The sequence below is a fragment of the Crotalus tigris genome, unplaced genomic scaffold, assembly GCF_016545835.1.
Source record: "Crotalus tigris isolate CLP2741 ecotype Arizona unplaced genomic scaffold, ASM1654583v1 scf7180000024422.1470167, whole genome shotgun sequence".
Classification (NCBI taxonomy): domain Eukaryota; kingdom Metazoa; phylum Chordata; class Lepidosauria; order Squamata; family Viperidae; genus Crotalus; species Crotalus tigris.
This window is the reverse complement of record NW_024100588.1, coordinates 1043406-1095616: the sequence shown is the minus strand read 5'-3', so window position 1 is coordinate 1095616 and position 52211 is coordinate 1043406. Positions and strand designations below refer to the sequence as shown.

At 38.1% G+C, this 52211-nt stretch overlaps 3 protein-coding genes across 3 annotated transcripts; all 3 read right to left on the bottom strand.

The window, feature by feature from the left end:
• Positions 1 to 3805: 3805 nt before the first annotated feature.
• Positions 3806 to 11431, bottom strand: LOC120302001 (vomeronasal type-2 receptor 26-like). The gene is made up of 6 exons (XM_039329884.1): positions 11226 to 11431; positions 9611 to 9896; positions 8116 to 8967; positions 6379 to 6600; positions 4796 to 4922; positions 3806 to 4704 (listed from the first exon to the last, which is right to left on the bottom strand). The coding sequence occupies exons 1-6, from the start codon at positions 11429 to 11431 to the stop codon at positions 3806 to 3808; spliced, it is 2592 nt and encodes an 863-aa protein (XP_039185818.1).
• A 6516-nt stretch (positions 11432 to 17947) lies between these two features.
• LOC120302000 (vomeronasal type-2 receptor 26-like) lies at positions 17948 to 27030 on the bottom strand. Its single transcript, XM_039329883.1, has 3 exons — positions 26482 to 27030; positions 24456 to 24582; positions 17948 to 18867 (listed from the first exon to the last, which is right to left on the bottom strand). Exons 1-3 carry the CDS (start codon positions 27028 to 27030, stop codon positions 17948 to 17950), a joined length of 1596 nt encoding a protein of 531 aa, XP_039185817.1.
• A 13248-nt stretch (positions 27031 to 40278) lies between these two features.
• Positions 40279 to 42563, bottom strand: LOC120301999 (vomeronasal type-2 receptor 26-like). Its single transcript, XM_039329882.1, has 3 exons — positions 42234 to 42563; positions 41269 to 41395; positions 40279 to 41177 (listed from the first exon to the last, which is right to left on the bottom strand). Exons 1-3 carry the CDS (start codon positions 42561 to 42563, stop codon positions 40279 to 40281), a joined length of 1356 nt encoding a protein of 451 aa, XP_039185816.1.
• Positions 42564 to 52211: the final 9648 nt, after the last annotated feature.

The following is a 52211-nucleotide window of genomic DNA, read 5'->3' as shown; positions in this document are numbered from 1 at the left end:
TTTTTAACACCCTCACTTCCTGTGTACACCAAGGGGAGTTTCAGGACTGATCAACTAGAAGTTATACAGGCATGATTCTGTCCAGGGTCTTACCTGCTTTCTGATTTTATTTGTGAAAAAAACCTCCATAGGAGTTGTTCATTTGTGACAAAAACTTTCACAGGGCCATGCAGCAGAATTCCTAGGATATCTTCCAGTTCCTTCTGAAACTCAAGTAGATCCATCAGTTGCCAAGGATAAACTTTTCATATAGGTCCTACCTTGCTGCAATAGGAATGAGCATTGGAAATTCTCACAGCCACCAGGATGTGGTCTGGCCATGACAGGGGATAATGACAGATTCCCACAACAGATGACATTACTATTGTTCTGACAAGAAAATTATATCCAATACTGATTATAAGACATTTACAACAATAATAGCCGAAAGGATAATTTTTTTTTTGAATAACTACATCCACCCAGATCAAAATGGATTTTTACCAGGACAACAAATAAAAAATAACATGAGGATACTACTGAACACTTCAGAATTTTACACAGTCCATCCTGAAAGACAGGCTACACTGGTTTTTCTTGATGCCCAGAAGGCATTTGATAATCTGAATTGGAATTTTATTATAACACAATTGTACTATATGGATTTTAGGACAAAATTTGGAAAGATGGTTGAGAAAATATATACTAAACAAACAGCTAGGGTAATTATAAATGAGGAAATGACAGGAAAAAATGATATAACCAAAGGAGTAAGTCAAGGATGCCCACTTTCCCCTCTTCTATTTATTTTATCATTAGAAATACTTCTTACAAAAATCAGAGAGGATCAAGAAATAAAGGGTTTAAAAATTAAGAAGGAAGAATATAAGGTCCAGGCCTTCGCTGATGATTTGGTATTTATTTTGGAAGATCCATTAGAAACTGGCTTTAAATTGATTCAAAAAATAGAAAAATTTGGTGAGGTAGCCTGACTTAAGATTAATAAGAATAAATCCAAATTAATAACAAAAAATCTTACAAAGGCACAGGAAAGTGAACTGGAAGATAAAACAAAGATAAGTATAACCAAGAAAATAAAATATTTAGGGATCTGGCTTACAGTGAAATGTTCCTCAATTAAGGAGGACAATTATGATAAAATATTACACCAGATAAAAAAAGATTTAGAAAATTGGGAAAATTTGCAAATTTCATTTTTAGGGAGGACTGCTATGGTCAAAATGAATGTATTGCCAAAAATATTATTTCTGTTCCAGGTTATTCCAATAAAATTAGAGAAAACATTCTTTCAAGAATTAAATAAATTGGTCACTAAATTTATATGGCAAAAGAAAAACCCAGGATTAAATTAAAACTCTTGCAAGATATGAAAGATAAAGGGGGATTGGCATTACCAGAGTGGGAAATATACTACCAAGCATTGAGCTTAACTTGGGTAAAAGATTGGATGGATTTGAAAAATACTAGAGTTTTAACAATAGAAGGACATGACTTGCAAGCAGGGTGGCATGCATTCCTATGGGACGAAAAACATAAAATACACAGATACTTTCAAAGACATATAGTTAGGAATGCATTGCTACAGACTTGGGAAAAAATTAAACAAAAACATTATATAAGAATTCCAATATGGTTATCCCCAACAGAAGCTCTGAAATACCCAAACCTACTGGATATAAATAAGATAATTACATACAAGGAATTAGTAAATGAACAGGGAAATCTGAAAACAAAACAAGAATTGGAACAAGATATTGGCAGAGAGATTGACTGGTGGACATTTACACAAATTCAATCTAAATATACAGAGGACAAAAAATTATATGAAATACAAAAAGAGCCACAAGAAGTGGATAAAATTATGCATGGAACAGAAATAAAATTAATTAGCAATTTAAACAAATACCTATTGAGATATAAAATGGAAGACAAGGTTGTTAAAGACACAATGATTAGATGGGCAAAATTTTTTGGATATAATATAGAATTGGAGAAATGGGAATAAATATGGGAAATAAATATAAAATTGACTATGTTGGAGGCATTGAAGGAAAACCAGTTGAAGATGTTTTACAGATGGCATCTTCTACCAGCAAAGCTTGCCAAGATGTTCCAGAACAATTTGCCAACATGCTGGAAATGTAAAAAAGTACATAGAACATATTATCATTTAGGGTGGACATGCCCAGTTGTGAAAAAATACTGGACTACAATAAGAAGATGGATCGAAGAAATAATAGACCAACCCGTAGATTGGAAACCAGAGATCTTTTTTGTTGGGTATTTTAAACAGAAAATATAGTAAAGAAATATGGTACTTAATTTTACATATAATAACGGCGGCAAGAATAGCATATGCACAGTGCTGGAAAAATGAGAATATACCATCAGAGGAAGAAGTGATAAGAAAAATCCTGGACTGTGCTGAGATGGACAAATTAACAAAAGAGATAAAAAAAAGGAAGACACAGAGTATTATATAGTATGGAACAAGTGGTATGACTGGTTGGAGACTAGAAATAATAGAGGAGAATAAATATGGAAAGGTCAAAAGTGAAAATATGTGTACAATAATGTATAATAATAATAATATGAATTATTCTTAGTAAGAAGTAGAATATGAAGGAAGAAAAATGTAAATAAGAAACAACGGGGCAATAAGGACAAATATTCTAAAGAAGAATAAGGGGGAAAATGTAAATAATAGAAAATTACCGTTACATAATTGCTGTTAAAAAAGGGGGGAGGAATATATACTGTGTGTGTACGTGTATGTGTGTTATGTTTTGCTTTGTTGGTTAAAATAAAATTAAAAAAAGAAAATTATATCCAGAATGATCTCATCAGTTGGCATTTAGAATCATTGTGTGCCTCTCATTCAAGTGCTAGATATTCTGTTCGGCTTATGACCATGGAATGTGCTGTTCTACACAGTCATCATACTTGATTGAATTTCCTAGAAAGAGACCATTATTTAAATTGGATATTAGCATTTATTTGACTTTTGATGGAATTTATTTGGATTATTTTTGTGCCAGAGATTTCATAGGCCTTTGCTACTGAGGAGAAGGTATATATATACAGCTGAAAGATCTTTTGAATTTAGTCCATTTTTCTTAGGTAATGCCCTACACATTATGTGATCTAGAAAACTGACAATGTTTGCATGCTTCAGAAACTATTCACAAGCCCTATCATTTTAAATGAAAAAGTCATTTGTAGTTAAGTCCATTTCTTTTTCACATTCTAGTCTGCGTATGAATTAAGATGACCACTCAAGACCAATTGACAATTCATATTTAATCTATATATTTAGTCAGAGCTGTCTATCACACAACAAAATATGCACATAAATCAATTTATGTTAGTTTTTATTTATCTGTCTATGGAGATTCTCGGTCATACGGTAGTTACCCCAAAGGTCCTTTTCAATGCAAGATGCTTCTTAGGCTTTGGCTAGATGATGGGGAATGGAAGGATTTATACTCCTTGAAGACAGATTGTCAATTGTATTGTAGAGAGTCGTTGAGGCCACCTGGAGATTTATGTGTGTCATCAGGGTCATCTGAGTATTGCGAAGTATTCCAGTTGCTTTGTGAGAAAGCACCTTTGGGATATTTGTTTATCTGTATGCTTTTATGGTACCATTTAAAGAAGGAAAAAACATTCTGAGCTATATAAATCTTAGGGGACAGAGCAAAATAGAAGGACAATCTTACTGCAATGGTTCTCTGGTTTAAATTTGCCAGTGTTGAAGATCTCCAACATCTACATATAAAGGATATCAGGAAAATGGAAAGAGTTGTTAAAACTTTCTTTTCATGAGCTGATGTTTATCATTAAGTTCAGGTCTGATCACAATGATAAAACACTTGGGAAGGAAGATGCACACCAATAAGCCAGCACTGGAGGAGATCATGGAGAAGATCTCCACAGCCACGGTATATTTTCCCCTTGTGCTTAGATAGGTTGGAATAAAGCACAACCAAACACTGCAGAAGACCAACATGCTGAAGGTGATGAATTTGGCTTCATTGAAACTATCGGGTAACTTCCTAGCTAGAAAAGCAGCAGAGAAACTTACCAGAGCAAGAAAGCCCATGAAGCCCAGAACACAGTAGAACATGACCGAATGTTCATTGCAGTCCATGATGAGTTCTTCAGACACTGAGTGTGCATCAAAATCTGGGTATGGTGGGGACATTATCAGCCACACAGCACAAAGACACATTTGAACAAGGGAACAGGATAGAATAATAAAACTGACCATTCTTCCCCCCACCCATTTCCTCAATCTGGAACCAGGTTTGGTGGCCATGAATGCTAGAACCACAACAAAGGTTTTGGCCAAGACACAAGAAACTGCCATAGAAAAGATGAGGCCAAAAGATGGTTGTCGGAGGAGACACACAATTGTGTTGGGTCTCCCAAGAAACAGAAACACGCAAAGGAAAGAGAGGAGGAGGGAAACTAGGAGGATGTAGGTGAGATTCCGGTTGTTGGCTTTGACAATGGGAGTGTCTTTGTGTTTCATGAAGATTGTGATTACCAAAGTTGTCATTAAAGAAAAGCAAAGAGAAAGAACGGTCAGACTGATCCCCAAGGATTCTTCATAGGACAAAAAGGTGATCCGCTTTGGAATGCACATATTTTTGTCAGGATTTGGATATTGATCTTCTGGACATGGAGAACAGTCATCTACATCTGAAAAAGAACACAGTGGAATTGATACAGTTGATTATTCACAGTGTTATACCCTCCCGGTTTAGTCCCATTATATTTGGAAATTTCCTACCCTTCTTTTTTGATATTTTCCCCTCTGGACACAGACGGCAAGCATAGCAGCAAAAAGACTCCCCTTCTATCTTTTCCTTGCTGTATCCTGTCTCACAAGGACCATTACACAAAGATAGAGGTAATGCCTACCAATGAATGAAGGAGAATATTTTAAGATACAGAGGGGGAAAGAATTGCTTGGAGAGCTACTGTTACAGTGGAATCACTAGCATAAAAATGGGTTTATGTACTAAGTAATTCAGTACAGAAGTAAAGCAATGACATCATTTTAGATGTAATTGGTCTGAAATTACAATTCATTAAATATCTACCCTTATTGGTATTTATGGACTTCCATTATCATCATCACCACTCTCCGAGAAGAATTTTTGTTCTGGTTAGATATCAATTGTTTTCTCAGCTTCTGAATTTTGAAGTCACCAGACTCATGAAATCTAGTACACTGGATTGTAGCTTTTACTTTAAAACCCCAAACATATTGTCCTTAATTAACAGAGGACCAAGGTAAAGGGTACAATATTTTAGATCAATTACAGGTAATCCGGAAGTTATGAGCGTTCAGTTAATGCTTCTTTGAAGGTACGCAATAAGCGCCCCCTAGTGTTCACCAGCAAGTCCCAAAATTATGAATATTGCAGCACCACGGTGGTTGTGTGCCCTTATGAGCAATGGCACTACAATATTTACCCTGGTTATTTCCTCCCTCCCCACCCTCGCTCCAAGTCTCCCTAGGCACCAGTTCATCAATACTCACCCTGCAAAAATCGAAATCCCTCACTTTCTTGGCCGTTCCAGGTCTTTGGTGCATTCATAGAGAATGGAGGCCTAAAGTAATGCAAGATCACACAACATCTGTGGAGTGAGATCTCACACTACTGATCTAGCATGATCTCATGGTATTTTAGGCCTCTGTTCACTGCAACAGAGAATGGAAGCAAAGCCGGAGGACGCTTCTGTGGCCCACTGGTGGCTCAATCCAGGCACTGGAGGCCTTTTCCAGGCCACTGCTTCCTGGATCTCAGGTCAGGGGAAGCTTCTGCAGCCCTCTGATGGCCCGATCCAGGCACCAGACACCTTCTCCATGCTGCTGCCACCCAGATCTAAAATCAGGGATGCTTCCACAGCCCTCCAGTGGCCCAGTCCAGGTGTTGGATGACCTCTCCAGGCCGCTGCTGTCTGGATCTGAGGCTGGGGGATGCTTCTGCAGCCCTCTGGTGGCCTGATCCGGGAACCGGACACCTTCTCCAGACCGGTCAAACCTGGATTTGAGGCTGCGGGATATCTCATGTGCACTTAATGATCTGTGTGCATTTTAATGAGCAAGGAAGTGATCTCGTTCAAGAAACGAGATTCACTTCCATGAGTTTTTGAGTTATGAGTGGAATGGGAGAGGCTCCATTACACTCGTAACTCAACGATTACCTGTATTATAAAAGTAATCATTCTTACAGATATTTTTTTTTCCTTCCATAGAACATTTGTACTTAGGCTAGTTCAGAGCTGATTCTTTTTCAACAATAAACATATTTTTATGCTAAACATATAAAGGAAGGAAGACCAATCTAGATTGAAAGAGCTAACCTGATTAAAGCCTACTGGCCACGTGATGGAATCTACAGAAATATTGAAGAAATCTGGAGCTCTGGGATCTACCATCCCAACTTTGACCCTAACAAAGGATTGGTTTGGGAATGAAATCCAGTTGATAATATCATATCCACCAATGAGTTCTCCATTTTCATCAAAGGAGATCTTCTCACCAACACTGTTGTTGAATCTGACTCTTCTCAGAAAAGAATGAACCTGAAATACAGAGACAGCCAGAGAGGGACAAGGAGAGAAAAGGGCAGAGGAAAGAGAAAAACCGTATATATTCAAAACATACATAAGGATGTTTCTTGAAACAAAGAAAATATAAACACTTTTTTTTTAAAAAAACTTTAGTTGTAGGCCAGTTTCAAACAGGTAACATAGCCACCATTCCAACATAGAGGTAAAGGCAAAATATCAGATTACTGAAATAAAATTAACATATAATTGTAAAAAAACCCCCAGTAATATTTATTTAAAACTATTGTAGTTTAATTGCTTATGGCTCATAAGCCGGATGACTACTAATAAATATATAAGAAATACTAGGATGTATACAGCTATAAAAATTAATTCTAATCTTATAAAGAGCTTTATATTTGCTGCAGCCATGCTAAAGTTAGATTTGAATTTTTGTAGTTACAATCCAACAGCCTGGAAGCAAGATAATAACAAGATAAAACAAAATGTTATTGAAAAGATTTATGCACCATATAACATTTTAAATTTTTAAATATTTAAATTAAATATTTTCCAGTTAAATTATGTTTCATCCTATTATTGTTTTATAAATTTGAATATATCATCTATAAGGGAATGAAGCCCCTTCCTCATAGTTCACAGAGTATATTGTTGATAGCAACGATAGATTGTAGGTCTTTGGTTGTTCGGGTTTTCTCCCGCGTAAAATTGGAAGTGTCTTGGCGACGTTTCGACGAAGTCCCATTCGTCATTTTCAGTCTGGTGTTTTCTGCTTCGTGCTTTGAGCAGCAATGTGTGGTCTTAGCTGTTTCTTCCTTTTAACTGCCAGTGGGGGTATGAACTGATTGGGTGGGAGCTTGGCTGTGTTCTGATTGGGTGGAGGTGTGTTATGAATGGTTAGGGGCTTGGCTGTGCTCTGATTGGCTGGGGGAGTGTTCTGTTTGGTTTTGTCTACAGATGTAAAACTATAAAGAAAGCAGCTTGGAAGAATCCTTGTGTGTCACCAAGAAAGTTTTGGGCAATTTTGTCAATTTCATCGATAGAAGCATATTCTAAGAGATGTTGTTATCATTTTATAGAATTCAATTTGCAATGTTAACATAAGCTTATAAATATTTCAGTTGGTTAACCTGTTACTACATCTCACTGTTAGATCTAAAGACAACCCCCCTGAGAATATTGTTTGTTAGAGTTTGCAACTACAGATGTGGTTGTCCAAAGGTGTTTTTAAAAGAGGCAACTGGACTTTCTTATTTTTCTTTGAAGACGTTTCTCTTCTAATCCAAGAAGCTTCTTCAGGTCTGATTGAATGGTGTGGAGTGGAAGGATTTATATTGCTTGCAGTCATCTGGTCATTGGCACTCTCCCTGAGAGTCATTGAGGCCACTTGGAGGTCTTCAAGGAAAAGAAGAAAGTCCAGTTGTCTCTTGAAAAAGCACTTTTGGGACAACCATGACCTGGATGATTGAGAATCTCCATACACCTACAGATATGGTTGTTTCTGCACTAATCTGCTTACAGGCTTACCTGCCACCACACTTGATTGTGAAACTCTTTCCTTCCTGCTTTCACTACTGTTGCGTCCCTGGATTTAGATAAATACAGAGATTGCAAAGCATGTGCCACAGCATAGACTGCATTGTAAATATTGTAACTCTGTCCACTGATATGTGTTTCAAACACAGATGTAGGAAGGGTCTCAAGTCTCTCCTGTCCAGTACAAGTTGTCTCAGACACCTCTGCCTTTGAAATAGGGAAGACACAACTGAATGCCTGTTCCCAGAAATCTTTCCGAAAATGATCATGATGATCATTGTTTGGACTTAGATTGTGAAGAAATTCCTGGAAGTCTTGGACTTCTTTTGTGTAAACTGCAAAGGATAAAGCACCTTGTAGGAAACGGACGTCCCATGATTTATGAAATAAGACTGAAGTGTAATCTGTCTGAGCATTTATAAGCCAGATCTTTGGCTTCCTTGGTATATCCTCCACTTCTGAAAACCGGAGGAAACTTCTCAGAACTGTCATGGTCTGAATTTTACCATATACAATTATCACATTGGCTGTGCTGTTCATGAGAACGTGGTATATACGTTGTACTTCATCCATAACATCAATAAAATCATTATAGAAATCGATATTTGGTAACTCTTCTATGAACTCAATGCAGATGCCGTACTCTGAAAAGGTGGGGACCACTTCCTGGACAAATTTCTCTGCTTTCTCACCTTTTACTACAAGAATTCCAACCCAGATCCATCTTAAGTACTTCAAGAGCTCCATGAGGCCATTATGTTCGTGGGATTCATCTGGAAACATTTGTTGGAAGAAAACTGCTTGAGTCTTTTTATCCATGGCTGGAGCAGAGCCATAGGTCAACTGCAGGAAGACAAATATAAGTGACTGCGAAGGTCTAAGTGAACCTCTGAAAATGTGTACATTCATTTGAGTCTCTGGGTGTCTTTGAGCTTATATGCTGAAACGTTATGCAACTAGTTGTCCTTATTTAGAAATATCAACCAAGATGTCTGTCTGTATACTTAGGTTTGCAAGAATAAAGAAGAGGGAGCCAACCTATTCTCCAAAGCACATGAAGGCAGGACAAAAAGCAATAGGTGGAAACCTATCAAGGAGAGAATCAACTTAGAACAATTAATCAGTGGAATGACTTGCCTCCAAAAGTTGTGGGTGATCCATCACTGGAGGTTTTAAAGAAGAGATTGGACAACCATTTGTAGAGAATAGTGTAGAATTTCTTGCTTGAGCAGGGGATTAGACTAGAAGACCTCTGAGGTCCCTTCCAACTCTTAATTGAATGTCAGGCTTTGGAGAATGTTTTTCTATGCCCAATATCCTCAATGTCTGTTCAGAGTTATAATTACTCATACGTTATGGTAATCCTAGCAAGCAAAAAATGATATCTAAGAATCTTGAAAGTTGCTCTGTTTTTTTAGAGAAACAAGCATGGAGACTTCTGGAGAGGTATGGCCATATAATAAAGAATATCTTCAGCACATCTTACCTGAGGAACTTTGTAGATGCACAATACAGCTGCCATGTGAAGAGAGATATCAGGTCCCCCAATGACTGCAGCCAAAAGCTTTGGGACCCCACACTTGTAGTTAGGGATGAATTTGCCCTGAGTGAAAGGTAGAACCATTGAGGCAAAGTAGGTCCAGCTTGGACTGAAATGGCTGTTAAAAATATGGAAGCCCAGCGTGACATTGGGTAGGATCTGCCGATTTTCATTGATCTCTTTTAGAGAAAACGCTAAGGCCAGGACATGCTGGTAATTCTGAAAAAATATTCTGTAAAAAAACACATGAAGAAAGGTCTGCTTTATATTATGGCACCTGCAATCCTTAAATACAAAACACAGAGTATTCCGAATGGGGTCTGACTAAAGCCCTGTACATCAGGATTAGGACCTACATTTTCGTGCTCTTGTTCCCTCTAGTGATACATTCACTTTTACTATTCAGCTCATATCCTGGAAAATGTAAAGCAAAATGCTAGTATATATATCCCCCTCCAGAAACTGGAGTTATTTATATTACAAAACAAATACAGGGTTGAAATTGGAATCACTATTTCTTAATAAATGAGAAAGGTCCAGTATCAAACTGCAGCTTTTAAGAATGACTTATAACCAAAAGGAAATTGCTGAATTTTGGTACCAGTAATATCAAATGAAAAATTCATTAGGGGAAATATGCCCTCCCCCCAAATATTATTGATAGTTTGTTGTTAATTGCAAAGTCATGTCCGACCCATTGCGACCCCATGGACAATGTTCCTCCAGGTCTTCCTGTCCTCTACCATCTTTTGGAGTCCATTTAAGTTCACACCTACTGCTTCAGTGACTCCATCCAGCCATCTCATTCTCTGTCGTCCCCTTCTTCTATTGCCCTCAATCTTTCCCAGCATTAGGCCCTTCTCCAGTGAGTCCTTCCTTCTCATTAGGTGGCCAAAGTATTTGAGTTTCAACTTCAGATCTGGCCTTCTAAAGAGCAGTCGGGGTTGATCTCTTCTAGGACTGACCGGTTTGAACGCCTTGCAGTCCAAGGGACTCGCAGGAGTCTTCTCCAGCACCATAGTTCAAAGGCCTCAATTCTTTGGCGCTCAGCCTTTCTTATGGTCCAACTTTCACAGCCATACATTGCAACTGGGAAAACCATGGCCTGGACTATACGCACTTTTGTTGGCAGGGTGATGTCTCTGCTTTTTAGTATGCTGTCTAGATTTGCCATAGCTTTCCTCCTCAGGAGCAAGCGTCTTTTAATTTCTTGGCTGCAGTCTCCATCTGAGGTGATCTTGGAGCCCAGAAAAATAAAATCTGTCACTACCTCCATTTCTTCCCCATCTATTTGCCAGGAATTGTATTGATAGTTACATCCTCATAAATTAAGTCATACTTTCCTCTATGGTTATAGATATTTAGATGTTGTTTGTTAAGATTAGACGTTTGACCTCTCTTTCAACTTTACGCGGATGCTGAAATTTCACTTCCCATAATGTAAACCTAGGCATCTTATTTAAGACGTGTTTTTTCAGGAGCCTTTGTGATTAGAGGAAAACATTTCATGTGATTTAGCAGAATGGTTCATAGTCTGACAATAAATTGATGATGTACTTACACAGATCCATTCTGAAGTGCCTGAGAAGGATGTTGACTGAAATCAATAGGATCAGAAAATGTAAACAGTACAGAAATAATGCCAGCAAGGTTGATGTCTCCAATCTGATGATATGTGTGATAAATAGGAAGAGGCTCCTCAAAGTCACACTGAAGGCTAGGATCCTTGCACACCACTTGAGGCATTGCTATTAACAGCAGCTCCATGAATACTAACATTTTTCATGAGTGTCTTCTTTCTGTGTCCAAACGTCTATGACTGCCACAGGATATTTGAAGTGGATCAGACTGAACTGTCTTCTTGAGATGTTCTTCAGATGGAATATCATGGGGACAATAAGTTTTTCCTTTTTCCATGGGATCCCATAGCAACTGGAGGAGAGAAACTGGCTAATTTCATAATGATAGTGAAACTGTCACATATGTGAACATTGTCAAAACATTGAAAGGCCTCCTGAGGCAGGAAGGCATGAGCCACAAGAAAAAAAATAAAATTATTATATCCATAAATGAAAATACAAATGTAAATATAGGCATTATAGATATATTCTATTCTATTCTATTCTATTCTATTCTATTCTATTCTATTCTATTCTATTCTATTCTATTCTATTCTATTCTATTCTATTCTATTCTATTCTATTCTCAACCCATTTGTCCTGTCATATATTATATATATATGTAGAGAAAAAAATAGTTAACAGGTTAAACAACTGCAAAATTAAAGTTCAAGGCCCTGTTAACAATTTGTTATTATAATTTACTCGTAGAAAACCTGCAAATGTAAAAAAAGGGACTTTTAAGCATATATGGTAGACATGTAATAAAGCAAAGAAATATTGCAGTAGGATTAACAACTTAATACTGAAGATTCTCAAACTGAATATAATTATAAAATCAGAAACTATTCATTTGGGTTTAATGGAAAAAGTCTTGGGGGAAAAATGGAACTTTGATGTTATATATGTTGATGATAACAAGATTACTTTATGCACAAAAATGAAAGGACACTTTGATTCCCATAACTGATGAATGTCTGTAAAAGTTGATGGAGTTTGCAGAGATGGCTAAATTAACTGCTTTGATTAAAGAAAAAAACACAATTTTTTTGTTTCTACTTGGAAACTGCTTCTGGACTTTGTGCTTGAGGTAGAAAAAAAATGAAACTTTTATTTTGGGTTTTACCAATAGGTTTGTTGTTATAGAAATGGCTATTTTTAATTATTATGTAAAAGTAAAAAGTTGAGTTTTGATGATATTATCTTATTTTACTACACCAAAGGGAGTTGAACGTCAATGCTTTTTCTTTCTTTTTCCTCTTTCCCCTACACCAGTGTTGGCGAACCTATGCCACGCATGCCAGAGGCGGCACTCAGAGCCCTCTCTGTGGACACGTGTGCTGTCCCCCCAGCCCCGCCTCCCCCACGGTCCCCTCCTCACCAGCAGCCCCCCCGGAGGAGTGTCACCCCGGGCAGCACAGCCTGGCGGGAGCAGCACAGCCAAGGACATGGCAGCTGGGACGCAGGGACAAGACTCTTCCCTTGCACCCTGTCACGCTCAGATGCTGCTGTGGGGCGTGGGCATAGGGTGTGGCCGCCATTGCACTGCTGATCTACCTAGGCGATATGTGATCGGCCATGTAGGCAGTGGGTGGCCCTGCAGGCGGACGGGCAGAGCGGAAGCAGAGCAGGCAGTGTGGGGGCAAAGCGGGTGGGTCGGTTTTTGGGCACTCAGTGTCTAAAAGGTTCGCCATCACTGCTCTATAACAACAACCTGTGTGCTGGGTTGGGCTGAGAGAGAGTGACTGGCCTAAATCACCCAGTCAGCTTTCATTCAAAAGGCAGAACTAGAACTAAACAGTCTTGGTTTCTAGCCTGATGGCTAGGCCTTCAGCTGGGTTTTATAAAACCTTTTCGCTTTAGGCCTCCACTATTGTATGCAAAAAAAAGAGGTTCATTCATTCAATCAATCAATCAATCAATTTCAACTTCTTGCAGGAAAAAAAAAGATCTCCCAAAGTTGGAATTGATTGAACTTTTTGGTCCCACCCAGTCTGCCATTACCACTGCAGTCACACCCATCCAATGGGCCATGCCCACCCAATTGGCCATGCCCACCCCACGCCCACTCGGCACCTGATGATACATAAGTGGGTTTTGGGTTGCAGTTTGGGCACTCAGTCTCTAAAATGTTCGCCATTACTGTCCTACACTTTTCCTTTCTCTTCTCCTTCCTCTATTTTCCTATTATTTTCTTTTGTAGTTTTGTATTTTATCTTATAAATCGATAAAGAAAGTCTACAATGGTTACTTATCTACAAATTTGATCTGGCCAGGATAAAATTCTCTCTTTTGGTTCTTCATAGGGAAATCTTTCCTTAGGTTCTTAATTGGGAATTATTGCATCTCATGTCTGGAGTTCATAAGTCTTTGTTGTAAATATCTCTGCAGTATCCATTGTTGAAAAATTCTCCTTAAAATCACAACATTCCTCTTGCCAAGAAAATCCAGTCCATCCTTCTTCAATTCCATTATCTCAGAATTTCTTATATTTATATTCCTTTCCATCTTTTCTGGAAGATCTATAATTTTCAAACCAAATAATTTCTCACAAATGAAGGAAATATATATGTCCCAGGATAACATTGCAAGATCCAACCTGGGTCGGTCACCAGGATCAGAGGTTTAGTCTTCCGAGCTTTTGGACTGATGCTAGATCCCATCCTCAGGAAACGTCTCTATATCAGAATGTGTGCTTTGGGCTATTCCATGCATCAATGGGAAGGCATCACAAAAGGATGATATTTTTAAAATGGCTCTTTAATTAATCTAAAAGGGTACCATTCAAGGCATGATTTTGACATGAACATCCAGAGAATGGGTACAGACATATCAGAAATGTGATGCTGTGCATGCATGTATTCTGCCCAGGCAAGATTGAGACAGGCATGTTCAGCACATGTTCAGATTTGTGCAAAGTTTGTCATTCTGAGTGGGCACTGTTAAAAGTAGTGTCTGCAGGTGATTGTGAACTTCAACAGTTTAAACAAGTTCCTGCATTTGAGAATAATATGGCAGCCTCAGACTCCAAAGAAGCACTTGATAAAGTGGCTATGTGAGAGTAAGACAACAATTTGATATAAAACTGTTTCCTGAATTAGCCAGTTGGGGTCACTTAGAACTAAGATGCATAATATTAACGGAGGTGATTGCAATATGATGATGAAGCCCTGTCATTGTCAGTTCTGTCAGATACCCAATGATGAATCCAATGATTATATTAAAATTAGTATTTTCATTAGTTGAAACCATCAGTGCAATCTATGATATTTCTTCTTTTAGAATGGACTTTTCCTGGGCATACTGGAATTACACATATTCATAAGATATGTATCGTAAAAATACTGCATCATTGTTTAATGCAATGTCAGCAAAATGAAGACCAGCTGGATGGAACTGATGAAACAGATATTATTATTATTATTATTGAAACTTTTTAAATTTTACAAAACAATACAACCCTTCCCCAACCCCCCCCAACCCTCCCATACCCTCCCCCGACCTTCCCAGAGCTGAATATAGGCTTAATTGAAATTTTTTCAAAAAGTCTTAAAACAGATATAAACTATAAATAAATCTAAATACATTAATTAAACAAATTGTAAGATAATTAACAATAGTATGTATATATATATAAAAAATACAGAAAAATACTAAAAAATAAAAAGAAAGAGAAAAGAAAGAAATAGAAAAAAAATAAAATAAAAAATAAGGTCAATAAAATATTTTAAATTTTAATTATAAGTTATTGAAAAGCTAAATAATATTTTTTTATATCTAATTTATATTGTATAAAATCTATCCATTTTTTCCATACCAAAAAATACTTCTCTTGCGATTGATCTTTCAAGAAAGCCGAAATCTTTGCCATTTCCGCCAAATAAGAAACTTTAAAAAACCACTCTTGCAACTTAGGCAAAGATTCCTTCTTCCAACATTGCCCTACTAACAATCTTGCCGCTGTAATTAAATTTAACATCAATATAGTCTCTTTACTATCACAATCAGAAACAATACCTAACAAAAACAATTGTGGGGTAAATTTTACCCTTCTTCTAAAAATTCTTTGAATATTCCACCATATCTTAATCCAAAAAGCTTTTATATTTTTACATGACCACCAGATATGATAGTAAGTAGCCTCCAAACATCCACATCTCCAACATTTAGGCTGTAAGTCAGGATACATACGAGACACTTTTTGTGGATCAAGGTGCCATCTATAAAACATTTTATAAAAATTCTCCCTTAAATTTTGAGCTTGTGTAAATTTAACATTCCTCACCCAAATAATTTCCCAAGTATCTAATAGAACCGGTTCATCAAAATTTTGTGCCCATTTAATCATACATTCTTTAACTAATTCTGCTTCTGAATCCAGTTCTACTAACACCCCATAAATTCTCTTAATATGGGTTCGTCTTTGATCTTTTATTTGTTTTAACAAATTCTCATCTTCTCTAAGCAAACCCACATTATGATCTATCTTCCACCTATCCACTATTTGTCTATACTGAAACCATGAATAAATAATATTTTCTTGTATTAAATCTTCCAAAGATTTTAACTGCCAATTTTTACCATCCCATCTAAGTAATTCTGCATAAGAAACGCTATCCATCCTAACTCCTCTCCTTATCCCTTCTATCGCATGCCATGGAATAGCCCATAGTGGAATTTTAAAGTCACTTCTATAATATTTCCTCCAAACTCGAAGTAGAGATATCTTTATAATATGAGATTTAAAAACCCTATCGACCTTTTTATTAAAAATTAAATTGGCATGCCATCCAAAAAGTAGATCCCAGCCCTCCAAGAGGAGTATTTCTACATTTGTTAGATTAACCCAATCACTTATTAATGTTAAAACCATAGCATCATAATACAATTTCAAATTCGGTACCTTGAGTCTACCTCTCTCGCGAATATCTTGTATAATTTTAAGTTTTACTCTTGGTTTTTTCCCTGCCCAGATAAATTTGTTAATACCTTTCTGCCATTCATCTAAATTAACCTCATTCTTTAAAATAGGTATCATTTGAAATAAAAAAAGAAACTTTGGCAGAACATTCATTTTAATCGCCGCAATTCTTCCCAAAAGAGATAATTGCAACGTCTCCCAATTTTTCAAATCTCTTTATATATTGACCCACAGCCTTTCATAATTATTATATTATTAAAAAACATTAAAAACTACCTGGTTAGAACTGAAGAAGCTGATGATATCTCATCCCAAGGTGTTGGATGATCTCACCCAGTGCAACCATGTCACATCATTCTTAGTTTTTCCTCCAGTGACATTGTATCATCCTTTGGCCCTTTTCAGCACCCTCATCTCCTGTGTACACCAAGGGGAGTTTCAGGACTGATGGACCAGAGGTTATATAGGCATGGCCTGTCCAGGGTCTTGCCTGCTTTCTGATTCTATTTGTGAAAAAACCCTCCACATGGGGTTGTCCATTTGTGACAAAAACCTCCACAAGGCCATGGAGCAGAATCCCTAGGATATCTTCCAGCTCCTTCTTAAACCCAAGTAGATCCATCTGTTGCCAAGGATGAACTATTTATATAGGTCCTACCAATGCTCACCAGAAGGGGTGAGCGTTGGAAATTCTCACAGCCACCAGGTGGTCTTGCCATGACAGGGGATAATGACAGATCCCCACAGCAGATGACATTACTATTGCTCTGATAAGAAAATATCCAGAATGATCTCATCAGCTGGCATTTAGAATCATTGTGTGCCTCTCATTCAAGTGCTAGGTATTCTGTTTGGCTTATGACCATGGAATGTGCTGTTCTACACAGTCATCATACTTGATTGAATTTCCTAGAAAAAGACCATTATATAAAATTGGATATTAGCATGTATTGGACTTTTGATGGAATTTATTTGGATTATTTTTGTGCCAGAAATTTCATTGGCCTTTGCTACTGAGGAGAAGGTATATATATCCAGCTGGATGTTCTTTTCAATTTAGCCCATTTCTCTTAGGTAATTTCCTACACATTATGTGATCTAGAAAACTGACAATGTTTGCTTGCTTCAGAAACAATTCACAAGCCCTAACTTTTTAAATGAAAAAGTCATTTGTAGTTAAGTCCACTTCTTTTTCACATTCTAGTCTGTATATGAATTAAAATGACCACTCAAGACCAATTGACAATTCATATTTAATCTATATATTTAGTCAGAGCTTTCATCACACAAAAAATATGTATATAAATCAATTTGTACTATTTTGTGTTTATCTGTCTATCTCGGTCAAGCAGGCCATAGAATAGTTACCCCAAAGATTCTTTTTCATGCAAGATGCTTCTTCGGCTCTGACTAGATGGTGGGGAACAGAAGGATTTATACTCCTTGCAGACAGCTGGCCATTTGCATTCTTTTAGACAGTCATTGAGGCCACCTGGAGGTTTATCTGTGTCATCAGGGTCACCTGAGTAGTGCAAAGTATTCAGGTTGTTTTGTGAAAAAGCACCTTTGGGATATTTGTTTATCTGTATACTTTTATGGTCCCAATTTCCAGAAGGAAACAATGTTCTGAGCTATATAAATCTCAAGGGACAGGGCAATATAAAGGCCAATCTTACGGCAATGGTTCTCTGTTTTAAATTTGCCAGTGTTCAAGATCTCTAACATCTACATATAAAGGATATATCAGGAAAATGGAAAGAGTTGTTGAAACTTTCTTTTCATGAGCTGATGTTTATCATTCAGTTTGGGTCTCATCACAATGATAAAACATTTGGGAAGGAAGATGCACATCAATAAGCCAGCACTGGAGGAGATCATGGAGAAGATCTCCACAGCCACGGTATATTTTCCCCTTGTGCTTAGATAGGTTGGAATAAAGCACAGCCAAACACTGCAGAAGACCAACATGCTGAAAGTGATGAATTTGGCTTCATTGAAACTATCGGGTAACTTCCTAGCTAGAAAAGCAGCAGAGAAGCTAACAAGAGCAAGAAACCCCATAAAGCCCAAAACACAGTAGAACATGACTGAGTCTTCATTGCACTCCATGATGACTTCTTCAGACACTGAATGGGCATCAAAATCCAGGTATGGTGGGGACATTATTAGCCACACAGCACAAATACACATTTGAACAAGGGAGCAGGATAGAAGAATAAAAGTGACCATTCTTCCCCCCACCCATTTCCTTAATCTGGAACCAGGTTTGGTGGCCATGAATGCTAGAACCAAAACAAAGGTTTTGGCCAAGACACAAGAAACTGCCACAGAAAAGATGAGGCCAAAAGCTGGTTGTCGGAGGAGACACGCAATTGTGTTAGGTCTCCCAAGAAACAGAAACATGCAAAGGAAAGAGAGGAGGAGGGAAACTAGGAGGATGTAGGTGAGATTCCGGTTGTTGGCTTTGACAATGGGAGTGTCTTTGTGTTTCATGAAGATTGTGATTACCAAAGTTGTCATTAAAGAAAAGCAAAGAGAAAGAACGGTCAGACTGATCCCCAAGGGTTCTTCATAGGACAAAAAGGTGATCCGCTTTGGAATGCACATATTTTTGTCAGTATTTGCATATTGATCTTCTGGACATGGAGAACAGTCATCTACATCTGAAAAAGAACACAGTGGAATTGATACAGTGGATTATTCACAGTGTTGTACCCTCCTGGTTTAGTCCCATTATATTTGGAAATTTCCTACCCTTCGTTTTTGATATTTTCCCCTCTGGACACAGATGGCAAGCATAGCAGCAAAAAGACTCCCCTTCTATCTTTTCCTTGCTGTATCCTGTCTCACAAGGACCATTACACAAAGATAGAGGTAATGCCTACCAATGAATGAAGAAGATTATTTTAAGATACAGAGGGGGAAAGAATTGCTTGGAGAGCTACTGTTACAGTGGAATCACTAGCATAAAAATGGGTTTATGTACTAAGTAATTCAGTACAGAAGTAAAGCAATGACATCATTTTAGAAGTAATTGGTCTGAAATTACAATTCATTAAATATCTACCCTTATTGGTATTTATGGACTTCTATTATCATCATCACCACTCTCCAAAAAGAATTTTTGTTCTGGTTAGATATCAATTGTTTTCTCAGCTTCTGAATTTTGAAGTCACCAGACTCATGAAATCTAGTACACTGGATTGTAGCTTTTACTTTAAAACCCCAAACATATTGTCCTTAATTAACAGAGGACCAAGGTAAAGGGTACAATATTTTAGATCAACTACAGGTAATCCCGAAGTTATGAACGTTCACTTAATGCTTCTTTGAAGGTACGCAATAAGCGCCCCCTAGTGTTAACCAGCAAGTCCCAAAATTATGAATATTGCAGCACCACGGCAATTGTGTGCCCTTATGAGCAATGGCACTGCAACATTTACCCTGGTTATTTCCTCCCTCCCCACCTTTGCTCCAAGTCTCCCTAGGCACCAATTCATCAATACTCACCCTGCAAAAATCGAAATCCCTCACTTTCTTGGCCGTTCCAGGTCTTTGGTGCATTCATAGAGAATGGAGGCCTAAAGTAATGCAAGATCACACAAGATCTGTGGGGTGAGATCTCACACTACTGATCTAGCATGATCTCATGGTATTTTAGGCCTCTGTTCACTGCAACAGAGAATGGAAGCAAAGCCCACTGGTGGCTCAATCCAGGCACTGGAGGCCTTTTCCAGGCCACTGCTGCCTGGATCTGAGGCCAGGGGAAGCTTCTGAAGCCCTCTGATGGCCCGATCCAGGCACCAGACACCTTCTCCATGCTGCTGCCACCCAGATCTGAGATCAGGGATGCTTCCACAGCCCTCCAGTGGCCCAGTCCAGGTGTTGGATGACCTCTCCAGGCCGCTGCTGTCTGGTTCTGAGGCTGGGGAATGCTTCTGCAGCCCTCTGGTGGCCTGATCCGGGAACCGGACACCTTCTCCAGACCGGTCAAACCTGGATCTGAGATTGCAGGATATCTCATGTTCACTTAATGATCTGTGTGCATTTTAATGAGCAAGGGAGTGATCTCGTTCGAGAAACGAGATTCACTTCCATGAGTTTTTGAGTTATGAGTGGAATGGGCAGGCTCCATTACACTCATAACTCAATGATTACCTGTATTACAAAAGTAATCATTCTTACAGATTTTTTTTCCTTCCATAAAACATTTGTACTTAGGCTAGTTCAGAGCTGATTCTTTTTCAACAATAAACATATTTTTATGCTAAAAATACAAAGGAAGGAAGACCAATCTACATTGAAAGAGCTAACCTGATTAAAGCCTACTGGCCACGTGATGGAATCTACAGAAATATTGAAGAAATCTGGAGCTGTGGGATCTACCATCCCAACTTTGACCCTAATAAAGGATTGGTTTGGGAATGAGATCCAGTTGATAATATTATATCCACCAATGAGTTCTCCATTTTCATCAAAGGAGATCTTCTCACCAACACTGTTGTTGAATCTGACTCTTCTCAGAAAAGAATGAACCTGAAATACAGAGACAGCCAGAGAGGGACAAGGAGAGAAAAGGGCAGAGGAAAGAGAAAAACTGTATATATTCAAAACATACATAAGGATGTTTCTTGAAACAAGGAAAATATAAACACTTAAAAAAAAAACTTTAGTTGTAGGCCAGTATCAAACAGATAACATAGCCACCATTCCAACATAGAGGTAAAGGCAAAATATCAGATTACTAAAATAAAATTAACATATAATTGTAAAAAACCCCCCAGCAATATTTATTTAAAATTATTGTAGTTTAATTGCTTATGGCTCATAAGCCAGATGAGTACTAATAAATATATAAAAATACTAGGATGTGTATGGCTATAAAAATTAATTCTAATCTTATAAAGAGCTTTATATTTGCTGCAGCCATGCTAAAGTTAGATTTGAATTATTGCAGTTACAATCCAACAGCCTAGAAGCAAGGTAATAACAAGATAAAACAAAATGTTATTTAAAAGATTTATGTACCGTATAACATTTTAAAATTTTTAAAATTTTAGTTGTAGGCCAATATGAAACAAATAACAAAACAATTATTCTAATAGAAAGGCAGAGGTAAAATATTAGGTTACTGAAAAAAAATGAACATAGAATAATAGAAAAATAAAAAAAACCCAGCAAAAATAATTAATTAGCAATTAGTTTAATTACTAAAGGCATACAAGCCGGATGACTTCTGATAAAATACATAAGAAATACTAGGATGCATATGGCTATAAAAGTTTAATATTATTCTTCATAAGTAAGAATAATATTAAACTTTTATAGCCATATGCATCCTAGTATTTCTTATGTATTATATTTGCTGCAGCCATGCTAAGATTTGATTTGTATTATTGCACTTACTATCCAACTGACTATCCAACTGACTGGAAGCAAGAGAATTACAAGATAAATCAAAATGTAGTTTAAAAGGTTTATGTTTATGTATGTATACACACATACACACACACATAAACACACACACATAAACATTTTCCAGTTACATTATGTTTTATCCTATTATTGTTTTATAAATTTGAATATATTATCTATAAGGGAATGTAGCCCCTTCCTCATAGTTCACAGAGTATATTATTGATACCAATGATAGATTTTGCCTATAGATGTAAAATAATAAAGAAAGCAGCTTGGAAAAATCATTGTGTGTCACCAAGAAAGTTTTGGGAGATTTTGTCAATTTCATCAATAGAAGCATATTCTAAGAGATGCGGTTATCATTTTATAGAATTCAATTTGCAATGTTCACATAAGTTTATAAATATTTAAGTTTGTTAATCTGTTACTACATCTCACTTTTAGACCTAAAGTCAATCCCCCTAAGAATATTGTTTGTTAGAGTTTGCAACTACAGATGTGGTTGTCCAAAGGTGTTTTTAAAAGAGGCAACTGGACTTTCTTATTTTTCTTTGAAGACGTTTTTTGTATACTCTGGCTGGTGTCAGATTTGATGCCGTCCAGCCACTGTTTTAACTGGTGGCCTGGTTTCCTTTTAGCACTAGCTCTTCCAAACATAATTCCTTTTTCCATTGAAAAGTTTTTTCAAATAACCTGGTCCCAAATGTTCAGCAAATTCCAAACAGGGCTCACTCAGAGATCTCATCAACTGATACTTAGAATCACCGTGTGCCTTTCATTCAAGTGCTGTGACACTCTTTGTACTCAAACAGACTTATGACCATGGCATGTGCTGTTCTACAGAGTCATCATACTCGATAGAATTTCCTAGAAAGAGACCATGATGTAATTTAGATATTACCATATACTGGACTTCTGATGGAATTTACTTGGATTTACTAGAATTATTTTTCTGCTAGAGATTTCATTGTTTTTTGCTACTGAGGAGAAGATATATGACCAACTGGAAGACCTTTTGAATTTACCCCCAGGTTTTGTAGGTGACCACTACACATGATGTGCACCAAAGAATTCCCAGTGTCCGATTCCTTCAGAAACAAGTCACAAGCCTTCTCTGTTTAAATGAAAGGCTCATTTGTATTTAATCCCCATTTCTTTTTACACATTCTAACCTGCATATGAATTAAGATGACCAGTCAAAACAAATTTATAAGTGACATTTAATCTATATATTTAGTTAGAGTTCTCAATCACATATTGAAATATATTCATACATCAATTTGTGATATTATTTATTTATACATTTTTGTATAAATTATAAATGTATTATAATTATTGTATAAATTATAAATGTGTTATTATAATTATACATTTATAATTCCTTTCCAAAAGTCTATGGAGATTCTCAGCCATCCAGGTCATAGTTATCACAAAGATACATTTTCACCAGGCAACTGGAATTTCTTGTTTTTCTTTGAAGAAGGTTCACTTCTCATCCAAGAAGCTTCTTCAGCTCTGACTGGATTGTGGGGAATGGATGGATTTATACCAGCTGTCTGCAAGCAGTATAAGTCCTTCCATTCCCCACCATCCAGTCAGAGCTGAAGAAGCTTTTTGGATGAGAAGTGAAACGTCTTCAAAGAAAAACTAGAAAGTCCAGTTGCCTCATGATAAAGCATCTTTAGGATCCTTTCCAAAAATAAAAAAGGTTCTGAGCCATTTGAATCTCAGGGAACAATGCAACACAGAAGGACAAATCTAATTGTACATTGCTTTTTGGCCTTAATGTGCTTAAAGGTAAGGAGGATTGCTAACATCTTCATATAAGGGTTATCAAGCAAATAGAAAGATTTGTTAAAACTTTCTCTTCATGAGTTGATGCTTATCATTCAGTTCGGGTCTCATCACAATGATAAAACATTTGGGAAGGAAGATAGGTACCAGTAAGCCAGCACTGGAGGAGATCATGGAGAAGATCTCCACAGCCATGGTATATTTTCCCCTTGTGCTTAGATAGGTTGGAATGAAGCACAGCCAAACACTGCAGAAGACCAACATGCTGAAGGTGATGAATTTGGCTTCGTTTAAACTATCGGGTAACTTCCTAGCTAGAAAAGCAGCAGAGAAGTTAACAAGAGAAAGAAAACCCATAAAACCCAAAACACAGTAGAACATAACCGAGGCTTCATTGCACTCCATTCAGACACTGAGTGTGCATCAAAATCTGGGTATGGTGGGGACATTATCAGCCATACAGCACAAAAACACATTTGAACAAGGGAACAGGATAGAAGAATAAAAGTGACCATTCTTCCCCCCACCCATTTCCTCAATCTGGAATCAGGTTTGGTGGCCATGAATGCTAGAACCACAACAAAGGTTTTGGCCAAGACACAAGAAACCGCCACAGAAAAGATGAGGCCAAAAGATGATTGTCGAAGGAGACACAAAATTGTGTTGGGTCTCCCAAGAAACAGAAACACGTAAAGGAAAGAGACGAGAAGGGAAACTAGGAGGATGTAGGTGAGATTCCGGTTGTTGGCTTTGACAATGGGAGTGTCTTTGTGTTTCATGAAGATTGTGATTACCAAAGTTGTCATTAAAGAAAAACAAAGAGAAAGAACGGTCAGACTGATCCCCAAGGGTTCTTCATAGGACAAAAAGGTGATGTGCTTTGGAATGCACATATTTTTGTCAGGATTTGCATATTGATCTTCTGGACATGGAGAACAGTCATCTACATCTGAAAAAGAACACAGTGGAATTGATACAGTGCATTAGAGACAGTGTTGTACCTCCTGGTTTAGTCCCATTATATTTGGAAATTTCCTACCCTTCTTTTTTGATATTTTCCCCTCTGGACACAGATGGCAAGCATAGCAGCAAAACGACTCCCCTTCTATCTTTTCCTTGCTGTATCCTGTCTCACAAGGACCATTACACAAAGATAGAGGTAATGCCTACCAATGAATGAAGAAGAATATTTTAAGATACAGAGGGGAAAAGAATTGCTTGGAGAGCTACTGTTACAGTGGAATCACTAGCATAAAAATGGGTTTATGTACTAAGTAATTCAGTACAGAAGTAATGTGATGACATCATTTTAAATGTAATTGGTCTGAAATTACAATTCATTAAATATCTACCCTTATTGGCATTTATGGACTTTTATAATCATCATCACCACAAATAATTTTTGTGCTGGTTAGATAAGAATAGTTTTCTCAACTTCTGAATTTTGAAGTCACCAGATTGATTAAATTTAGAACACTGGACTGTAGATTTTACTTAAAAACCATGAAACTATTGTCTATAATTAACAGAGGGCCAAGGTAAAGGGTACAATATTTTATATCAACTATTACAAAAGTAATCATTCTTATGTCCATGGAACATTTTTACTTAAGCTAGTTCAGAGATGATGCTCCAAGACTTTCAACAATATTTTTTTTTTCTACCTAAAGGAAGGGAGACCAATCTAGATTGAAAGAACTAACCTGATTAAAACCTACTGGCCACTTGATGGAATCTACAGAAATATTGAACTTGTTTTCTGGAGCTGTGGGATCTATCATCCCAATTTTGACCCTAACAAAGGATTGGTTTGGGAATGAGATCCAGTTGATAATATGATACCCACCAATGAGTTCTCCATTTTCATCAAAGGAGATCTTCTCACCAACACTGTTATTGAATCTGACATTTCTCAGAATAGAATGAAACTGGAATATAGAGACAGCCAGAGAGGAACAAAGAGAGAAAAGTACAGAGGAAAGAGAAAACCCTAATATATTCAAAACATACATAGGGATGTTTCTTGAAACAAAGAAAATATAAACACTTTTTTAAAAAAAAAAACTTCAGTTGTAGGCCAGTATTAAACAGATAACATACTGTAGCAATCATTCCAATATAGAGGTAGAGGTAAAATATCAGATTATTAAAATAAAATTAAAATATAATTGTAAAAAAACCCCAACAATATTTTTTTAGAACTATTGTAGTTTAATTGCTAAAGGCTCTTAAGCCAGATGACTACTGATAAAAATATAAGAAATACTAGGAAATACAAGTATATGGCTATAAAAATTAATACTATTCTTATAAAGAGCTTTATATTTGCTGCAGCCATGCTAAAGTTAGATATGAATTATTGTAGTTACAGTCCAAAAGACTGAAAGCAAGATAATAACAAGATAAAAGAAAATGTAGTTGAAAAGGTTTATGTGTATGTGTGTATACACTTATTCACACACACACACACAAACATTTTCCAGTTACATTATGTTTTATTGTATGGTAGATTTTGCCTATAGGTACAAAACAGTAAAGAAAGCAGCTTGGAAGAATCATTGTGTGACACCAAGAAAGTTTTGGGCAATTTTGTCAATTTCATTGATAGAAACATATTCAAAGAGATACGGTTATAATTTTATAGAATTCAATTTGCAATGTTAACATAAGCTTATAAATAGTTCAGTTGGTTAATCCGTTACTATATCTCACTTTTAGACTTAACGTCAATCCCCCTAAGAATATTGTTTGTTAGAGTTTGCAACTATAGATGTAGTTGTCCAAAGGTGTTTTTAAAAAAGGCAACTGGACTTTTTTATTTTTCTTGGAAGACGTTTTGTTTCTCATCCAAGAAGCTTCTTCAGGTCTGATTGAATGGTGGGGAGTGCAGTCATCTGGTCATTGGCACTCTTCCTGAAAGTCATTGAGGCCACTTGGAGGCCTTCAAGGAAAAGAAGAAAGTCCAGTTGTCTCTTGAAAAATAACCTTTGGGACAACCATGACCTGGATGATTGAGAATCTCCATACACCTACAGATATGGTTGTTTTTTTGCTTACAGGCTTACCTGCCACCACACTTGATTGTGAAACTCTTTCCTTCCTGCTTTCACTATTGTTGCGTCCCTGGATTTGGATAAATACAGAGATTGCAAAGCATGTGCCACAGCGTAGACTGCATTGTAAATATTGTAACTCTGTCCACTGATGCGTGTTTCAAACACAGATGTAGGAAGGGTCTCAAGTCTCTCCTGTCCAGTACAAGTTGTCTCAGACACCTCTGATGTTGAATTAGGGAAGACACAACCGAATGCCTGTTCCCAGAAATCTTTCCGAAAATGATCATGATGATCACTGTTTGGACTCAGATTGTGAAGAAATTCTTGGAAGTCTTGGACTTCTTTTGTGTGAATTGCAAAGGATAAAGCACCTTGTAGGAAATGGACGTCACATGATTTATGAAAGGACATTGAAGTGTAATCTGTCTGAGCATTTATAAGCCAGATCTTTGGCTTCCTTGGTATATCCTCCACTTCTGAAAACTGAAGGAAAGTTCTCAGAACTGTCATGGTATGAATTTTACCATATACAATTATCACATTGGCTGTGCTGTTCATGAGAATGTGGTTATATGTTGTCCTTCATCCATAATACCAGTAAAATCATTATAGAAATCTATATTTGGTAACTGTTCTACAAACTCAGTGCAGATGCCGTACTTTGAAAAGGTGGGGACCACCTTCTGGACAAATTTATCTGCTTTCTCATCCTTTACTACAAGAATTCCAACCCAGATCCATCTTAAGTACTTCAATAGCTCTATTAGGCCGTTATGTTCGTGGGATTCACTTGGAAACATTTGCTGGAAGAAAACTGCTTGAGTCTCTTTATCCATGGCTGGAGCAGAGCCATAGATCAACTGCAGGAAGACAAACATAAGTGACTGTGAAGGTCTAAGTGAACTTCTGAAAATGTGTACATTCATTTGAGTCTCTGGATACCCTTGAGCTTATACATTCTGAAACATTATGCAGTTGTCTTTATTTAGAAATATCAACCAAGATGTCCCTCTATATCAGTGTTTCTCAACCTTGACAATTTTAAGGCATGTGGACTTCAACTCCCAGAATTCCACAGCCAGCAATTCTGGGAGTTGAAGTCCACATGCCTTAAAATTGTCAAGGTTGAGAAACACTGCTCTATATACTGAGGTTAACAAGAATAAAAGAAGAGGAAGCCAACCTATTCTCCAAAGCACCTGAAGCCAGGACAAAAAGCAATTAGATGGAAACCTATTCTCCAAAGCACCTGAAGCCAGGACAAAAAGCAATTAGATGGAAACCTATCAAAGAGAACTAACTTAGAACAATCAATCAGTTGAACGGCTTGCCTCCAGAGGTTATGGGTTCCCCATCATTTGAGGTTTTGAGAAGAGTTTGGGCAGCCATTTGTACAGAATTATGTAGAGTTTCCTACTTGAGCAGGAGCTGGTCTAGAAGACTTCTGAGGTCCCTTCCAACTCTTAATTTAATGTCAGGCATTGGAGAATGTTTTTCTATGCCCAATATCCTCAATGTTTGTTCAAAGTTATAATTACTCATAATGTTATGGTAATCCTAGCAAGCAAAAAATAATATCTAGGAATCTTGAAAGTTTTTAGAGAAAGAAGCCTACAGATCTCTGGGGAGGTATGGCAATATAATAATTCAATCTTCAGCACATCTTACCTGAGGAACTTTGTAGATGCACAATACAGTTGCCATGTGAAGAGAGATATCAGGTCCACCAATGACTGCAGCCAAAGGGTTTGGGACCCCACACTTGTAGTTAGGGATGAATTTGCCCTGAGTGAAAGGCAGGAACATTGAGCCAAAGTAGGTCCAGCTTGGACTAAAATGGCTGTTAAAAATATGGAAGCCCAGGGTGATATTGGGTAGGATCTGCTGATTTTCATTGATCTCTTTTAGAGTAAACGCTAAGGCCAGGACATGCTGGTAACTCTGAAAAAGCATTCTGTGAAAAAACACATGAAGAAAGGTCTGCTTCATATCCTGGCACCTGGAATCCTTAAATACAAAACATATAATATTCCAAATGGGGTCTGACTAAAGCCCTGTACATAAGGATTAGGACCTACATTTTCCTGCTCCTGTTCCCTCTAGTGATGCATTCACCTTTACTATTCAGCTCGGATGCTGGAAAATGCAAAGCAAAATGCTAGCACATATATACCCCTCCAGGAACTGGAGTTATTTATATTACAAAACAAACACTGGCTTGAAATTGGAATCACTATTTCTTAATAAATGAGAAAGGCCCAGTATCAAACTGCAGCTTTTAAAAATGGCTTATATCCAGAAGGAAATTGCTGTATTTTGATACTAGAAATATGAAACGAAAAATTCATCAGTGGAAATATGTCCTCTCACCAAATCTTAGTAATAGTTACATCCTCATAAATTAAGTCATACTTTCCTCTATGGTTATAGATATTTAGATGTTTGTTATGTTTAGACTTTTGACCTCTCTTTCAACTTTACGCGGATGCTGAAATTTCACTTTCCATAATGTAAACCTAGGCATCTTATTTAAAATGTGTTTTTCAGGAGCCTTTGTGAGTAGAGGAGAACATTTCAAGCATCGTGTGATTTAGCAGCATGGTCTAGAGTCTGACAATAAATTGATGATGTACTTACACAGATCCATTATGAAGTGCCTGAGAAGGATGTTGACTGAAATCAATAGGATCAGAAAATGTAAACAGTACAGAAATAATGCCAGCAATGTTGATGTCTCCAATCTGATGATAGGTGTGATGAATAGGAAGAGGCTCCTCAAAGTCACACCGAAGCTAGGATCCTTGCACATCACTTGAGGCAATACTATTAACAGCAGCTCCATGAATACAAACATCTTCTATGTCTTCATTCTATGTACAAATGCCTCTGTCTGCCACAAGATATTTTACATGTACCCATCTGACCTGTCTTGTTGAGATGTTCTTCAGATACAAATAGCAACATGCTATCAAATCAGTTTAAAGGCCTCCTGAGGCAGGAAGGCATGAGCCGCAAGAGAAAAATAAAATTATTATATCCACAAATGAAAATACAAATGTAAATATAGGCATTATAGATACTTTCTATTCTATTCTATTCTATTCTATTCTATTCTATTCTATTCTATTCTATTCTATTCTATTCTATTCTATTCTATTCTATTCTATTCTATTCTATTCTCAACCCATTTGTCCTGTCATATATTATATATATATGTAGAGAAAAAATAGTTAACAGGTTAAACAACTGCAAAATTAAAGTTCAAGGCCCTCTGTTAATAATCTTATTATAATTTATTCGTAAAAAGTCTGCAAATGTAAAAAAAGAGACTTTTTATCATTTATGGTAGACATGTAATAACGCAAATAAATATTGCAGTAGGATTCACAACTTAATACTGAAGATTCTCAAACTGAATATAATTATAAAACCAGAAACTATTCATTTGGGTTTAATGGAAACAGACTTGGGGAAAAATGGAACTTTGATTTTATATATGTTAATGGTAACAAGATTATTTTATGCACAAAAATGAAAGGACAGGTTGATTCCCATAACTGATGAATGTCTGTAAAAGTTGATGGAGTTTGCAGAGATGGCTAAATTAACTGCTTTGATTAAAAAAAAAACACATTTTTTTTGTTTCTACTAGGAAACTGCTTCTGGACTTTCTGTCTGAGGTGGAAAAAAATGAAACTTTAATTTTGGGTTTTACCGATAGGTTTGTTGTTATAGAAATGGCTATTTTTTATTATTAAATAAAAGTAAAAAGTTGAGCCCCTCAGGTCGGAAGGTGTCCAATATGCTACTGGGGAAGAGCAGAGGGCTAGTAATAGTAGCGCCAGAAAGAATGAAGCGACTGGGCCAAAGCCGAAAGGACGCTCAGCTGTGGATATATCTGGTGGTGAAAGGAAAGTCCGATGCTGTAAAGATTTTTTCTCCATAGGAACCTGGAATGTAAGATCCATGAATCAAGGCAAGCTAGACGTAGTCAAAAAAGAGATGACAAGACTGAACATCGACATCTTAGGAATCAGTGAACTAAAATGGACAGGAATGGGTGAATTTAACTCAGATGACCATCAGGTATACTACTGTGGGCAAGAATCCCTCAGAAGAAATGGAGTAGCCTTCATAGTCAATAAAAGAATAGGAAAAGCAATACTGGGATACAATCCCCAAAATGACAGAATGATCTCAATTCGAATCCAAGGCAAACCATTCAATATTACAATAATCCAAATCTATGCCCCAACCACTGGTGCTGAAGAGGATGAAATTGACCGGTTCTATGAAGCCCTACAGCACCTTATAGAATTAACACCAAAAAAATGATGTCCTTATCATCATGGGGGATTGGAATGCTAAGGTAGGAAGCCAAAAGATAACCGGAATAACAGGCAAGTTTGGCCTTGGAGTACAAAATGAAGCAGGGCACAGGCTGATAGAATTTTGTCAAGAGAATACCATGGTCATAACAAACACTCTTTTCCAACAACCCAAGAGATGGCTCTACACATGGACATCACCAGACGGTCAACATAGAAATCAGATTGACTATGTGCTCTGCAGCCAAAGATGGAGAAGCTCTATACAGTCAGTAAAAACAAGACCAGGAGCTGACTGTGGCTCAGATCATGAGCTTCTCGTTGCAAAATTTAGGCTTAAATTGAAAAAAGTAGGGAAAAGCACTAGGCCACTCAGGTATGAACTAAATCATATTCCTGATGAATATACAGTAGAGGTGACAAATAGATTTAAGGAATTAGATCTGATAGACAGAGTGCCTGAAGAACTATGGATGGAAGTTCGCAACATTGTACAAGAGGTAGCAACTAAAACCATCCCAAAGAAAAAGAAATGCAAGAAAGCAAAATGGCTGTCTGAGGAAGCTTTGCAAATAGCTGAGGAAAGAAGGGAAGCGAAAGGCAAAGGAGAAAGAGAAAGATACACCCAATTGAATGCAGAATTCCAGAGAGTAGCTAGAAGAGATAAGAATGCCTTCTTAAATGAACAGTGCAAAGAAATAGAAAAAAACAACAGAATAGGGAGGACCAGAGATCTCTTCAAGAAAATTGGAGATATGAAGGGAACATTTCATGCAAAGATGGGCATGATAAAGGACCAAAATGGCAGGGACCTAACAGAGGCAGAAGAGATTAAGAAGAGATGGCAAAACTACACAGAAGAACTATACAAGAATGAGCTTAACGTCCCAGATAACCACAATGAGATGGTCACTGACCTCGAACCAGACATCCTAGAATGTGAAGTGAAATGGGCCTTAGAAAATCTGAGCAACAACAAAGCTAGTGGAGGTGACAGTATTCCAGCTGAGCTATTCAAAATCTTAAAAGACGATGCAGTAAAAGTGCTATACTCAATTTGCCAGCAAATTTGGAAAACTCAACAGTGGCCACAGGATTGGAAAAGGTCAGTTTACATTCCAATTCCAAAGAAAGGCAATGCCAAAGAATGTTCAAACTATCGCACCATTGCACTCATTTCACATGCTAGTAAAGTTATGCTTAAAATCCTACAAGCTAGACTCCAGCAGTATGTGGCTCGAGAACTTCCAGAAGTACAGGCAGGATTTCGAAGAGGCAGAGGAACTAGAGATCAAATTGCCAACATATGCTGGATCATGGAGAAAGCTAGGGAGTTCCAGAAAAACATCTACTTCTGCTTCATTGACTATGCTAAAGCCTTTGATTGTGTGGATCACAACAAATTGTGGCAAGTTCTTAAAGAGATGGGAGTACCAGACCATCTTATTTGTCTCTTGAGAAACCTATATGCGGGTCAAGAAGCAACAGTGAGAACTGGACACGGAACCACTGATTGGTTCAAAATTGGAAAAGGAGTCCGGCAAGGCTGTATACTGTCGCCCTGCCTATTTAACTTATATGCAGAGCACATCATGAGAAAGGCAGAGCTAGATGAAACAAAAGTTGGAATTAAGATTGCCGGGAGAAATATCAACAACCTAAGATATGCAGATGATACCACGCTAATGGCAGAAAGTGAAGAGGAACTAAAGAGCCTCTTGATGCGGGTGAAGAAGGAGAGTGCAAAAGTTGGCTTGAAACTCAACATTAAGAAAACCAAAATCATGGCATCCGGCCCTCTCAATTCCTGGCAAATAGATGGGGAAGAAATGGAGGTAGTGACAGATTTTATTTTTCTGGGCTCCAAGATCACCTCAGATGGGGACTGCAGCCAAGAAATTAAAAGACGCTTGCTCCTGGGGAGGAAAGCTATGGCAAATCTAGACAGCATACTAAAAAGCAGAGACATCACCCTGCCAACAAAAGTGCGTATAGTCCAGGCCATGGTTTTCCCAGTTGCAATGTATGGCTGTGAAAGTTGGACCATAAGAAAGGCTGAGCGCAAAAGAATTGAGGCCTTTGAACTATGGTGCTGGAGAAGACTCCTGCGAATCCCTTGGACTGCAAGGCGTTCAAACCGGTCAGTCCTAGAAGAGATCAACCCCGACTGCTCTTTAGAAGGCCAGATCCTGAAGTTGAAACTCAAGTACTTTGGCCACCTAATGAGAAGGAAGGACTCACTGGAGAAGAGCCTAATGCTGGGAAAGATTGAGGGCAATAGAAGAAGGGGACGACAGAGAATGAGATGGCTGGATGGAGTCACTGAAGCAGTAGGTGTGAACTTAAATGGACTCCAGAAGATGGTAGAGGACAGGAAGACCTGGAGGAACATTGTCCATGGGGTCGCGATGGGTCGGACATGACTTCGCAATTAACAACAACAACAAAAAGTTGAGTTTTGATGATACTATCTTATTTTACTACACCAAAGCAGTAAATGCTCCAACACTGGAAGTTTTTAAGAAGAGACTGGACAGTCATTTGTCCGAAATGGTGTAGGGTTTCCTGCCTGAGCAGGGGGTTGGACTAGATGACCTCCAAGATCCTTTCCAACTTTACTACTATAATTATTATTATTACAGGAGTTGGAAATCAGTGCATTTTCTTTCTTTTTCCACTTTCCCCCTACACTTTTTCTCTCCCTTCTCCCTCCCCTATTTTCCTACTATTTTCTTTTGTAGTTTTGTATTTTATATTATAAACCAATAAAGAAAGTCAATAATGGTTTCTTTTTTTAAATAAATATTTTTATTGAGTTTTATAAAGGTAATAGGGGGATAGGGTCAAAAAGGGTAAGACAACGGGAAACATCCAAAAAGGTTAGACCAGGGAAAAGGAGTAACACAAAAGTGGGATTAATCCCACAAAATGACATCACTTCAGCAAGTCTACCAGTCTGGGTTTACATATTAAGTCTTAATAATTACTCTATTATTAAAGAACTTTCCATAAAATCACATAAATAACAAATTAGTCAATAAATCTCATTCATTTCACTACTTAATCATGCTTAATATTAATTAATTATAATCACTTTAAAATAATAATATATTACATATTAATTATAGTTTACCATATTATTTAAGATCATAAATATACAAAGAGGAGGAGGAAGAAGAAGAAATAAGAACAAGTTCATACAAATAATCATGGAATATAAATACAAATGATCAATTATCTCTTTAAATTTCATAACCTTTTCTCACTCTCATGTGTTTCTAACCAATAATAAAATTTTCCCCATGTTTTAAAGTAAACTGTGTTTTCTTTCTCTTTCATTTCTAAAGTCAGTCTATCCATTTTTGCACATTCGAGTATTTTTGTTATTATAGTCTGGTCAGATGGTAAATTTTCATTTTTTCCAAACTTGGGCAAATATTATTCTTGCGGCTGTCAGCACATGCAATATTAAAAACTCATTCTCTTTTCCATAATTCAAACCTAATATTCCTAACAACAGAGTTCTGGTTTAAATTCTATCTGTATTTTAATCATCTCTTCCAGCAACAGATGGATCTTAAACCAAAATTTTTTAACATTAGGACATATCAGCCAGAAATAGTAATAAGTGCCTGGTTGTTGTTTACATTTCCAACACATATTGATACATTTTTAAACATTTTCTCTAATCTAACTGGTGTCATGTGCCATCTATAAAACATTTTATATAAGTTTTTCTTATAGGCAGCTGCTTTAATAAATTTAATATTTCAGTCCCATAGTTTTTGCTAATCTTCTAAATCTATAGAATAACCAAAATTCTTTGCCCACACTATCATTGTTTCTTTCACTTGTTCTTCCATTTTCCAGTTTAGCAGGAATTTATAAAGTTTCTTAATCAGATTTTCATCTGTTTTCAAAAGTATTTTATCTAGTGATGTTTGTTCTTTGTAAAATCCCATTACTTTTACATCTTTTTCACATCTTGTTTAAATTTGCAAGTATGACCACCATCAATGCCAGTTTGTTGAAGTTCTTGCCTATCTTTAAGTTTTCCTTCTTTATCTAAAATGTCTTTATAGGCCACATGTTTGTCATAATTAATTAAATTGGGATACGCAAATGCTTCCATTGTGGAAAGCCACTCAGGTATTTTCATATAAATTTTCTTTTTAACTATCTCCCACTCTGAAAGTAATACATTCCTTATGGCATGAGTTTGGAAGTATTTATTTGTTTTTCTCGTCCCGAAGGAAAGCATGCCAACCCAGTTGCAAATCATGTCCCTCTAAATAAAGAAATTGTTTTATTTCTCAGTGTGATCCATTCTTTAAGCCACAACAAAATAGTGGCTTGGTAATAAAGTCTCCAGTCTGGGAGCCCAAAGCCCCCTCTGTCTTTTGATTCTCGTAGCAGTTTAATTTTAATTCTTGCTTTTTTTCCTTGCCATATAAATCTCATTATTGTTGCATTTAAGTCATCAAAAAATTTCTGGCTTAGTTTAACCATCTGAAATAAAAATAACAATTTGGGTAGGATATTCATCTTAATAGTCGCTATCCTTCCTAGTAATGATAATTGAAAGTTTTTCCACGTCTCCAAATCCATTTTTATTTGATTCAGTAATCTTCCATAGTTATCTTCTTTTATTGTTATACATTTTGATGTTAAATAAATACCTAAGTATTTAACTTTTTTTTAACTATCTGGAGATTTGTTTTTTCCACAAATTGAGCTTTCTGTTTTTCTATTAAATTTCTTGTAAGTACTTTAGTCTTTTCCCTATTTATTTTCAACCCAGCCACTTCTCCAAATTCCTCTATTTTCTGCAATAATTTAGTGGCTGTTTCCAAAGGCTCCTCCAAAATAAAAACCAAATCATCTGCAAAAGCTTGTAATTTATATTTCTGATCTTTTATCTCCAGTCCTTTGATCTCCCCATCTTGTCTACTATTCCTGGCCAACACTTCCAGTGTAAGAATAAATAACAAGGGAGACAGTGGACATCCCTGTCTTGTACTCTTCCTAATCTCAAAATTATCTGTATAGTCTCCATTTATAAATATCTTTGCTGATTGGTCCTTGTAAATTGCTTGAATTGCATTTATAAAACTTTCACCGAAGTTCATCACTTGCAATTGATGAAACATAAATTGCCAGTAAAGATTATCAAAAGCTTTTTGTGCATCCAAAAATATCAATGCCATTTGTTTCCCCGGATGTTTTTCATAGTATTTTAACACATTTAAAATAATTCTTAAGTTATTCTTTATCTGTCTTTTAGGCAAAAAGCCATTTTGATCTGAATGAATAAATTCATTCAAAAATTTCTTCATTCTTTCCTCTATTATTGCTGTAAATATTTTGTAGTCCACATTTAATAGTGATATTGGCTTATAGTTTTTAATTTGTGTGAGATCAGTATCATCTTTGGGAATCAGAAAAATGTTAGCTTCTGTCCAGGATTTTGGTATTTTCATCCCCAAAAAAGTTTCATTACAAAGATCTTTCAGTATCGGACTTATTATATCTTGTAAAGCTACATAAAATTCCTCTGGTAAACCATCAGGTCCCGGAGTTTTATCTTTTTTTTGTCTTTTTATAGCCTCAGTAATTTCCATCATTGTTATTTTCTCGTTCAACATATGTTGCATGTTCTCTGGTATCTTTGGAAGGTTTGCTTTTCTTAGATATTCCTGTATTGCCTCCTTGGAAATCATCTCCACCTTATAAAGTGTCTCATAGTAAGTTTTAGCAATTTTTTTCAATGCATCATTATGACAATGTATTTCGCCTTTTGAGTCTTGCAAATTACTTATCAATTTTTTTTCTCTTTCTTTTTTCAGTCTATATGCAAGCCATCTTCCTGGTTTATTGGCATTTTCAAAGAAATTCTGTTTTGAATATTTTATCTGTTGTGCCCTTGTTTCCATCTCCAATAAATTTAGTTTGTGTTTTATTAATTCCATTTGTGTCTTAAGCTTCTTCTTTTGTGGATCATTTTGTAACTCAAGTTCTAAATTCCTGAATTGTCCTTTCAAGTTAAGTTGTGTCTGTCTCTTTTCTTTATTCTTTTTAGCAAGGTAAGTTATAGCCAAGCCTCTAAAATACGCTTTCGCAGTGTCCCAAAGATTTTGAATCGAAGTTTCTTTTTTTTATTTATTTGAAAAAAGATTTCCATTTCTTTCGTTGCCCGTTTTAAAAAATCTTTTTCTTTTAATATTGATTTATTCAATGACCATCTTAATTTTTTTTCTAGTTCCTTTCAAAGTCATTTTAATTGGATTATGATCAGCCCAAACATTAGGTTCAATTTCCACCTCTCGTATCATAGTCTTTAAACCATATGAGATCCATATCATGTCAATTCTTGACCAGGATTTATGCCTATTTGAATAAAATGTATATTGTCTTTTCTCTGGATTCATTTCTCTCCATATGTCTTTCATCTTTAAAAAAGACTTAGGTAGGGTATTTCCCCCCTTTTCCCTTGTTTATAGCTTTTATAATCCTGTATTGCATCAACTATTACATTAAAGTCACCAAGTATGCAAAGATTTTGATAATTTAACTCCACTAATTTATCATATAATTGTTGAAAGAACTGATCTTGTTTCTCATTGGGAGCATATATTGCAACCATCAAAATTTGTTTTTGATCGACTTCCGATTCTGGAACGCGGCGACGCCGGTTGCGCCTGGAAATTTCTTGCCAGGCCATCCAGAGTTTCCTTCGCCGGTAGACCCCCTAGGGGGCTGAAAGTCACCCTGGAGGGATGACCACCGAGGAGGAGGCCGGCTGGTAGATAGGGGAGGGCAGCAGTTTCCCCTGAATCTCCAGCTTCTCCTTAGGGCTGACGGAGCAAAGATCAGCCTGTAAGATGGCTGATCACCCTGCTGCACCAGTCGAAAGTCACATCGTCATCTAAGCGTTAACGACCCACTGCAGATGATACGGGTGTGACCCCTTTTGTTCCTCTCCATACCTCTGCTGTTTTTGCCTGTAGAAGCTGTTTGTGCTATTATTTCCCCATCTAGAGAAAGCGGCTTTAGTAATTGTGGGAACAAACGTGTTTTACAAAAAGGATAGAAAAATATTCTTTAAATATTTTTTTTGTGTTTTTTGGAGTGTTATTATATCAGCAGAGTATTTCTTTTTCTATTCTCCCTTTAAAAGATAGAAAAAAGGAAAAAAATGGCATTTGAAGAAGTTGTTTTAGCTCACTGAGGACACCTACTGGTCAAAAGTTAATACTAGCTTGTTGTTTATTTGGAGATAATGTTCAACTGTAACCTTCAATAAAGGAAAAGGATTCTTCTTCAACTATTGCTAAAATGGAGAAGCCTCAATCACACTTAAACTGTAAACCTATACTGGAAAAGATCTATGAGGCTAAAGAAGAAATATGTACTACAATAAAAGAGGCTACTACAGAATCTCTATTTTAAAACTTAAAACTGACTCCCAGACTACACTTGACTGCTCTACAGAACAGATTATACAAGAAGAGGTTTTAACTTAGGATAAGGAGAATCTTATTTTGCCTTACAAGCAAGACCATGAAAAGCAAACACTGAACTTTGGACTTCTGAAGCAACGAGGCTTTATGGACAAGAGAAACAGAGGATTAAATCAGAGATCAAGATGTCAGTATCGAATCAAGTGACACTAAAAGCAACAAAAAGAGACCTACTATCTGGAAGGGAAGCCCTGTTATGGAAACCTACCTGGCAAAAGAGGAAAGCTAGAATAAGATTGAAAAATGAAATTTAAAATTTCTTAAATTGGATTAAAGGCAACCTAGAACTATGGACTGATGTAAGGACTGAGATTTTTAGTTTGAAGTAAAAAGATGTCTTAGAGTTGGTAATAGTAATAGTAGTAAAGTTGGAAGGGACCTTGGAGGTCATCTAGTCCAACCCCCTGCTCAGGCAGGAAACCCTACACCATTTCGGACAAATGGAGTGAATTGTTGGAGTGAATCAATAATTAATTGAATGTTAATTAAATAAGATGACTTGTTTGTCTTTACTTAAAGGATTGAAATGACTTTACTTAAAGGATTGAAATGATTTAAGGCCCTGCACCATCTTTTGGGCCTTTTTAGCACCCTTGCCTCCTATTTACACCAATGGGTGTTTCAGGACTGATGGATCAGAAGCTATAAAGGCATGATCCTGTCCAGGGTCTTGCCTGCTTTCTGATTCTATTTGTGAAAAAACCCTCCACATGGGGTTGTCCATTTGTGACAAAAACTTCCACAGGGCTATGCAGCAGAATCCCTAGGATATCTTCCAGTTCCTTCTTAAACCCAAGTAGATCCATCTGTTGCCAAGGATGAACTATTTATATAGGTCCTACCAATGCTCACCAGAAGGGGTGAGCATTGGAAATTCTCACAGCCACCAGGATGTGGTCTTGCCATGACAGGGGATAATGACAGATCCCCACAGCAGATGACATTACTATTGCTCTGATAAGAAAATCATATCCAGAATGATCTCATCAGCTGGCATTTAGAACCATTGTGTGCCTCCCATTCAAGTGCTAGGTATTCTGTTCGGCATGACTATGGAATGTGCTGTTCTACACAGTCATCACACTTGATTGAATTTCCTAGAAAGAGACCATTATATAAGATTGGATATTAGCATGTATTGAACTTTTGATGGAATTTATTTGGATTATTTTTGTGCCAGAAATTTCATTGGCCTTTGCTACTGAGGAGAAGGTATATATATATATATATCCAGCTGGAAGATCTTTTGAATTTAGCCCATTTCTCTTAGGTAATTTCCTACACATTGTGATCTAGAAAACTGACAATGTTTGCTTGCTTCAGAAACAATTCACAAGCCCTAACTTTTTAAATGAAAAAGTCATTTGTAGTTAAGTCCACTTCTTTTTCACATTCTAGTCTGTATATGAATTAAGATGACCACTCAAGACCAATTGACAATTCATATTTAATCTATATATTTAGTCAGAGCTTTCATCACACAACAAAATATGTATATAAATCAATTTGCACTATTTTGTGTGTATCTGTCTATCTCGTTCAGCCAGGCCATGCAATAGTTACCCCAAAGATTCTTTTTCATGCAAGATGCTTCTTCGGCTCTGACTAGATGGTGGGAACAGAAAGATTTATACTCCTTGCAGACAGCTGGTCATTTGCATTCTTTTAGACAGTCATTGAGGCCACCTGGAGGTTTATCTGTGTCATCAGGGTCACCTGAATAGTGCAAAGTATTCCAGTTGTTTTGTGAAAAAGCACTTTGGGATATTTATTTATCTGTATGCTTTTATGGTCCCAATTTCCTGAAGGAAAAAGTGTTCTGAGCTATATAAATCTCAAGGGACAGGGCAATATAGAAGGCCAATCTTACTGCAATGGTTCTCTGGTTTAAATTTGCTAGTGTTGAAGATCTCCAACATCTACATATAAAGGATATATCAGGAAAATGGAAAGAGTTGTTAAAACTTTCTTTTCATGAGCTGATGTTTATCATTCAGTTCGGGTCTCATCACAATGATAAAACACTTGGGAAGGAAGATGCATACCAATAAGCCAGCACTGGAGGAGATCATGGAGAAGATCTCCACAGCCAAGGTATATTTTCCCCTTGTACTTAGATAGGTTGGAATAAAGCACAGCCAAACACTGCAGAAGACCAACATGCTGAAAGTGATGAATTTGGCTTCATTGAAACTATCAGGTAACTTCCTAGCTAGAAAAGCAGCAGAGAAGCTAACAAGAGCAAGAAACCCCATAAAGCCCAAAACACAATAGAACATGACTGAGTCTTCATTGCACTCCATGATGAGTTCTTCAGACACTGAATGGGCATCAAAATCCGGGTATGGTGGGGACGCTATCAGCCACACAGCACAAACACACATTTGAACAAGGGAACAGGATAGAAGAATAAAACTGACCATTCTTCCCCCCACCCATTTCCTCAATCTGGAACCAGGTTTGGTGGCCATGAATGCTAGAACCACAACAAAGGTTTTGGCCAAGACACAAGAAACTGCCACAGAAAAGATGAGGCCAAAAGCTGGTTGCCGAAGGAGACACACAATTGTGTTAGGTCTCCCAAGAAACAGAAACACGCAAAGGAAAGAGAGGAGGAGGGAAACTAGGAGGATGTAGGTGAGATTCCGGTTATTGGCTTTGACAATGGGAGTGTCTGTGTGTTTCATGAAGATTGTGATTACCAAAGTTGTCATTAAAGAAAAGCAAAGAGAAAGAACGGTCAGACTGATTCCCAAGGGTTCTTCATAGGACAAAATGGTGATCCGCTTTGGAATGCACATATTTTTGTCAGGATTTGGATATTGATCTTCTGGACATGGAGAACAGTCATCTACATCTGAAAAAGAACACAGTGGAATTGATACAGTGGATTATTCACAGTGTTGTACCCTCCTGGTTTAGTCCCATTATATTTGGAAAATTCCTACCCTTCTTTGTTGATATTTTCCCCTCTGGACACAGACGGCAAGCATAGCAGCAAAAAGACTCCCCTTCTATCTTTTCCTTGCTGTATCCTGTCTCACAAGGACCATTACACAAAGATAGAGGTAATGCCTACCAATGAATGAAGAAGAATATTTTAAGATACACAGAGGGAAAGAATTGCTTGGAGAGCTACTGTTACAGTGGAATCACTAGCATAAAAATGGGTTTATGTACTAAGTAATTCAGTACAGAAGTAAAGCAATGACATCATTTTAGATGTAATTGGTCTGAAATTACAACTCATTAAATATCTACCCTTATTGGTATTTATGGACTTCTATTATCATCATCACCACTCTCCGAAAAGAATTTTTGTTCTGGTTAGATATCAATTGTTTTCTCAGCTTCTGAATTTTGAAGTCACCAGACTCATGAAATCTAGTACAGTGGATTGTAGCTTTTACTTTAAAACCCCAAAAATATTGTCCTTAATTAACAGAGGACCAAGGTAAAGGGTACAATATTTTAGATCAACTACAGGTAATCCCGAAGTTATGAGTGTTCACTTACTGCTTCTTTGAAGGTACGCAATAAGCGCCCCCTAGTGTTAACCAGCACGTCCCGAAATTATAAATATTGCAGCACCACGGCAGTTGTATGTCCTTATGAGCAATGGCACTGCAACATTTACCCTGGTTATTTCCTCCCTCCCCACCCTCGCTCCAAGTCTCCCTAGGCACCAGTCCATCAATACTCACCCTGCAAAGATCGAAATCCCTCACTTTCTTGGCTGTTCCAGGCCTTTGGTGCATTCATAGAAAATGGAAGCCTAAAGTAATGCAAGATCACACAACATCTGTGGGGTGAGATCTCACACTACTGATCTAACATGATCTCATGTTATTTTAGCCTGTGTTCACTGCAAGAGAGAATGGAACCAAAGCCGGAGGACGCTTCTGTGGCCCACCAGTGGCTCAATCCAGGCACCGGAGGCCTTTTCCAGGCCACAGATTCCTGGATCTGAGGCCTTTTCCAGGCCACAGCTTCCTGGATCTGAGGCCAGGGGAAGCTTCTGCAGCCCTCTGATGGCCCGATCCAGGCACCAGACACCTTCTCCATGCTGCTGCCACCCAGATCTGAGATCAGGGATGCTTCCACAGCCCTCCAATGGCCCAGTCCAGATGCTGGCTGACCTCTCCAGGCCGCTGCTGTCTGGATCTGAGGCTGGGGGGTGCTTCTGCAGCCCTCCGGTGGTCTGATCCGGGAACCGGACACCTTCTCCAGACCAGTCAAACATGGATCTGAGGCTGCGGGATATCTCATGTTCACTTAATGAGCTGTGTGCATTTTAATAAGCAAGGGAGTGATCTCATTTGAGAAACGAGATTACTTCCATGAGTTTTTGAGTTATGAGTGGAATGGGCAGGCTCCATTACACTCGTAACTCAATGATTACCTGTATTACAAAAGTAATCATTCTTACAGATATTTTTTCCTTCCATAGAACATTTGTATTTAGGCTAGTTCAGAGATTATTCTCTTTGAACAATAAACATATTTTTATGCTAAACATATAAAGGAAGGAAGACCAATCTAGATTGAAAGAGCTAACCTGATTAAAGCCTACTGGCCACGTGATGGAATCTACAGAAATATTGAAGAACTCTGGAGCTGTGGGATCTATCGTCCCAACTTTGACCCTAACAAAGGATTGGTTTGGGAATGAGATCCAGTTGATAATATCATATCCACCAATGAGTTCTCCATTTTCATTAAAGGAGATCTTCTCACCAACACTGTTGTTGAATTTGACTCTTCTCAGAAAAGAATGAACCTTAAATACAGAGACAGCCAGAGAGGGAGAAGGAGATAAAAGGGCAGAGGAAAGAGAAAAACCGTATATATTCAAAACATACATAAGGATGTTTCTTGAAACAAAGAAAATATAAACAATCTTTTTTTTTTAAAAAAACCTTCAGTTGTAGGCCAGTATCAAACAGATAATATAGCCACCATTCCAACATAGAAGTAAAGGCAAAATATCAGATTACTAAAATAAAATTAACATATAATTGTAAAAAAAACCCCAGCAATATTTATTTAAAACTATTGTAGTTTAATTGCTTATGGCTCATAAGCCAGATGACTACTAATAAATATATAAGAAATACTAGGATGTATACGGCTATAAAAATTAATTCTAATCTTATAATGAGCTGTAAGGACCCAGCCCACTTTGAATCTTAAGAAGACAGAACTCTTGGAATAATTCTTCCAACAGGCATCCTTTATTAAGAGAAAATGGTTTCAGGCATTCTAGACAGGACTTGGGGTCCAAGCTCTCCCATTCAAGGTTTTAAGGGGTTCCCCAGTAGCTCCACCCAATCATCCCCCTCTTCCAGCGACAGTCTCAGGCATTACATTCCCACCCCCTTTTTCTTACTGCTGGCTGGATGGAGACTTGAAAGAAAACTACATGAAAGGTAAAAGTCCCATTCTTATGGTTAGCTCTTTTGGCAATACACACAACCAGTTCCTTTGAAGTGTACTGAAGGAAGTGAGGGCCATAAAGCCCCTTTGTTCACCCCCTTCCCTTCATCATATGGCAGAATCCATAGAAGGCAGAAATGGGGTTTTTTATAATTGATAACTAGAGATGAAATATAATTGGATTCTGACATCCTGTCCCTCAAAAATACGACAGATCCACCTGAAAGAAAACAAAACAGGTATAGAAGTTAGTTAGGCTTGTTAGGGTATTCTGTGTGAAACTTCTTCAATAGCTTCGGGGCTCTGACATGACGTTTATGGACCCACTCATTTTGTGAGGGAGAGAGGTGTTTCCAGGCAACTAGGTACTGAGTCGCTCCATGATATCTCCTAGAATCAAGGATTTCCTTTATTTCGAAGTGTTGTTCGCCCTCTACCATGATTGGAGGTGGTGGTAGGGGGATTTTTGGCCGTAGATGTGACTGACGCTCTCTTTTCAGCAAGCTGCAATGAAAAATTGGGTATATTTGCCTGAGATTTTTTGGTAATTCTAATTCTACTGTTACTGGGTTTATGATTCTTTTAATTGGAAAAGGTCCTATATATTTTGGTCCAAGTTTTTTACAGGGCTGTAGGGACTTTAGATATTTTGTAGATAGGTACACCATTTCACCTATAATGAATGGTGTAGGCTCAACCCTTTTTTTATCGGCTTGTGCTTTGTATGCCTGCCTAGCTTCATCTAGTGTTTTTCTAACTATTGGCCAGGTGTCTTGTAATTGTTCCATCCATTCTTTCAGTGATGGGATTGTTGGTTTGTTTGGAGTTAATTCTGGCATGGGGTTGAAACTTTGACCATTGGCTATTTGAAAAGAAGTGTAGCCTGTGCTGGAGTGGACTGCATTATTGTAGGCAACTTCTGCAAAAGGATGTAAGTCTGTCCAATCACTTTGTTGGAAATTCAAAAAATATCTCAAATATTGCTCAAATACTGAATGACAACATTCTGTTTGTCCATCTGTCTGAGGGTGGTGGCTAGATGTCAGTCCCTGAGTGGTCCCTAAGAGGGATAAAAATTCCTTCCAAAATGCAGACGTAAATTGCACTCCCCTATCAGAGATGATGCGTTGGGGTGCCCCGTGTAATCTGTAAATGTGCTGGATGAAAAGTTTTGCTAAGACCTTTGCAGTGGGAATCTTTTGGCAAGGGATAAAGTGCACCTGTTTGGAAAACAAGTCCGTGACCGTCCAGACCACAGTACTCCCATTGCTTTCTGGCAATTCCACTATAAAGTCCATGGCTATTTCCCTCCAGGGGGCTGAGGGATTTGCCACTGGTTGTAATAGTCCTGGTGATTTCCCTTGCAACCTCTTTGCAGACGCACATTTTGGGCAGCTGGCTACATAACTTTCTATGTCCTTTTTTATTGATGGCCACCAAAATTGCTGTTTAATTAAGTGTAAAGTTTTTACAAATCCAAAATGCCCTGCTGATTTTGTGTCATGGCAAAGCTACATGAAAGTGATTCTTTGGGTTGTTGGTATGTATAACTTTTCCCCTACCCAAGGCAACCCGCTGTGCACACATTTTTGTTTTTCTGGAACCATTCGTCTGTTTCCAGACTTTTTCTGAATTCAATCCCAGTTTGGCTGTCCAGTTGTGGTTTTAATTTAGCTTGGGTTCTTGTGGCTACTGGTGCTGCCAGTTGTGACTCTGCCATTATTGGTTTAGAGTCTGTGGCTCGTGCGCTGTTATATTGGGGCATGCGAGATAGTGCATCTGCCAGGAAGTTCTTTCTCCCTGGTAAATGTTTGAGCTTAAATTGGAACTGGTGAAAATGCTGGGACCAGCGGGCTTGTTTGGGATTGAGTTTCCTGGGTGTTTTCAGGGCTTTCAAATTTTTGTGATCAGTCCACACCTGGAAGGGGATTTTGTTGCCTTCCAGGAACTGTTGCCACGTGAGTAATGCCCTACGTATCCCATATGCCTCCTTCTCCCATACGGGCCAGCGCTGTTCTGTTTCCATGAGTTTCTTGGATGTATATGCACAGGGTTGCAATACTCCATCATCGTTTTCTTGTAATAGAACAGCCCCCACTGCCACATCATTTGCATCTGCCTATATTACGAAGGGCTTGTCCATGTTTGGGTGCCTTATTACTGGTTCGGCAGAAAAAAGTCTCTTTAGTCTCTCAAAAGCTGCTTGGCACTCCATTGTCCATGTTAGTGGCTGGTTAGGTTTTACTGAGGATGTTCCCTTCGTTTTTAGTAAGTTAGTGAGGGGCAAGGCTATCTGGGCAAATGAGGGGATGAATTGGTGGTAAAAGTTTGCAAAGCCCAGGAAACTTTGTAGTTGTTTTCTTGTGCGGGGTGGTGCCCAATCTAATACTGCTCTGACCTTCTCTGGGTCCATTTCAATGCCCTGGGGGGATATGCAATAACCTAGGTAGTCTACCCTTTCCTGGTGGAATTCGCATTTTGAGAGTTTGGCATATAGATGGGTGGCTCGCAGTTTCTTTAAAACCCCTCTGACAAGGTTGACATGTTCCTCTTTTGTTTCGGTAAAGATAAGAATGTCATCCAAGTAAACAAGGACCCCCTTAAACAGGTGCTCCCTTAGAATGTCATTGATTAATTGCATAAAGACTGCAGGGCCCCCTTGTAATCCAAATGGCAAGACTTTGAATTGATAGCATCCCATGGGGCAGTTAAATGCGGTCTTCCATTCGTTCCCTTCCTTAATTCTCACGTGATAGTATGCTTCCCTTAGGTCTAGTTTAGAAATTTTTTTCCCTTTCGAGAGGTGTGACAACATGTCTTTCATGAGGGGCAGAGGGTATAGGTTGCTTTCACTGATTGTATTCAGGGCCCTATAATCCACGCATAAGCGTAAAGAGCCATCCTTCTTCTCTCTAAAAAGGACCGGGGCAGCCACTTTAGGCTTGGCTGGCTCAATGAAACCTTCTCTACGTTTTTTTTAATGAATCTTTCCATTTCCTCCTTCTCCTTTGGGCTCATGGAGTATAATCTGGGCTTCGGGAGTTTTGCCCCAGGCTTGAATTCAATGGCACAGTCTGTGGGTCGGTGGGGGGGGGGAGCTCATTCGCCCTCTCCTCACTGAAAACTTCAGCAAGGTCTCTGTATTTCTCTGGTATTTCTGTTAGTCCCTTTTCCTCTCCCGTGGATGCTTTTTCTATTCTTGATTCTGGTAGCCCCCCTTGGGGTTTTAAGTCCATAGGGTCCCCCTTCGGGAATTTGATTTCTGTTGTCCTCCAATTTATCCAGGGGTTCCATTTTTTCAACCATTCCATCCCTAGGATCATTGGGCATTCCATGCCTGGGGTCACCACAAATGTTATGTCCTCCTCATGTTTGCCCAGGGAGAGGTGTATTGGTAGAGTGGCTAGGGTAGCGGGCACCCCCCCTGCTATGGATCCATCTAACTGGCCAAATGAGATTGGTTGTTCCAGTCTCCTCGACGGAATGCCCAGATTCCCCACTAGTGTTGGGCAAATGAGGCAGCGGGTGCAGCCAGAGTCTATTAAGTCTTTCACCTTCACAGCTTCGGGCATGGAGGGAATTAATATAGTCACTGTCTTGAAGATGGGTGCGATGCATCCACTTACCAGGGGTTCGCCCTCCAAGCTGTCATCTGAGGTGTCCACACGCCCTGCAGTGTAGGCTGGAGTTCTTTCCCCCTGATGAGCAGAGGTGGGGGGTTCCGCAATTTCCATCATTCTCATGGCAGTTTCTTTTGGCTTAGCTGAAGACTTTCCAGATTTGCTGATTGGGGATCTGTCTGGGTTGTGCTGGGGGGCTTTGGAGCGGCATTCTACAGCTTGATGCCCTTCTCTTCCACACTTGAAACACCCCATTTGCTTCTTGGCTGTAGCCAATGGTTTCACTGGTTCGTGTGTCAACTCAGGCGGGGAGCGGCTCCATTGTTTTCCTCAGCGGTGTCTCTTCAATATGTCGATCTCTGCTTCCTCTGCCAAGATGTACCGTTTCTCAAGTTGGTGTGGGTCCCCACAAGGCAGGCAAGCATCATATAGGTTATAATTTAGTCCGTCTTTGAAATGACTAAGGAGGATGTCTTCTGGCTAGTTCAGTTTGCTGGCAATGGCCCGGAATTCTTGTGTATATTCAGCCACCGGGCATTTGCCTTGCCTCATCATTTTTATCCTTTCGTGGGCTTTGCGATCAGCCAGGGGGTCTTCAAATCTTCTTCTCAGAGAGGACATGAAACGGTTGAAGTTGTTGAGTTCTGGGGCATTGGAGTTGTGCAAGTTCACCACCCAATCTGCAGCCGGTCCGTCCAGGGCAGATTGCACGATCTGGATGCGGGCTTTGTCGCTGGGGATGTCCCGCCCATATTCCTCCATGTAGCTGAGGACTTGGGTTAGGAAAAACCCCAAGCGTGTTGGCTTCCCTTTGAATTTCACCTCCAACGGTGGATGTCTTGGAATGGATCAGTGCCTCCGTTGTTGGTGGTAGTGTCCTCTGTCCAGATTGTCATCTGTGGTTCGGTAGGGGGTGGGAACTACTGGATCAGCAGATGTCCGTGGGGCTGCAGGTTCCACTTCCCCCTCGGTGTCTCTCCCTTTGTGGCTCCAGGAGCTGAGGCGGCCATAGGGCTCAGGATTCTCCTCTCCTAGGGAGCTGAGAGTTCTCTTCATCAGGTCAATAGCTTTCTTTAGGATCCAGTCTGAGTACGGTGCCCAGCTTTCTCCCTCTTCATTTGCGTACAGGGATTTCTCCATCTCTGCTTCCATTCTGGTTGCTTGGTCCCCCGTCTCAGGGTCACCTTTCTTGATTCCTTTCCCCACTCACTTTTCTTTCCAACGCCCATTGACCAGCGAGGCTTGTGGTCCCGTGTCTCCACCACTTCTTCTCCTGAGGAATCTGACCTCTCGGATCCCAACATCTGGCAAGGTTCCAATTGGGTCAGCGGCTCTCTTTCCAGGGAGTTTTCCCCCTTTCTTGCTCCATTGTCTGACATGGTAATTTTTTGCAAAATCCCCTGGCAAGGGTCTCCCTTCCAGGTGGATTAATTTTGCAAGTCCTGTGTAATGTAAGGACCCACCCCACTTTGCATCTTAAGAAGACAGAACTCTTGGAATAATTCTTCCAACAGGCATCCTTTATTAAGAGAAAATGGTTGCAGGCGTTCTAGACAGGATTTGGGGTCCAAGTTCTCCCATTCAAGGTTTTAAGGGGTTCCCCAGTAGCCCCACCCAATCACCCCCCTCTTCCAGTGACAGTCTCAGGCATTACATTCCCACCCCCTTTTTCTTACTGCTGGCTGGATGGAGACTTCAAAGAAAACTACATGAAAACTAATAGTCCCATTCTTATGGTTAGCTCTTTTGGCAATACACACAACCAGTTCCTTTGAAGTGTACCGAAGGAAGTGAGGGCCATAAAGCCCCTTTGTTCACCCCCTTCCCTTCATCATATGGCAGAATCCATAGAAGGCAGAAATGGGGTTTTTTATAATTGATAACTAGAGATGAAATATAATTGGATTCTGACAAGAGCTTTATATTTGCTGCAGCCATGCTAAAGTTAGATTTGAATTATTTTAGTTACAATCCAACAGCCTGGAAGCAAGATAATAACAAGATAAAACAAAATGTTATTGAAAAGATTTATGTACTGTATAACATTTTAAATTTTTTAAAATTTTAGTTGTAGGCTAATATGAAACAAATAACATAACAATTATTCTAATAGAAAGGCAGAGGTAAAATATTACGTAGGTTACTGAAAAAAAATGAACATAGAATAATAGAAAAATAAAAAAATCAGCAAAAATAATTAATTAACAATTAGTTTAATTGCTAAAGGCATACAAGCTGGATGACTTCTGACAAAATACATAAGAAATACTAATATGCATATGGCTATAAAAGTTTAATATTATTCTTACTTATAAAGAGCCTTATATTTGCTGCAGCCATGCTAAGATTTGATTTGTATTATTGCAGTTACTATCCAACAGACTGGAAGCAAGAAAATAACAAGATAAAACAAAATGTAGTTTAAAAGATTTATTTGTATGTAATGTATACACTTATACACACACATACACACACAAATATTTTCCAGTTAAATTATGTTTTATCCTATTATTGTTTTATAAATTTGAATATATCATCTATAAGGGAATGTAGCCCCTTCCTCATAATTCACAGAGTATATTGTTGATACCAACGATAGATTTTGTCTACAGATGTAAAACTATAAAAAAAGCAGTTTGGAAGAATCCTTGCGTGTCACCAAGAAAGTTTTGGGCAATTTTGTCAATTTCATCGATAGAAAGAAACATATTCTAAGAGATGCGGTTATCATTTTATAGAATTCAATTTGCAATGTTAACATAAGCTTATAAATATTTCAGTTGGTTAATCTGTTACTATATCCCACTTTTAGATCTAAAGACAACCCCCCTAAGAATATTGTTTGTTAGAGTTTGCAACTACAGATATGGTCGTCCAAAGGTGTTTTTAAAAAAGGCAATTGGACTTTTTTATTTTTCTTGGAAGACGTTTCACTTCTAATCCAAGAAGCTTCTTCAGGTCTGATTAAATGGTGTGGAGTGGAAGGATTTATATTGCTTGCAGTCATCTGGTCATTGGCACTCTCCCTGAGAGTCATTGAGGCCACTTGGAGGTCTTCAAGGAAAAGAAGAAAGTCCAGTTGTCTCTTGAAAAAGCACTTTTGGGACAACCATGACCTGGATGACTGAGAATCTCCATACACCTACAGATATGGTTGTTTCTGCACTAATCTGCTTACAGGCTTACCTGCCACCACACTTGATTGTGAAACTCTTTCCTTCCTGCTTTCACTATTATTGTGTCCCTGGATTTGGATAAATACAGAGATTGCAAAGCATGTGCCACAGCATAGACTGCATTGTAAATATTGTAACTCTGTCCACTGATGCATGTTTCAAACACAGATGTAGGAAGGGTCTCAAGTCTCTCCTGTCCAGTACAAGTTGTCTCAGACACCTCTGCTTTTGAAATAGGGAAGAAACAACCGAATGCCTGTTCCCAGAAATCTTTCCGAAAATGATCATGATGATCACTGTTTGGACTCAGATTGTGAAGAAATTCCTGGAAGTCTTGGACTTCTTTTGTGTGAACTGCAAAGGATAAAGCACCTTGTAGGAAATGGATGTTCCATGATTTATGAAGGGACATTGAAGTGTAATCTGTCTGAGCATTTATAAGCCAGATCTTTGGCTTCCTTGGTATATCCTCCACTTCTGAAAACCGGAGGAAACTTCTCAGAACTGTCATGGTCTGAATTTTACCATATACAATTATCACATTGGCTGTGCTGTTCATGAGAACGTGGTATATACGTTCTCCTTCATCCATAATATCAGTAAAATCATTATAGAAATCGATATTTGGCAACTCTTCTATGAACTCAGTGCAGATGCCATACTCTGAAAAAGTGGGGACAACCTCCTGGACAAATTTATCTGCTTTCTCATCCTTTACTACAAGAATTCCAACCCAGATCCATCTTAAGTACTTCAATAGCTCCATGAGACCTTTATGTTCGTGGGATTCATCTGGAAACATTTGCTGGAAGAAAACTGCTTGAGTCTCTTTATCCATGGCTGGAGCAGAGCCATAGGTCAACTGCAGGAAGACAAACATATGTGAATATGAAGGTCTAAGTGAACCTCTGAAAATGTGTACATTCATTTGAGCCTCCGTGTGCCCTTGAGCTTATAAACTTAAACATTATGCAACTAGTTGTCTTTATTTGGAAATATCAACCAAGATGTCCCTCTGTATACTGAGATTGACAAGAATAAAAGAAGAGGAAGCCAACCTATTCTCCAAAACACCTGAAGCCAGGACAAAAAGCAATTAGATGGAAACTTATCAAAGAGAACTAACTTAGAACAATCAATCAGTTGAATGGCTTGCCTCCAGAGGTTATGGGTTCCCCATCATTTGAGGTTTTTGAGAAGAGTTTGGACAGCCATTTGTACAGAATTATGTAGAGTTTCCTACTTGAGCAGGGGTTGTTTTAGAAGACCTCAAAATTCCCTTCCAACTCTTAATTCCGTCTCTGGCATTGGGGAATGTTTTTCTATGCCCAATATCCTCAGAGTTATAATTACTCATATGTTATGGTAATCCTAGCAAGCAAAAAATAATATCTAGGAATCTTGAAAGTTTTTAGAGAAAGAAGCATACAGATCTCTGGGGAGGTGTGGCAATATAATAATTAAATCTTCTGCAGCTTTTACCTGAGGAACTTTGTAGATGCACAATACAGTTGCCATGTGAAGAGAGATATCTGGTCCCCCAATGACTGCAGCCAAAGGGTTTGGGACCCCACACTTGTAGTTAGGGATGAATTTGCCCTGAGTGAAAGGCAGGAACATTGAGGCAAAGTAGGTCCAGCTTGGACTGAAATGGCTGTT

What these genes read in the sequence shown, in the direction of transcription:
- LOC120302001 (XM_039329884.1), bottom strand. Translation starts at nt 11,431, where the DNA reads ATGGAGCTGCTGTTAATAGCAATGCCTCAAGTGGTGTGCAAGGATCCT. An exon ending in ACAATCAAGTGTGGTGGCAG is followed by an intron (nt 6,601 to 8,115) that starts GTAAGCCTGTAA and finishes TCTGTATTTCAG; the next exon opens with GTTCATTCTTTTCTGAGAAG. An exon ending in GGCCAGTAGGCTTTAATCAG is followed by an intron (nt 4,923 to 6,378) that starts GTTAGCTCTTTC and finishes ATTCATTGGTAG; the next exon opens with GCATTACCTCTATCTTTGTG.
- LOC120302000 (XM_039329883.1), bottom strand. Translation starts at nt 27,030, where the DNA reads ATGAACAGCACAGCCAATGTGATAATTGTATATGGTAAAATTCATACC. An exon ending in ACAATCAAGTGTGGTGGCAG is followed by an intron (nt 24,583 to 26,481) that starts GTAAGCCTGTAA and finishes ATTCATTGGTAG; the next exon opens with GCATTACCTCTATCTTTGTG. An exon ending in GAAAATATCAAAAAAGAAGG is followed by an intron (nt 18,868 to 24,455) that starts GTAGGAAATTTC and finishes GTTCTTTTTCAG; the next exon opens with ATGTAGATGACTGTTCTCCA.
- LOC120301999 (XM_039329882.1), bottom strand. Translation starts at nt 42,563, where the DNA reads ATGTTTGACTGGTCTGGAGAAGGTGTCCGGTTCCCGGATCAGACCACC. An exon ending in GTGCCTGGATTGAGCCACTG is followed by an intron (nt 41,396 to 42,233) that starts GTGGGCCACAGA and finishes ATTCATTGGTAG; the next exon opens with GCATTACCTCTATCTTTGTG. An exon ending in GAAAATATCAACAAAGAAGG is followed by an intron (nt 41,178 to 41,268) that starts GTAGGAATTTTC and finishes GTTCTTTTTCAG; the next exon opens with ATGTAGATGACTGTTCTCCA.